At 39.8% G+C, this 72,089-nt stretch overlaps 1 protein-coding gene across 3 annotated transcripts; it reads left to right on the top strand.

The window, feature by feature from the left end:
• Positions 1–31,118: 31,118 nt before the first annotated feature.
• MED30 (mediator complex subunit 30) lies at positions 31,119–50,996 on the top strand. Of its 3 annotated transcripts, XM_088061690.1 has the most exons (6): positions 31,119–31,258; positions 31,613–31,818; positions 32,644–32,802; positions 35,864–35,974; positions 44,677–44,751; positions 46,173–50,996. In XM_088061690.1, exons 2-5 carry the CDS (start codon positions 31,645–31,647, stop codon positions 44,743–44,745), a joined length of 513 nt encoding a protein of 170 aa, XP_087917816.1. In that variant the 5' UTR covers positions 31,119–31,258; positions 31,613–31,644; the 3' UTR covers positions 44,746–44,751; positions 46,173–50,996. The 3 variants fall into 3 exon arrangements, with proteins under 3 accessions (XP_087917816.1, XP_005517004.1, XP_087917811.1); XM_005516947.3 differs by lacking the exon at positions 44,677–44,751; XM_088061685.1 differs by lacking the exon at positions 44,677–44,751 and having other exon boundaries at positions 31,182–31,200.
• The last annotated feature ends 21,093 nt before the right edge of the window (positions 50,997–72,089 follow it).

The following is a 72,089-nucleotide window of genomic DNA, read 5'->3' as shown; positions in this document are numbered from 1 at the left end:
CAAGGTTGCCTTTAACACCACCCAGCACTGCTTTAATGGCAAATGGGAAAGCTGAGCTCCAGGGGCAGCTGAGGGCTCTCCTGGATGGTGTTTGTACTTGGAGCCAAGTACATCTGGCAGCTTGTTGTCAAGTGTACAGAGAGCTTGTGTTCAGGCTATGCACGAGGTAGTCTGAAGGCAAGTGGACCATGAGGCAGAATGATCCTAACCGCTCTTGTGAGCCATCAAATCCATCTCCCCATCAACTGCAATGTAGTATACTCACACAAATGTCAGCAGCCTCAGCCTAAAATAAAATCCCAAAATTCATGTTCAAGAATTCATGTTCAAGAGCTGCCTGAAAGTTCACCAGAAAGATCTGGATCTGCCTGCAGTGTCTGGAAACCTTGTGCTTCTCCTGAAGCCCTGTTTGAGCATCGAAGCTGCTGTGGAGTAGGGTCCAAGTACCCTCAGCAACCACAGCTGATAGCCATGTTTGGCAAGTATCTAACACACAACAGCAGGATCAGCCTGCAAACAACATATCACTGCAGATTTTTTGTTGATAGAGGGAGTGGAGGAAATTGTTTGAGTTTTCAATGTAGTGTTGGTTGTGTTGGTTTAATGTAAACTGCATGGTGTGAGGTGAAGGCTTGGGACACAGTGTCAACCCATTGCACACCTTCCTGGGAGCATGCTCTGAGTGCTGAGGAACAAAGCCTCTCAGCACCTGCACTTTGAAAGTCAGCTCTGTTCTGCTTTTAAAAGAAGAAAAACCCATGTTTACTCTCAGGAGCAAATTCTGGGTCCTGGACACCAGAGTGCTTCCTCCCATGGGTCTGAGGGGGCAGATTTCAGTAACATCGCTACAGATTCCTGCTAGCTTATTCTGTTTTCCTCCCTGTTCTGCAAACACTCCTTTCAAAACATTTTCAATAATTGTACAGGATTTCTATACCTTAAATTGAACATTGGCTTCAACTCTGAAAGGTACGTATGTCCCAAATAATCACTTAACTATTCAGGTTGTGTTGAGCTTAATGAAGTCTTTGGTGACCAGAAGGAGTACTCTCAGCCTTTTGCCTATTTCTGCTGCCCAAGAAACCAGAAACAGTCATCAGGAGTAAGCAATGCCCTAATGCTGGAAAGAGCTCAAAAGAAAACATGGGAGGGAGAAAAGGAGCACAAGGGTGTCAGAATCTGAATTGCTGGGATACTTTTATGCCTTTGCTTTCATCAGATGCCAGTCCCAAGCCATCTCACATTTGTGACGAAGCACAAGTGTCTGAGAAAGACCTCGCCGGTTTTTTGTCTGACAGTGGACGCCAGGAAAGGCTTACCAGCACAAAGTGCAAATGTTCCAGCAGGCACAAGGAATGGAGTCCCTCAGATTTGTCTCTTTTGAAGACAGCAGGGACTACTCCAGTGAGTGGTTAAGCTCATCTACTTCATCAGCTTTTAAAGGATTTGCTGTGGCATGGGGCTTCTTCCCAGTGATCAGGTGTGACCCCACCAAGTGCTTTAAAGTTTTAGGAAAAATTGACTTGCATCTCAGCCAGTTAAGCACTTCAGTTCTTCAGCCAAGCAGGAATCCCACTACTGGTGTCCTGGGAATAAAGGCCATAAACAAGCAGTAGAAACATCCTGCAGAGTAACCTTTTTGTTCAGTGCTCACAGAGTGGCTAACACAGTAGGACAGCAGCAACACAAATCATCATTATTATCATTCTGAAAGATGGAGGGAAAAATACCTAAAGGAACAAAATTGAAAAGAGAAGCATGCTTTCCAGGTCAGCTTTTAAACTAGAGGCTGTGCTCAAGTGAGTTGTGATTTAACTGTGGGAAGTTTTTATCCTCTGTGTGTTATAAAATACAGAGCAAGATGTGACTAAATAGATATAACTCAAATACAGACTTCTCCAGGGAAGCAGGAGAAAGGCAGTGTGTTAGAAACAGCAGCTGAAGACAATGCATTAAATTTCAAAACCTATATTCTGGGATTTTAAGCATTGATTTATGGAATTACACTATTATCACCAGTATTGATTTGAAATTACTGATTTCCTGAAAGTGATTGATTGGTGACAATGAAATAATTCAAAATAACAATATTTTAAAAGCTACATATTTTAAAATAGTGAAATCTAAGTCTATGGATTCCTTTTAGTTATATATATATAAACTCTGTGCCTGTCATCTGTGCAAGCAGCAATGACAAAATCCTGCTGGAAGGTCCTTTCTTGTCTGAGTTCAGTCAAGTTTTAATTGCTTTCCCTGTGTGCTGGTTTCAGGTGTAGTAGAGTTAATTTTCTTAACATTGGCCAGTATGGGGCTATGTTTTGGATTTGTGGACAGGTGACCTAAAGTGACCAGAGGGAATTCCAGACCAAATTACTTCTTGCTCTGGATATAAAGTGGGGGAGAGAAGGAGGAAGAAGGGCACATTTGGAGTGATGGTGTTTGTCTTCCCAAGTCACCATCACATGTAATGGGGCCCTGCTTTCCTGGAGATAGCTGAACAGCTGCCTGCCCATGGCAAGCAGTGAATTGACTCCCTCTTTTGCTTTCCCTATCAAACTGCTTTTCTCTCAACCCGTGAATTCTCTGGCTTTTTCCTTTCTGATTCCCTCCCCAATCCCACTGGATGGGGAGTGAGCAGCTGCCTGGGACTTGGCTGCTGGTTTGGGTTAAACCCATTCATTCTTGTGAATTTCAGTCTTGTTGAAACGCCATGTTTCATGTCAGCCCCCTAGGATGGATTGCCCTTCCTGGTGTCTTCCTCTGATTTCCTCCATACTGTACCATTTTTAATTGTGTGGAGCAAGAATTCTGCCATATGGGGCTCATTTCTCATTCACTATCATGATGATAGCTTGGATCAGGCAGTATGAGATGTCTATACCTACACCCTACAGCCTTTCTGACATTAAGTCTTGGTATCTACTGAGGTCTCATCTAAGGTGCCAGGCACCCTCCAAAGCCACTCTATCACTCCCCTCCTCAGCTGGGCAGGGGAGAGAAGACATAGCTAAAGGCTTTTGGGTCCAGATAAGGACAGGGTTCTCAGAAGGGTCACAGGTCTTACCAAGAACCTGCTTCAGCATGGACTTCCCATGGACTCACAGCCTCCTTTCAGTATCCATCTGTCCCAGTGTGGGGTCCTCCAGGGGCTGCAGATGGATCTCTGCTCCACTATGGACCTCCATGGGCTCGGGGGCACACCTGCCTGCACATGGTCTTTACACGGGCTTCTTGGGAATCTCTTTCCAGCACCTGTAACACCTCCTGCCCCTCCTTCCTCACTGGCACTGGTATCTGCAGGGCTGTTGTTCTCACATATTCACTCCTCTCTCTACTGATGTCTTTTCTTTTCCTGAATACATTATCCCAGAGGCACTATCAGTGTCACTGATGGCTCAGCCTTGCGTAGAGGCAGGTCTGCCTCAGAGCCAGCCAGCCTTGGCTATCTTGGATGTGGGGGAAGCTTCCAGCAGCTTCTCACAGAAGTCATCCCAGTAGTACCCACCTTCTACCAAAATTTTGTCAGACAAGCCCGTTACAGTATCTGTGAGTTTCATGCCAGGTCCTGCCTAGAAGAGTGTTGGAGCTATAGAGAGGATTTGAACAATCAGGGGCGGTCGGTCCCTGGGGTAAAGCACTGCCGGCACAGGAGGTAGAACAAAGTTCATATCAGGTAGAGCTGTGCAAAGAATGGTTTTGTTCAGTACCACTGCTGGTTTTCACATTCCTCATCTCAGACCCAGTTCTTAGCCCCATGTCTGAAATTGGAGGTCCAGGGAAAAGGCCAACAGCATCATTCTCCATGTGGCTGGTGCCATTGGTTGATCCAAATTCAACAGCCAAAGCAGATATTATGATTGAAATGAAACTTGTGGTCAGGAACAAATTAAACCGGAAAATATATTACAGGTCTTGCTCTTACACTTGATGAACTGTATGTCTATTGATTTAAAAATATATTTTTCTTTTTTATTGTCACTTAAATGTATGGGATAGTAACTGATTCATGAAGCAGTAGGTATTGTTTCTTTTAACTCTGATGATAATTACTTTTATTTAATGAATAAGGTCCAGGTCCAATAAAAGACCCATCTGGCTTCATATAATAAATTGATTTTATGGGGCTGCTGTGAAGTGGAAGCCAGAGTTTTTATTGAATCTAGTCCCAAACATAATATATCACAACTCTCATTTTCAGCTTATTTAATCTATTAATAAAACTCCATTTAATATCCTTGGATATTTTTCAAAAGGTTTGTCCTTTATCCTCTTTGTCATAATTAGCACGGAGGGTAATTAGTTTTTACATAGGCGTTTTCCTTCATCTAGATAAAAGTCATCTAAATTGTTTTCATTTGCTTATGGAAATGAGAACACCACGTTTTTATTTCTCCTTCAATTGCTCCCTGGCGATTACCTTAATTGGAATTACTATTTCTATACTCTGTTGTGGATTTTAACCCTTCAGGAACTGTCGTGATGGACACGGAGCCCAGAGCCTTTGGTAAATGACAAATGATCTGGTTCTGCGTGGACCTAAAGCCTTCAGCTGCCGTGTCAAATACCCACACAAGATTTTTAAGGCCACAGGACCCCTGTGACTGTGGGGGAGTCTCTGGGGAGGGAGCACAGATCTGCAGCCCCATGCATTGCCTCGAGGGAGGCAGCTGGGGTAACTTCCACACTGTGGTGCCCACACTGGCATCCCAGGATTTCTCTCCTGAGTCCGACAAGGGAAATCACAAGCCCAGAGCAACAGCCATTGCTCTGCCTGCCTCACATCCATTGCCATAGAAACTGCAGTCTTTGGGATGCCCCAACTCACAGCGCTGCATCTGTAAACAGAGCAGAGAAGGTGAGCCGAGGCAGCAGAGGCTTTACCCAGCAAAGGCTCAGCTCCACCACAGGGCTCCATTTGCACTCAAGGGACTTTCAAGGGACCTGACTGCATTGCTGCTGAAACATTCTGTTTGTTTGTTTGTTTGTTTGTTTGCTCAGGAAAATTGTTGTAAAAATGAAAAACATGTATACATATATACACGCAATTCATTGATTTTGATATTGTTTCACTGCAATATAGCGTCACATAGAACTCTCTACTTGCATTTAATAAATATATATTTTCTACAGTATCTTTTATTTAAGACATTTGCATGGAAATATAAAGTAAAATAAATTAATGTTGAATTATAAATGGCAATAAAAATTATTATAAAATATGATTATTTATTTAGTAACATGAATATTTAAATTTGCATTCTAGTTTCTGAATTAAATGGGCTAAAAGGAATTCAGAACCCAAATTTATTCTTATCTCTTTCTTTCAATATAACATGAATATTTCTATTTTATTAAAAATAATGTCAAGAATTTTCAGATTTCAAAAATATTTTTCTTTTATTAGGATAGTTTTTAATTCATTATTAATATTTCATGGACACCAAGTCCTTAGATTGTTGTTAGTATAATTTTGTTGCTTGTTTGTGTTAATCTTCATGGCATTTGGCAAACTGCGATATCAGAGATATCTGCTTATCTGCTCCAAGAGAGCAGAAAGGTGTGTGGAAAATAGGAAAAATAAAATTGAAAAATATTGAATAATTTCATTTTTTTCACTCTTTTAAAGAATAATTTGTTTTAAACAATGTGACATATTATGTGTGTGGGATAAATATAATATGTCATTTCAGAAAATATACTATTTAATCTTAAATGTTTCCAGGACTTCTTACTCTCACTCTTAATTTTGAGTGCATTGTCTAAGACTTATTGCAATCATATTTTTTTCTTTTTTAATTTTTGAATTCACATGTGATCTGTCAGGGCTTTTTAAAGACCTGGTTGCTTATTCAAGTATTTTGTTTAATTACTAAGCAGCAAGTAATTTTCTGTTATTGTTGAATTATGCAGACAATAAAACATTACTTATTATGACTAGATTTAACACCTATTTGACATCTTTATGTCATAGACTCAGTGATATTTTCTCCTTAACATTAAGATCATTAGAAATTCACATGTTGACCCATCTCACATCAGGAAAAACACTTTCAAAGCTAATGTAGCAAAACCAGGACTGCAAGAAAAAAAAGACCCGTAAAAATAAGGCACAAAACTAAAAACCTGGGCAAGCACATTCGTTCAGAAATCAGCCATGGTGTGTACTTAACGGCATATTTAAGAAAGGAAATAATTTTCCAGCTGATGGCCACTATTAACACTTCACTATGAGACAAAGCTAGCTGTGATACACCTGCTCCATATTTGCACTCCAATGAACAGAAACCAAGTTATAAATTATTGAATCCCATAAACTCTGCTGAGGAAGAAGAAAGGACACATTTCAAATACTCTGATTTCAGATGTAACACTGAAGGTGAAAATTATACTTCTAAGCAGGTGGAAACTCAGTAAGGAAACCCAAGAGATACAAAAATGTGGCACATGGAATAACAGCTCAGAGCCACCTCTCAGAGCCAAACTTCACTTTGGAGACTTGTCTGCTTATAATTTAAAACAAACATAACCAAACAAACCTCCAGATCTACTATGGGTATCAAATATTTAAGCTGTGTAATCACTGGAATATCCTACTCTGAATTCCTGCACACTGCTTCAGGGACCAATTAAAAGCACAACATCTTCATTCCAGTCCTTCAGGTTTCATTGTCTCAGCCACCGGGAGTCAGGGGGTGCCAGCTGCCAGCCTCACAAAGCCAAATACTGAATGGGATACCCACGGCAAGAGGAAGGCAAGAGAAAGAGGAAATGAAAGAAACCTGCTTGCTGCAATTATTCACACAAGTAAAGCACTTTGATATTAATTTTCCTAACCAGAATAACCAGCAACATTTCCAATGATGGCACAGTGTAGTAAGAAATGAGTAAGGCCAACACACATGGCTAAAAGTGCTTCATCCCCTGTATCCTTGGGTAGGAATGGGTGCACTTGGAGTGATGGTGTGTAAGGAAGAGTTCAACTGAAAACAGCTCCCACCCTGTGCTGAGATGTTTCTTTTTTTTCATCTCATCTCTGGTTTTGCCACAGGCAGTTTAATGGAGAAGCAGAGATTGAAGGCCACTGGAGAAAAGACAGATGGCCCTTTGTAGTATGGTTGTTGGGCAAGGCAGCTGTGCACAAGACAAGGCTTTGCTAATGGGACGCCAAAGAAAACACTTTTAGAGGTAACTAAGGATAAGTAGCTATAATAGGGTCTCCATTGGAAAGGAGGGATGAAATCTGGAGGTACATTGTAGGCTTGCCACTTTAGAAGAAGGCTAACCTGGGGAAGCTTAAAGTCTTTGAGGCTGAAGAAAGAAGCAGATCTGAGATGGCATCAATAGTGACAGGGAATTCCTAGAGATAAGGAGTTCACCTAGGGGTGATTGTTGGGACGGAGTCTGAACAAGTTATCATTTGAAGGGCAGCTGGGTTGGATATCTCTACAAGTTCCTGCTTGAGATGTCACTTATGAAGAGTGGCTGTAGGGGCACTTGTTATGTTCAGTTCAGAAAAAGAAGAATGAGACCTCATCACAGTCTACAACTTTGGAAAAGGAGGCAGCAGAGGGGCAGACACTGATCTCCTCTCTCTGGTGACCAGTCAAAGGACCCAAGGAAATGGAATTAAGTTGCATCAGGCAAAGTCCTGACTGGGCATTAGAAGAAAGTTCACTGGAAGGGTGGTTGGTCTCAGGAACAGACTCCTTAGGAAAATGGTTGCTGCATTAAGCCTGTCAGAGTTCAGGGGGTGTCTGGACAATGTCTTTAGTCATATGGTTAAGTTTTAGGAAGTACTGTGAGGAATAGGGTGTTGGACTTGATGATACTTATAGTTCCCTTCCAATTTGAGATATTCTATGATTCTGGAATAATTATGGGTGGAAGAGATAGAGAAACCAACTTTGTGCCTACAGCACCTGCCTCGAGTCAGACAATGTGCATAATGGGTACTGTTCCAGATGACAGCAATGGATCATCAATGGTCAAATATGTCATGTCTCAGACTCATGGGTTATTATAACTTTATCTTCAGACAATTTACTTTCTGATACTTATTAAAAGTCGCAAGTTATTTCAATAAACGACAAAAATCTATTTTACCCAAAGCCCATCCAACATCCACTACTTCCATTTATCTTTATGAAATCCCCTTCATACACCTGCATCTCTGCATGCTTCATAACAAAAATCACTTTCCATGTCAGCATCTACTAATGAATCTTCTTTAATTTCTGATAGCAGAATGCACAAGATCCGTTTCTTCTGTGAAACCAAACCCAGCTCATATTGCTCCTTCTTCATAGTAAATGGCAAGCAAATGGCAAGCACAGCAGCCCCAATGATTTGGTACATTAAGTTTAAGCTGATGTTCCAGCTAATTTTTCTACTGTAGCTAATTTGGTATTTTCTTGCTTGTGACTAGAAGTCAGTTGCTCTCTAGACTTTTGTATGATAACCTCACTGTGTCAGTGATGCTCTAGCTGATCAGAGAGTGACCAAGACAATGTGCACTTTCTATGGCATATGTGCACATAGAGGAACAGCTGGATATGGAACCTTTAAAGCTCACCTCCGCTCCCAGGCTGCTGCTCGATGCACCTAGCAAAAATATATGTACATAGCAGAAGTGCAATTGATCGCTGCTGTGCAGTTTGTTAAATAATAATAATAAATAAATAAAGACAATTATAAAAAATAATAATAAAAAAATAAAGACAAAAAAAAAGAGCAGTACTTGGGTAAATTGAATGTAAAATTCATATACTGTAATGCAAGAACATATTTGAGTTACTGCATAATAGTAGTGTCCATGGAGTTTCAAAGATGATCTTGTTCCTTCTTCACTCCTTTGCTAGTTCTATTTTTTTCTCTCTCTGACCCATCTTTTAATTTCTTGTGGTCTCCCCTTCTGTCTTACTGCTTTATGCCATTCAGCTTCCAGTTCTCCATGTAATTGCAACGACTGTGATTCCCACTTCCCAAGATTTCTGCCAGAGAATATGGATTTTCCTTAGATAAAGATGTTAAAAAATTTGGAGTACATTTCTTGATCTCATTGCACCATGCAAGTTTTAGAAATGTAGAAAGAAAATTACTAAGAAGATTTTTTCAGTCAATTAATTCAATATTGGTGAAGTTTTTGATCCTTTTTCTTAACCTTTTCTAATATGTAGCCATATAGAAAATACACATTTTGGTGACCTTAATGTAAAATATTTTTACTTTGCCAGAACATGATGTTTCAATATTTTTTCATCAAAAAATCTAGCAACCAATACATTTAATTAGCATTTTTTATTTCCTAAAATTAGCACTTTCTAATAGAAACTATTTGCCACATCTAGTTATGTTCAATATTACCCTGTTGGAGTGTTGTCAATAGCAACAGTCATTTATTCTCTTTCAGAGACTGAACCAGAACCTGAATACCAGGTGCTAAGCCTGGTTAACACCACGACCCAACCAGTGCAAGCTGGAAAACACGGATGTTCTGTAATTCTCCAGGCCAAATCAAACCTCCCAGTTTTCTGCTGTGGAAGATCACAACGTTCAGAATTATTCCTATTTTCCTCAGATGTTTGCTTGCTAATTGGTGTCAAGTCAATTTAATTTAAGATAAGATCTTGACATTGGAGAGTGGGAGGCAGAGATTATACCCGGAGATTTTGCTTGTTCTGAGGCTTGTACGCCCCTGTCTCATACTGACTTCAAATTAGTTAGGAAAATGTTCACCTCTTAAAAGCTTTTCATAGCTTGGGTCTGGAAGAAGCAGCTGTTGTTAGAGAAAAAAAAGAAATTAAACTCGGAAGGCTTGGACTTCAGCAATGGGATTTTTCCTACCCTGTGTTTCAGTGAATTTATTTGGTGTCCCCCCGCCATCCCCTCGGTCTCCCGAGGCATCCGCGCCCGTCCCGATGCGGGCAGGGCTGGCACCAGGTGGCACCACCGGCCCACGGTTCTGTGCCGGGGCTGCGGGGGCTCTGCCAAAACAGCGCTTATCTCCGGGCACGGGGATCCCACAGAAACCTGTACTCTAATTCAGACTGTGTTCTATGTTTGTCTCAGGGTGAGGTGTAAAATACAAAATGTAGATAACTAGTAAATAGGACCTCGTAGTTATTTTTGTTGTTACTTCTCTTCGTGCTACTGTTAGAGGTTCATCCCTAATGAAGAAAGGAGACACACTGGCAGTTCTCAGGTACATAAGAAATTTTTACAAAGCACTGCAGGGATACACGACCCTTTGCGTTCACTGTTAATAGGACAAAAAGTAACATAAAGGGATATTTAGGTTAAAGAAAATGCTGTAACAAAGAGATTAAAGCACTGGAAATAATTGCACGAGATGACACTGGAGATCTCATGACACTGGTTTTCAGGAACAAGTGAGACTGGTTTAGGATGAAGAGCAGTGAAGGAAGAACTGGAGGACTTGCCAGGATCCCTTCTAGTGCTGTTTTCTATAATTAGGTGAGATAATGACTATACACTGGTACCCAAACAGCATCTTGCCCAATGGTACAGGTTGCATAACCTCTGATAACATTTTCATAAATTCTCCTCAGATCCAAAGATCCAAAGGCACTGATTGAAAAGCAAACTCTGGTATATCAATACTAATGGCAATCACCCTTTTTGATTGCATCCCATTCTCACTCTTAGATTTGACATTCAAAAGAGACATCAAGGGTAAAGAAGCATCTCCCTCCTCTTGTAGAGTTTCTACCTTTCCCTTTGGAGAAGTTTCTTTTTAAGATTGTCTTTGAAAGCAAATGCTTGTCTGGTTGGCTTTGTTTGTTTCTTCAAGACTTTCAGGTTTGGAAAAAGACTTTGTAAATAAAAAAGAAAATAATTGTATTTCATGAACAACATATTCTAACATTCATACATGCCACACGTGGACATTTTTCATATACTGACAAATTTGGAAATAGTAAGATAATTTTCTGAGATTAAGGAGGTAAAAGTATCTTCATTTTACTACATGAATGTGATGTTTCTGGATTGGATAGAAATTCAAGATTAACTGATAATTTTTGGTATTATTTAAAAGGGTGGGAGGAAGTATACATCCTCTTAAAACTTTGTAGAGCCTTCCAAAGAGATCCTTCCTAGCTTTTTCACATTGTTAATGACTTTCATTAACGAGAATCTGAATTTGCTTTTAGTGGAGAGTCTTCCCTTTTAGCATAGTGACTTTCCAGTAGGTGTGTCTTTCCTCATGGAGAAACTCCCAGCTCTGTGATGCCCTTCTGTGAGAGCTGCTCCATGGTACCCCAGGAATTAACTCATGGTGAGTATTTTTATTTGTGACTGTCTTCTCCTTAAAAATTACTCAGTGGGAGTGAGACAAAATGATGTAATATGAAGCTGCAAATAGCAAAATGGTGTCTCGTTTAAGGCATTGGGAATTCTAGTACTTCCAAATGTATTCAAGATATTAACTAATCTACAGCAAAGTGTATGACAGACTCTGATTTACAAGTTGCAAGCCGCAGGCTACCTGGAGTAAAATAGTCACTGCAGGCTCTGTGTGCACTGCTTACACTGTCTGGAACTACAATGAGTACTAGAAAACGTCTGGATCTGTCCACCTCTCATTCTGCTGTCATTTTGTGTGTATGTCGAACTCCCCATGACAAAGTGGAAATATCTCTGTTGCTCTTCATTATTTCTTTCCTTGCAAGCATATGCATGCAAAGAAGCACAAAGTAAAACTTCTTCCTATTAAAGATGCTAAGCCTCATATTATGTTTCAGTTCCACACATTGGTTTTCTTGTGTGTCCTTCCAATTTCACCTGAGTAAACTGATCACCACTACACCTTACTAGGTTAGGAATCAGGTCCAGGTTGATTGGAAAGCTGCAATAAAATAAAAAATGAAAAGCATTTACTTGTATTATGAACAATAAATATTTTATTAAAATTCCTCCCATCTCTCAGTTCCCTTCTGTATGGATTAACCATGTCATCCATGTAGTTTCCTGATATGTTGTCTCTGTGGTTTCTGAAGCAGGAAGAAATGGAATCAAGTAGTCCCAGGGAAGCACTTGACTACAGTCAAGTGGCAGATTACAAACATCAAGAGATTTTCTCATCAGATATAGTAATCAGTCACCTTGAAAATGGTTAATAAAAGGACTTGACAAGAAATCCACATTAATAGTTAGATTTCAGAGAAGCAAGCACATTTGCCTGTATGCCTACAGCCATTTTAGTCTTAACTCCAAAGTCCAAACATTCTGGTACACCCTCCTTCACTAACATTCTTGTATCTTTTAAGAAAATCATCTCACTTTCTCACCTTTCTTAACACTAGTCATTACAGTGATCACACAGATAAAACTATAGCAAGTTTATAATTTTTTATATACTGTAGAAGAAGATAAAGTTCCTTGGTGTACCTTAAGAAACATATTGGGAAAAACAGTCTGGATTATTCCTGCCTCAGGCAAAGGCAAACCCATCCATGGGATTGCTTTTACTCACAAACATGGGTGCACTTGGTGGGTAATACAGGAGGATGGGGAAGTCTGGTGTGTGCCTCAAGGAAATTAGTTTTTTGGTGAAAATCAAAAATCAATTAAATTGCTTTATGTTAATTATCCAACACTATGTATTACCACTTCAGTTGTGGCTACATGTGCATCACCTCACTGAGCACCTCTCGGCATCGATCTTAACCACAAGTATTCTGGGGATCCCAGCCTGACTTGCCTCTGACCATTGCACCCACACCAGTGAAGAATGAACCTTGATAAAACTGAACAAGCACAGATGCACTGAAATCACAACTGAGTCAAATGTACAGCATACAACACCTTACATCATCTTTCTGCTTGAAAGACTGTTACCAAGGATAAAGGCCAAAAGTCAAGGACTAAATTAATTCAACAAATTTTTTATTTCGCGTGTGTGTGTGTGTGTGTGTGAACATTTTATGAACATTTGACAGAGGCCTTCCATAGGCAAAGAGAATGGTGTTTATATATCTATTAAAACAGATAAATAGGAAAGGTGATGGGATATTGAGGAATGTGGAACTTGGCATGACCTAAATGGTATGGAGTAAAGGGTGGATATTGTCCTGCTTTCAGCTAGGGTAGAGTTAATGTCTTCCCAGCAGGTGTTACAGTGCTGTGTTTTGCTTTTGGAATGAGAATGTGTTGAAAACTCACTGATGATTTGGGTTTTCTTACATCATGTTTATGCCAAGTCAAGGACTCTTTTTTTTCCCTTGTCTCATGTTCTGCTGGTGAGGAGGAACACAAGAGAAAGTGGGAGGGAGCACAGGCAGGACAGGTGATCCAGACTGACCAGAGTGATATTCCACACCACAGAATGTCTGGGATATAAACTGGGGGGACTTACCCAGAAGTGTGGCTGATCTGGGCTGGGGAAGGGGAGTCAGGCATTGGTCAGCAGGTGGTGAGCAATTGCACTGTGCTTCACTTGAATATTTCCTTATCATTATTTAACATTATTATTGAATTTGACTTAATTTTCAACTATTAAACTGCTCTTAACATACAAGTTTTACTTCAATTCTCCTCTCCATTCCACCAGGGTGGGAGAGGAGAGGGGAGGGAGTTGAAAGAGCGGCTGCATGGTGTTTAATTTCCATCTGGGCTTAAACCATGACAACAGCACACCAGTTAAGATTTTTAAATAAGTTAAAGTTACCCATATCCATCACAGAATCAGTTTGGAAGGAGATATAACAAACTTTATTAGACCAGATGGTGCAATTAAGAAAAAATAAGCCTGGGTACAATGTAAAATGTGAACATTTCTCATTTGGGGCAATAAATACATTAGTTTTACTTTTCAAATCACATTGATCTTTAAACAAATTCTGGAAAATTAAGATTGTCAAACCTGACATCAAATTTCTGATTTAATTGAAAAGAAATGTGTTAGTGGATGAGAATAAAATCTTTTTATTAATGGAAACTTTTTTAATTTGCCATTTTTATTCTTATTCTGAATGAAAAAATAAAATACCTGGTAAATCAATTCCTGTACAGCTCTACCTATCCTAATTCAACAATATCAGGAAATTTATAGACAAAGCTGAAAGGAAAATTATTCTTCTTTTTGATATTAAGCAATAAGTTATATTTCAGTTCAACTTGAAACAAATTGATTGGTTGTTATTGATTTTAAATGAAAGTATGAAAATTTAAAAAAATAATCATAAAGAAAACTAAGACCTGACAGATTTTCAAACCTGTTTGTTGCACAAGGGCAGGAGAAGCTGCAGAAGAGAAGAGTAACAGTAGTAATAAAGTGATAAGCCACATTCTCAAATGCAAAAGGTGAATCACTTTTATTTTCAGTCAGCAAAGTGATAAGGACAAACAAGACATTCAAGAGCACCAAACTTCTCTGAAAAGTTTGAAAGATCTGAAAATTGATGGTGCACTGAGATTCAAGCTATAGGAAACTGAGAATATTAAAAACAAACAAGAATAGAAGGTGGAGGAGTTTTGGCTGACATTTTCAGAAATGCATTTAGTACAGGAAAGAGTCCCTTTGGAGAAAAGTAACTGACATAACCTTTTAGAAAAAGAGTCAAGGGATGCAACAGGAAAATACAGAGCAGTCACATTCACAATCTACTTTCAGAGATCAAAAAGAAGAACAGTTAAAATAGCCAGACTTCTCTTGCTTCAAATGCATCCTTTGTTAATTCTTCTTTGAAGATCCCTCTGACATGCTGCTCATGAGAGATGCAGCCCCTAGCTAAGATGTCCTAGTGCACTTGATAACACAGCCCACCAGCAACAAATGTCTAACGTGAAGAAAGAATCATCAACAGATAAGGCAGAAAGTGGAACACTGGGATAAGAATAACAGATTGTCATAAACAAATCCTTTGCTTGCTGGAAAGAATGCCTGCATACCTTAGAGATCAGCGTTAGAACCGGCTCATTGCTTCGTCAACAAGTAACGAGAAAAATAAAGAATTCAAATTGTTTATACATCTTGTACAATAGCAGCAGAAAATGCACATTAAGACTAAAAGAAACAAAGTATGTTAACAGTGATTTAGTGTCTGATGTATCTGCCCTGGAAATGGTATGCAAGACATATTTCACCTTCTTCTGACAGATAATTTACAAATCAACCCTAGTGACATCAGATAAAACAGCACAAATGTTTGCAGATGTCTCTTCAGAACTCAGCTAAGGTAGGTAGGCTGTGGGTTTCTATTTTTTGGGTCAGATCCTCAGCTGATGTAAGATGCCTCGGGACTATTGAAGTCAAGGTGCCAAAAGTTAAGCACGAAGTTAAGACCCTGTTTTTTAGCACAACAGCAATACACACTATGCACTGTAAAGGCTTGAGCAGTGAATCTGTTAAGGCCTCAGCTGTTCAATCCAGCTCTCTGGGGCTGCAGTCCAAAGACTACCCACAGTCACCATAAAGAACATCCTTAAAGCAAACAGCATTGTATCTTTGCTGCTTCCATGAACCCTTGCATGATCCAGTTCCCTCCTCACTGTTATTTTCCCTTATACCTGCATGTGTCCACTAATTTTTCATACATCGTAGCAAACCAAACTAGCCACTGTAAGTGTTCAGTGGAGGGCCCTAATCTGATAATTTGTTAGTTAAGTGCTATGTATACCTTTAGTACTATATAAAAAATTAATAAAGCTAACAAGGCTGACTCTATATATAGGAACTTAAAAATCAGACAATCTTAACATTAACATCAATCTGCCACTTTATTAGCAGCCAGTGAAGCTTGCAGATTCCTGGTCTAATATGAATATGCCAGCCAGTTTCAGCTAGAAGCTTAGCTGCAGATGACAAAACGTCTTTTTTGACTTGCATAAAAATATGTGTGGAAGCAAAGAAAAACCCAAGAAAATAATACCCACTATAAAGAGAACTGATACAGAACAACAAAGGCATTTAGAAACTGGGAGGGGGGTGGTTTATAAAGCCCATGATGATTCAAAAGTGCAGAAAGATGTTGGGTTCAGTGATGCTGATAGTGATAGATTGGGCATTTGGCAACATGTATCTCCTGCTGTTCCAAGTTGCTTGTCTGAATTCCTGTTGCCTTTGCTTTGTCTCTTTCATCTGAAATGATCTGTCAATACAGAGAGCATGGGAATGGAAACTGAATCCCTTCCATTATTAGGACTGAAACTGCATTGCCAGGAGAGGGAAGGGGCAGGACATGCAAGGGTTGTGCGGGCTTTGTCCAGGTATCAGTTAAATAATGAAAACATGTTAAAAAACACAAACTGTGTCCTTTGTTTAGCACCATATGAACTACACTCAGGGATACTGCTTCAAACTTCAAAACTCTATCAGAGTGCCAAAGCTGGATTTTAGAATTACTGGATTTGAGGACTTCCAACCACTGGTATACTAAAAGCTAGTATGTTAAGAGAGGAGCATTTGGCACCTGTTGAAAGAGATTTGAGGCTGGGTGTATTATCAGTGAATCAAATCATAACCTTAGACCCCTTAAGACATTCTTGAGACAAATCATTTTATGATACAAGACAGGGGAAGTGAAACAAAGGCTGGACAAGGTACTGGTGATGACACCAATATAAAGGAAACCCTCAAATGAAAAAAACTGCTCCGCAGAAAGCAAAAATTGAATGTAAGGGCATGGCAAGGCAGATGGTACCAGAAAACAAATAAAATTATATCAAATAAACTGTTCCTGTATAAAAATCAAATTTTATTCAGGTATGAATCCCATTAACCTCAGCTCATGCAGGTTTTTATGGTTTTTCAGATGAAAAAAGGCTGCTGTAGACATTTCTGTAAATAGTTTCTATTTTATCACAGATGAACTTAAATGCTTTCACAATTCTTTTCCTTTTGTTACTCTTTTATTGACTTTTTTATTTTTTGACATCTTCACTCTCCTTTGTCCTGCCTACAGCTAATTCTGAGAACAGAGACTAAGAAGCAAAGTGCCATTTTTCCTTTGGTATGACAGCCTTTCACCTTTGCAATCCTTTGAAGGGCACCAAGTCTTACGTTTAAATTACTAATCCTCTTTGAATGAAGTTTCACTTTCTGGGTGGCTTCATCAGTCATACCCACAAAGCAACTGCTTCTCAATTTATACTTTTTCAAATGACACTCCTTTATCTATCATTGTCATATGGCACAGTAGGACATCTTTGGAAGATGAGGTGGACTGTCTGTTTTATCACATTCAGCTCTCTACTGCAATTAAAACCTGCTTGTCTGCTAACTAATCACACTTTCTCTGCCTCACAGCCACATTTTCACTTCTTCACTTTCCATACAGCCTTCATATTAATTTCAAACTTTGAAATGGATATGACTTCTCAAGATTAAGCTCCAGACCTAACTGATGACCCCAGTTTTTCCTCAGCAGAAATCTTTCACTTTGATCCTCCTTTGTCATCAAGCATTCATCATTAAACATAAGGAACAGCATTGCACAGAAGATACAGGATTCTGAATACCTGCTTCCAATTTTTAACTATGACACAGCTGTCTCCAGGAGGTTTTCCTCTGGCACTGGGCTTGCCTTTCCTGACTCAGCTGTTCAGTCTAAGCTCTTCTCTACAGTCAAGACAGATGCATGACCAACAGTCCTAGGGACATCATTTGCTCTAAGGTACCTTTCACTCTCCTTTGAAAAGTGGGACAGTCTGGACAACAGGGTCAGCCTCCACACCACAGCTTTCAGATGGCCAGTATTTACAAAGAAATGCTATCCCTATCTGCTCTCCATCCCAGATCTCTACTAGGGTAATAAAACCTTGACCTTATTCCGCCTGTTAACAGGCATCCCTGTTCAGGACACATAATGTTGTGACTCTCATATTCTGTGTTCAAAGAGTGCCCAGTTAGATAAAAGAAGGACTATGCATGCTTCCACTGCAGAAAAGATTGCAGCACCACTCTAAGTCCTGCTAAACATCAGGCCAAACAGAGGAAGACACATGCAAGGGCAGGTGGAGAGCTCTGCCAGCATCTCGCCACATCCATCCAGCTTGTAGCTGTTAGCCTGTAGGAAAGTTACTTGAGAATGATTTTCAATGTCCTTTTGATTTGGCTATATTCAGCTTCTGTTCTGCAGATCTTTCATATTTGCTAAATTTGTTAGTATCACAGCATGGATTCAGCATTCCAAATACGGAATTGTTTGGCCAGCTATGCTCACTGTCACCACTCTCACCTTCTAACCTCATATTTCCTCATCTTGACATTAAGGTCTGGAGCAGAAGAAATCCACAAAGCTCTGAATGTTCAGAGACACCTGTAACAGAGCTTTTTAATTCCAACGATTATGAAAATTTAGGTTAAAAACAAAATTCATATTCACATCAAGTATCTGATTGTAAATATCCAAAATTCAGAAATGCCCACATAACACATTATTGAGCTATTCAGGAGTTAGTTCCTAAGAACAAATCCAAAATGTTTTGGATTTATCCACCATAGCTTAGAATTTCCCACTCCTCATTCACCCTTTATATCAGAGGGTAAGAAGGTAGGGTAGTCTAGTTCAGGTCTTGAAACCTGTTAATGTCACAAGGATCAGGAGCCTCGGGCAGTTTGGCCTGAGCTGATCTCCACTCTTGGTCCAGTATTGAGAAACTTCAGGATCCAGAAAAAAAGCAATTATGACTGTAAAATAAGTTTATGGCACCAGGAACAACATAACAAGGAGAGGCTGCTGAAGAAATGCACTCACATTTTGCCATGAAGACAAGCTGTTCCTGGCTCATATGAAGTCTGTGCTCAAATTTAGGTCTAGCCTTATATGGTCAAATAAGGATTCTGTCTGTGCCTAAGGAACATTTTGTCTGAAGCTATTTTCTACTCTTCCTTTCTTCTTTAGCTAAGGAACACTTAAATTCATTCTGAAAGTGTTCTCCCCATTATAAGCACAACCAGTATGCAGTGGCATCTTCTCATGGTACACACATCACTGCACGACCAGCAGTAGCACAATTCCTACGGACCAGTTGTCCTTCTGACATTTACTAAATAACCACCCGACAAGACAAGAGTTGCTATCATTCTCCTAGTGTGAAGACAGATGAACAATTGTCAGAATTCCAGTCAAGCAATTGAAATACATGAGGCGTCAGAAAGCATTATTTATTTTATCTACATTTTTACTACAATGGTTTACAACACACAGATAACTGGGCAGATGTATACATTTCATATGGATACAGATACATACAAACAGCTATAGATACACATATACCCATTTAACATGCTATACAAGAACATGAAATACTAGCTTATATGGTTCATAAGCTTTTATTAATATATTCTACTAAATGTAGAATTGTGTATTGTATGTATTATTAAAATATGGCATTCAGATACATATAACTAATTTTAAATTTATTTATATTGTCTGTTTCTTCAGTTTTTTCAAAAATCACTTCTGTCCTGAACAACTTTATAATGTTCCTTATTTAGTAGGTGAGTATTAATCAAAATTTTGTATCAACCTTGCAGCACAAAGCATGGCAATTTCAATAATAAAATCAGTTATTATTTTTACAGCTCTCCAAAGTGTGATGTTAGTCTGAGGTTGGAATGCCAATAAACTAAAGCTAAGTACACACTTAAGTACTTGCCTGGATCAGAGCCAACAAAACCAGCTAAGATGGGGGATTCCTTAAAGGTAGATTCATTAATTGTTAGCATGGAAATGGTCACTGAACATTTTAAAGTAGATTACATAGAGAGACTGGACACAAACTAAGAGAAGACAAGAGACACTAATAACTACCCCTGTTGGACATGACAGAAAACTGAGGTCAGGAGAAAGATCTGCTAAAGGCATCCCAGTAAGAACCTGTCTCTGTTCTGTCAGACCACATGTAAAAGTAATACTCTCACTGTTTTCTGCTGACCTTGATATGGCCCTAACAATGGAGAAAGGGCCAAGCGGAGAGATTCAGATGCACTCTTGAAGTCAGTTTTGGGGACTGCTTATGTGTTTACACCACTTATGTCCATATTAAGGGACTGACAGAAACCAAGCCCAGTGTTCCCTCAAAAAACAAAAGCCCACTGCAGATGTGCAGCTGGGGTGATGCAACAGTATCATCTATTAGTCATTATAAACAGCTTTGTAAATACATGGTGAAAAATTGTCAACTATGTTCTCTCAACTGGTTTAACACAGTAATTTTCTGATTGCAGGCAGCGTTATTTCAGTGTTTTCAGTACAATAGCTGCCAGCACTACCCTTAGTCTGGATTCCTGCTTTGTACTTAGAGCTCTCATGTTCCTCCTGTTGCAAATTTACTGCAGCATTGAAAAACCCAGAGTCAGGGATATGCAGATTAAAAAAATGGTGAAAATGATGGCAAATTGGATGAACTAAAACATGCTCTTCCCATAAGATCTGTTTGTATGAAACACAGCTTCTTGATATCTAAATTCTAAGGCTAAAAACTGAGGAACAGCAAACTACTGATTCACACTATATTTACTCTATAGGGATGAAAAGATTGTTGGTCCCAGTGGGATTATGAGTCTGAGAAGTGCTGTTATTTCAGACGTTTAGGCCATTAATGATTTAATGCAGCCTTTTCCTTTACTTCAGTAGTGGCAGTTCAGTCCCTAATGTTGGGGTTTTTTTCCCATTTAGTCTGAGGCTTTGATGTGATTAACATCTGAAATGTATTACTTGGGTTGGTGCTAATTAATTTAGCTGAAATATTACAACTTTTAAACTCTATTTTTCATGGAAGGCTGAAGATAAGGTTAATTAATTCTGAACAATTTAACCATAAACAAAAGTATTTTAAAAAAAAAATAATGTGAAATCAGAGAAAGACTTTTCTCTGCCATACTTTACAATGATCCCACCAGTAGCTCGGTGTCCTGTAAAGAATTATTCTCCCACTAACTTTGTGTTAGCTGGATAACATAGGAAGAATGTGCTCACAGTCTGGGTTTCAAATAGTTGTCCCAGCAAAGATATGCCTCTTAGAAATGGCCCTGTATTTACTGGAACTAGACCAAGTTCATCAATCTCACATTCCAAAATCTTCCACACTAAGGCTTAAATTCTGCAGTTCACATTTTAAGTCTGTGTGAATCAAATCTTTTTAAGCTTCTCCCTCATTAGTTTTCAGTCAGGATTGTCAGTTAATAAAATACAGGATGGCACAGATGCTCAACTCATGTAAATTTTCTCAACTCCTGCCACTTGATAGCTGTCTCTTTGACGTCAGTGGAACCATGACAATTGCCATCAACCCAATATTCATTTTTTTCCCTCCTGTTACCCACTTCCCTGAAGACATGAATCACTAGGTGCTGCCACTGCTGTCATATAGTGCCATACAGACAAAAGATAACTCACCTAGAAAACTTCACATTTCATGCTATCAGAGGATATGGATTTGAAAAACTAGTTTGCCTCAAATGACAAATGATGAAACACTGAACTGACCTTTGCACTGTAGTTTTCTGCTTTTCATGCTTGAATATAAGCTTTTAATTCTCATGCCTGCAGCTATTACTCAGCAGATATCAGCTGAAGGACCACTTCCCATGCCCTCAATATGCATGTTTGCTCTGTCACTTCTGGTACTAATGGAAGCAGCATGCCTAAATACATTTTTATCATTACATATTAAGAAGAAAGGATGGCATTGTTGCATCTCCAGTGGGAAGATGTGCACAGGCTGAGAGAAGGAAAAAGAATATTTGAAAGATATATATTTACAGGTCCAAGGGAAAGACTGTCCTACAGTGTATGGAGCACATACTAGTGAATTACAATCTTACATAAAATTAAAAATTCCTTAATCTCAACTGCAAAAATAGCAACCAGACACAGATTTTATCTGTAAACATTCTTTCTAGACTCAAGGTTTCATTCTCTAAGGTCTGCAAAAAGGATTTCAGAGAATTTTCTGAATTAGAAAAATACAATCCTTTCTGCATTATGTAACCCATCTTTCTATACAGAAATTTGGCACCTGTACATGAAAAATAAAGACATTTGGGTCTGAAGATCCTCAGCTCAAACAATGAGAGCTAAGGATAATACCTCTAGAAATTAAAAATAGGAAAAGAAGTCTACGAAGTCTACAATAACATTACTTTCATATTTTCTGTTTTATAGTGATGCCTGGATTGTTATTATTGTTATCAGCCTCACACCAAGAGAGAATATTGAGTCTTTCTTCTTTTGATAACACATGGATGATATTTGCTAGTGCTTTCTACAAAGGCATCTTCTAAAGGGCTAGTATTGGTTAAAATAACATTATTTAAAAGTCCCATTTCTTACCCCCTAAACCAGGACACCCCCAAAGCAGCAAAGATGAAATATGCTTCCCATTAATGCCCTTATAGCATTAAAATGGAAAATTTTCAGATTTTTAGTTGAACAATAAATACAAAGCTTAGGGGGTTTGGTCATCTTGTTTTGTTATGGTTTCTTTGCTTGAACAATCAAACTAATTAGTCATGTTCTCCTTTTCAGGTTACTACTTTCTGGTCTGTTTTACTTCAGATTTTTTCTCTTATTATTATCACAGACCTATGTGATTCAGATAGTGCTGGCCAGAATTTTTCCATTAAAAAACGTTTATTTAATGAAAAGCTTCTATTCAGTTAAATGAAAACATCTGTAGCTACTCTGCATATTATACATTAAAAGATAAGCACTTTCAAAAAGAAACCTCCCTCTTGCACATTCCACAAGTAAAAAAAAAATCATTGAAAAACAGAAACAATTTTAACCATTTTACTGGAGTAATTGGGGATTAGGTGGAAGGAGCTGGGAATGAGGAAAATATGGCTTTTTAACAAATTCTGTCTCTATCATCACATGTGCAGTTCTCTCTAAATATTGAAAATACCTGGTGAAAACATCTTAATTAACTTTTGGCATAGTTCATTTTTTTGAAGCCTACATTTAGAGCCTTCGTAATTGTTTTAATTATTTTTTTTAATGGGTTCTTTTAAAAATCCAGATCAAGCCTCCCCATATTACAGGAAGCAGGTAACTGCAGCTGAAGAGCCCCCATAATGGTTGTTTCCAGTTTGATGAAGGAGGCACAGGAGGGCGGCACCCACTGCAACAGTCACAGTATACAGTGATGAAGCCAAGGTGATTTGTCAGCACTGCCAGTGCAAATAAAAACCACCTGCTGATGCAGCAAGATTTCAGGGAGTTCTGCAGAGGAGCTGAAGACCCATTTGAAGGATTCCGTTGTAAGGCTGTACATGAGAGAGGAGCTGTGCTTTTCTGTTTCTCCTTTTCTTTGACAATTCATTGCATTGGTCTAAAACAGTAGGATTTTGTCAGAATCCTTTACTACAGTACCATGTAATTTTAATGTATTCTGCCTCTCTACCCTTACAGTTTGTCTGCCTGCACTCTTGCTTTCCATATATCTATAAAGACAGATGCAGCCGTGAGAGTTTTCTTAGATTTGAGGCAGCTCCTCTGCTGTGCCTGTAAAAGCACCATAACCCACAAGTCTGTGGCAGCTCGTTTCAAGGAACATCACTGTACTTCTCATCTGTAACAGCCTGATACACCAGCAGAGACTGATATGAGAGCTCAGAGGGGCCGACACTCCTTTCCTCCTCTTGTTAACATTATTTTCAGTAAAAAAATTGTTACTGGCTATGGTCGAGTCTCTACTTACAGATGACTGGAAGTAAGCCATCCAAAGTAGGAATTCTCCAAATTCTCCAAGCATTTCCATGTTTGGAGATCCTCATGCTGTCACATGGCATCTGACAGCATGTTCACTCTGCTAATAAGCCTTTTTGAGTTGTAACCTCAGAATACACTTAGATCTCGGATCACTAATTATCATCTTCATTCCACGAAAAGTCTTGTTCCAGATACTGACAAACTTGTGAAACTGAAATAACACCAGACTTCTCACTCCACACAGTTCATTGAGAAAGCACTTGCTCATGTCACATTTCATGTTAAAAAAAGCCCCTATAACAATTAAAAAAACAAACAAGTTCACCAAATTCCATTATCCTCTTAAAAATTACTTGGATTACAAGATTATGAAGTTTCTTCTTCAGTAGCTTGCTTTTCCTCCATTCCATTTTGCATTTCAAAGTTACTGGTCTTTAAAGCAAATTTAAAAATGCATTTGTTATGGTGTGTGCACTGGTAAGACTACACTGGAAAAAGAAAAGTAGACTACCGTGGTCAGTAGCACTCTATCACCTACCGTCTGGGAGGTACCAGGAGACAGCAATCACTTCCAGTAGGCAATGTGTGTATTGCTACACTTTTCCAAAGTTTAATAGAGTCAAATATTATTCATATAGACTGTTCAATGCCAACTGGCCTTGCACCCAGAGAACAGCCTGATGAGGATTTAATTATTAGTACAGTTGCAGCCATAGAGAGTCTATTGAACATCTGCTTCACAACATACCATACCCTACTAACTAGAAAAAGCTTTCCAACATGCCGTAATAAAATTAGGATACACGATGTTTAAGGAAAAAAGTCTAAAAGCTAATGTGCAATTAGTACAGATCCAGCAAGATGATGAGTTTCACCATCATCCAAGCCTGCACTAGATGGGAATGTGGTCACTAAAAATGTCCAGATGTTGTATATAGATTCAGGTTATAATGAGAAATATACTGCTTCTAGTAATTGTGTTATACATCTGGAAGGTTACATAGGAACAGGATGGAAAACCCTGGGGAAATAGAGGACATCCTCCATTCTGTAATATATTGCTTGTAATATTGCACAGAGGGAATGTGGCCAGAAGTTTTGCATAAATAATGTCAGTGAGTCAATCCAGGAACCCTGCAATAATGCATCAACCTAGAAGGATGATTTGTGTTGAAACATCTGCTTCCAGCTATGGTTTTTTTTCCTATCTGTAATTCCATTCCCTATTTCACGTAGTCTTATATCACTGGGAAGACAAAAGTGGCATTTGACTAGCATGGAGTGATGATGGTTTTGTGGACATGACCTGCACTATACATCTTTCATGACCCTATAATTTTTTCTGCATTGCCATCTATACTGTTGATGACTTTCATGGTAAATTAGGACACTCCAGCCTCCTTAACCAAGAAGGTTAGGATTTTATTATTAGGTCCCTTTTTAATCTATCTACCTCTTTGCTGCTAAATATACAATCTCTGAATCATAAACCATCAAGGACAAGGACTGTTTTCTTCTTTACTCACACGGCAGAATGATGTTATACTCTTACCTGAAGTCTTCAGCTGTTACCATAATGCATCTGACATGATCACATAATGTATGTCTGTGTTTGTTTAAACCATTCTAAATCTACTAAGAAGAAAACAAAAAGAGCAAAATGTATCTTGGGATGAATAGATTGTGTGTGTGAATGTCCAATGAGGTAGTGAAGGACACAGAATAAGTCCATGAATGGTCACATGCGTAGGGGAGCTAATGACCAGAATAAAAAAATTCCCAGAACCAGATCTGTAGCACCAGAACAGCTGATCTTGTTAATATCTATTTTACATGCCATCTATGTTTACATGCAATATCTGATTCATATGCAGAAAGGGTTGTGGAACCTGTGAATAAGAAACGAGGCTAGAGAATCTAGCTTGATTGACACTGAATAAATCACAATTTTGCTCATAAGAAGGAAATAAAGGTGAAAGAAAATATCTTGTGCCACAGATACAATGAGTCTTATAATACTTCAAGAATACAAGTGCTCTTTGCAATCAGCTGATGGGTGCTTAGTGCTCCCCCAAATGACAGTGGGTGAGCAGTCAAACCACAGGGCAGATTAGCTTTTCTCCTGTATTAACTACTGTGAAGTCCACCACAAAGTCATTTGTCACCAACACACTTTCAGCATTGGTGCAACAGCTGTGAAAATATAATTAGTCCCTCTATCTCTATGCCACTAGGTACCAGTCACTGCTTCAGAGGCCTCTTTGGATAGGTTTCTGTCCTCTACTGGCCAGAGGTCAAGTTTTCCAGAAGTTAGTTGCCTGTATAAATGACAGTGCACATATTTTACATCTCATTGTAATGCTTTCTTTTGCCAGCATCCGCTTCTTTGCAAATGTTCCATTTCCAAGCTATTTTTCTGCAAGCCCCAAGAGAAGTCATCAAACAAGCATGCTGAAAAATTATCCACAGGCATCAGAAATGCACATTTGGCTGATGAAGACATAGAGTTCATATAAACTTCAATTTGGAATGCCTCCTTCCAAACAGCTAGTCCCATATGACACCATTTGCTCAGGAAAAATAGGACCAGGGGAAATGTCTGAAAGCCCAATACAAGAAGACACAGATTGCCCACAGCTATTCTGGGGCAAGGAGAGAAACTTGGTACTGTTCTGTTTAAATAATTTTCAGTGTCAGCATTTGGAGTCCCAGTACAATTGAAGGCTGAAGGAGAGATGCTGGGTAGTGAGAGACCAAAGAAGACATGATATGTCTGCTTCTGGGTTTGGGTCTGAAGTCACAATGTCAAGAGTATGCTGAGACTTCCAAATGTCTCTTTGGAGACAAGCAACTGAAAAACTGAAAAACCAGAAAAAATTATCAGGATGATGTTTCTGCATTGTGATACCCTGGAATAAGTCCTGCTACTCCTTTATCTTCTGTCACAGTTACGGGGAGAGTACCAGCTGACAGGCATAACAGCCCATCACATAAAACACGGGAAAGGATAACCATCTTCATGCCAGAAACAACTGATTACAAAACTAGTTCTTTGGTGTTTAAAGGAATATGAGATGGGCCAAGGGCAATATTCCTGAGCTGAATGTCAAGAAGGAAACTTCAGAGAAGTAGAGAAATGATGATAGACCATGCCTGTCAAGATCAAGAAAGGGTGTGTAGGACCCACTGCATAGTGAGAACCAAAAAGCCCCATCAGGTTTTAAACACTCCACACATAGGCTGGACTATCACACTGTACCTGACTTCCCCATATTCTGTTAATGCTTTTATGTTTTAATGTTTTTATCCTATGGGAAATAGTAAACCTATATTGTAATTATAGTAACCCACACACTGACCCTAGCTTACGGAGGTAATGAGAGTCCCAACAGTGTCTAAGCTGTTGCAATGCCATTTCAATCAGTCTGTGAGACGACTGTGCCTCCATATCTAGGTCTCAACCCATGAGGATTTCATTCTCTTGGTCTCAACCCATGAGGATTTCATTCTCTTTTCTCCCCCTGTACTGCTGAGGAGGGAGAGTGGGAGAGTGAGGGAGTGTGATGGTGGAGTGGTGTGGTGGGCACCTGGCAGCCACCCCACCACATAAAACCATTTTGAAATCAGTAGTTTCCTGATCATTTTTTCTGACCACTCCGTGAACATTCAGAGGCTGGGCTGTGGCAAACCACTGAAGTTGGTTGCTACCTGTATGAAACCCCGTAGGCATGACCCTGCTTCTCTGTGCCCCAGCAGACTGTGCCATTAATACATACAACATATATTTGTTTTGAAGTTTGAAGGCTGAAGTTTGCTTCTGTCACAGATGACAGAAGCAAGAGGCAAGCAGCGAGGCTGAGCCACTTCCATCTTGCTCTCATTGCTGTCCTATCACCTACAGCACCAAAGGGCTGTGCAAGACAATCCTGTAAAGGCAGAGAGGTCTTCATTGCTCAACTCCAGCTTCCCCTTGGTCCAGAAAACAGCTGTGTTCATCTCCTGCTGAGCAAGGGCATGGAGTATCACTCTCTGCTCTGATGCCTTGGGATCTGATCCTGTCTATTTTATCCCATCTTATATAGTAGTACCACAGATGGCCCTGCTTCCCTTTAAATGGATGCTTTCATAGTTCATGAAAATGCCTGGCTGGATACAGAAAACACCATTGCAAAAACCCCCCTGTCCCACAAAAAAACTCCACAAGCACCCAGTCCTCCTCACTTAATCACAGCCATTAACTGTTTCCTTTGCTCTATAAATACAATCTCTGCTGAATTAAACTCACCTGCCTTAAGTGTTGGCCACATACTAAAAAAGTTATGTGCCATGCTGTTATCTACCACAGCTTGGTAACAGTAAAACTGTGCCATGTCTGTTTATTGTTGGCAAAGGTTCCATAAAGTCCCATTATTTCTCCTTGAATGAACACATAAACACTGAATGGGACAGGGTGGAGAATGAAAGTCCTTCTGTGGTTAACACATTTCGCCTAAGACCATCTGTCACCCTCAGAGCTGTAACAAAGCACTACTGCTTAAGGAATAATGTGAGGAGACTTGTGAGGGAGCAAACTCTTCTTTATTGGAGGAAAACAGATGATAATCCAGAAATTTCACCAGTTATGTTTATTTTTAAACAAAATTATTCATATTGCCTTGCAAGTGTATCAACTGATTTAGAGAAAATTATTTGAACAAAAGCAACAATTATCCTCTTCCCTCACTTCTGAGGATATTTACTGTCCTTATAGGCACAGCAAAACCATGTTTGGAGTTGCTCAGGGTATATGAGTGAGAACATCATAAAATACAAAAAAAAATCATAAGCCATTATTATGGTGAAAATTATAATCATTAAAATAGTTGCTCTTTAACGAGTCCTAATTTTACATTTGGGTTGAAGTTGATAGGACTAGAATATTACATGCAGACACAGGCTCTATGTTAGGTTTTTGGTAGCTTCTCTACAGCCCAACAACAAGGGCAGCAGAATCCTAAAACACTGGTTTGAACTTATGTCACAGAAACTGAAATGGATATGAAAGATGATCTCTGATTTGGACACTTTCCAGATAACAGCACTTGGCCCAAACTGAAGTCGGAGAGTAGTTGCTTAATATATTACTTTTAAAAGCAAATCCATCTTTATTTCTTTTGACCAGGAAAACATTCTTATCTAAAAGATTCCTTTGTCTGGGAATGAAATCGCAGATTCAAATGGCTCCACAGACCAGCAATGAAGAATATTATGCCTCCTAGCAATATTCTCCAGCACTCTCCACATACAGACTTGGCTCTGCGTTCAACTGCCTACTGTACATGGCAGCCCTATACTGCAGGATATGACTCTATACAGAGTCTGTCTGGCAGCCCTGGACAGTAGGTGGTCTGAATCCCTCTTATGCCATCGGATTTGAGGCAGCAAGTAAAGCATTGTGAACAGAGCTCTTGGTCATGCAATCAGAAGATGAAAACATTATTTTGTGCTCAACACTTGAACAGTTCTTGTATCATTTTCTTAATGTACAGTGAAATGAGAAGCAAACCTTCAAACAAGCCCTTTGAAGTTCTCCAGAGGCTGCTCTTCCCAAGCATTGTGTAGCTAGACACCATGGGAGGTTCTTCTGCTTTCTGAAAATATCCTCCTCTTATTTTTGTAAACCACTTTTTCCTCTCTGCTTAAGAAACCACTTTTGTATCCTTTATGGTAATATCTTTGCTAAAATACAGTCATTTATATTGCACCCTGAGTAAGGCAGAGTGCTAGGGAGAACTTAGCCAGGCAACAAAAAGCTCCAGCTTAGGAAGGGGGGTGCACTTTACCCTCAGTAGTCTGTTCCTGAGGTCAAAAATGTTTTATGAGGCAAAATGCCTCTGACTGAAAGTTTATATGGTTCTGTTCCTGCATGTTCCTTGACTGCTTCCTTCTTTCTTTAACAAAGACTGTATACCACGCATTAAACTTTTAATTTATTTTTACAGCATTACAAAACATTTCACACAAGAGATCATTTTTAATATCAGTTTTAATACAGCACAACTACCTTTACTGTACTAAGAATTCATTAGAAGTTGCAGGTATATAAATGTCTTCTTCTGCATATTTAGGTACTTACTGCCACAATCACTCAAACATAGAGTCCTAGATACGATATCAATTCGAAAAGACAGAGGAACTTTGGTACTTACTGGTTTTCATAGATGAAGAATTTTTTTTTTTCATAGGCAGACAGTAAGCATCAACTGCTGTAGAAATAGCTCATATCTGTAAGGCCTCACAGAACCTGCCTGGTTTCTTTTTAAGTGTGCTCCCTCTCCCTCACATAAGAGGCCTTGTCTGTGCTTCAAAAATGCCTCAATTGTATTAGTGTGGTGCAAGCACTCAAAACTGTCTTATATCCATGCAAATACTGTGACATGGGAACACCAAGTGTTAAGGCTTTTCTGTATTAGCAATAATATATCTCTGCAGGAAGGCATAGCAGAACACCCATAAAGCTGTAAAATTAGCACATGTTATAAAGTGTATACTGACAGCACATACTTATCCCACAAAACAGATATTCAGCATTTATCAGTGTGACTAGGACTAGAGCATCTCTCCTACAACGACAGGCTGAGACAATTGGGGCTGTTCAGCCTCGAGGAGAGGAGACCACAGAGCAGCCTTCCAGTATGTCAAGGGGCCGACAGGGAAGGTGGAGAGGGACTCTGCATCCTGAACTTTAGTGAAGAGAAAGGGTGAATGGCTTCAGACTGAATAACAGTAGGTTTAGGCGTTAAGAAGAAATCCTTTACTGTGAGGGTGGTAGTACACAGGAACGGGTTGGCCATCCCTGTCACTGTTCAAGGCCAGGCTGGATGGGGCTCTGAGCAACCTGGTCCAGTGGAAGGCGTCCCTGCCCGCGGCAAGGGTGTTGGAATTAAATGATCTTTAAGGTCACTTACAACCCAAACTGTTCAATGATTCTACGATCTGATAGAAGGGTGGTGGGAAGGTGTGCACATGCCTGGGAATTCCGACCAAACTTTTCAATCTCAAGAGCCCGAATGCTGGCTGACCAGCAAACCCTCACTGGATTCAGCAAGCCAGGAAAACGCCCCGGCTCCTGAGCGAGATGTTCGACCAAGACCGGCGGTATAGAGGCGTCCCCAAGCCGGCGCGACAAAGCCCCGGACCCGCCCGCAGCTCCCGCCCCGCCGGCTGTGACGGCGCCGGGCACCGGGAAGTGCTTCCGCCCGCGCGTCTCCGGGGCCCGTGAGCGCGGCGGGGCCCGTGAGCGCGGCGGGGCCCGTGAGCGCGGCGGGGCCCGTGAGCGCGGCGGGGCCCGTGAGCGCGGCGGGGCCCGCGAGCGCGGCGGGGCCCGTGAGCGCGGCGGGGCCCGTGAGCGCGGCGGGGCCCGTGAGCGCGGCGGGGCCCGTGAGCGCGGCGGGGCCCGTGAGCGCGGCGGGGCCCGTGAGCGCGGCGGGGCCCGTGAGCGCGGCGGGAGTGGCTGCAGCGCGGAGCGGGGCCGGGCCCTGGCGTAAGCGCGGCGTCGGGTGAGGCTGTGGGGCTGGGGCACCGCTTCGCCCCGGGAGCAGGTGGGTCAGGGAAGGGAGGAGTGGTCAGGCAGGTACCGGTCCCGGAGCCCGGGGCTGCGATTCTGACTGCCGGAGCTGGGCAAAAACTTCGGTCGTGTTCCCTTTGGGCCGGATCGGGGCAGGGGCGGCGCCCATTGACCGCTCTGAGGGGAGGGAGGTGCGTGAGGGGCGCCCCCAGTTCCACCGCCGGGTAAAGCTGCCGTGTCCGGACCGAGGGGGGCTGCGCTGAGCCGCCCTTATCTGTTGGACAGAGCCGTGTGCGGGGAAAAGAAGTGGGATAGCCACGCTGCAGAAGTTTGCTAGGGTAGAGTCAAACAAGTATTTTGACCGTTCCATCATGACTTCTCCGTGCAGCTTGCCCTAGTGTCACTGGTCAACAGCAGGAGATGTCGACCCCCCCTCTGGCCGGGGCGGGGATGCCTCCGGGCGCTTTCTCCGGGACGCAGGCTCAGGCTGCCAGAGAGGTGAACACGGCTTCCCTCTGCCGCATCGGCCAGGAGACCGTGCAGGACATTGTCTTTCGAACCATGGAGATCTTCCAGTTACTGAGGAACATGCAGGTGAGAAGCAACTATTTAGTTTTATACACGCAACTTGCCGTGTTTTTGTTACCAACTGCCAGTATATATAGACTCAGGAGATGCCTTAGGACGTTTAGAAAACTCGATCAAGCTGCTCTGAAAAGGAGGATTGGTTGAAGGAGTACTACTCTTAATATATCTGCTTAGTCCTGTACATTAAGTGAAATTCAGAAATGCTGAATTGTCTTTGCCCCCACAATAAAAAAGCTCTAAATATGCTTAGTAACTGTTTTATGTGTAATGAAGTCTGTTCATATGTCAGTTATGTTTCTCTGTTTCTGTTAACGTATGGGGAGTAAATTTAGAGTAATTTTCGTTGATATTTTTCTGTAATATTTTCCACCTATAACTTCTTCTTTTCTTAGAAAAAGCGACATAATCCTTATTTGTGTCTACTTACTGAGAAAGCATACAAACTTCTGATGTGTTTTCTCTGTGTAGAGTACAAGATAAATGACCACACACACTCCTTCTGTATTTTCATGACTCCCATGTGTCACTGAGACACAAAATCTCAACCCCAGTCACAGCAGCATTATATTTAAGCATTGTGAAGACACTCACTGAAAAGGCAGAAGGATTGACAATGACAAAAGTGTAGAATACATGAGGGTCTTTGACAGCAGTGATTGAGCACATAAAATACGTAATTTTTCTAGTAAAGAAAATAAAAATTTCAGTGATTGCTATGGGAAAAGTGTGATTGTCTTATTTTAAAATATACAAAAACCTTTCCGATGTCTTTATTTATTTCATGTGACAGAAACTTTACTGTAATATTTTTAATGTTTTGGTTCTCTTAAGTTACCAAATGGTGTTACTTATCATACTGCAACATACCAAGACAGACTGGCAAAGCTGCAGGAACATCTCCGTCAGCTATCAATACTCTTCAGAAAACTGAGACTAGTCTATGACAAATGTAATGAAAACTGTGCTGGGCTTGATCCTGTTCCCATAGAAGTAAGTATCTTTATTTATGTATAAATTGCAGATCAGAGTTACCACTCTGGATGGCAACTCATCCATCTTCCTCGTTTGCAGGAGACTCATAACACATTTTAATGATACTGGAATTATTCAGTGGACTGAATTCTGTTTATTAATTAGAGCTTGTTGAAAGATGGTGAAACTTAGTGTCTAGTTGACATGGTGTTCTGTCATAAGTTTGATTTGGTCTCAGAAGTCTTTTCCAGCCTAATTGGTTCTGTGATTCTGTGAAAGCAAATTTAGTTTAAAATTTTAACCTTTTTTCTTCTGGCTTCTTGATACCTTCACCAGTTTGTTTTCCCTAGGAAGAAAAAAAGAGGATCAGGGCAGATTTTTAAAAAAAGTGGGAAGAAGTGGGAAAAAGACTGCCTGATACTCTCACCTGTCAGTGTGGCTCCCGAGTAATAAGTATTATTTACTTTCTCTGGTCAGTAGTCTGTGCCTCCATAGTTCTCTCACTCAGCTATTCCTAACCTGCTGGCCAGTATGAACCAAACCTAAATATGCAGTGGTGATAGAAAAGTTACAATGTAAAACTTCCAGGGAAGAGGATTGGCTGAAGTTTTTCTTAAAATCTTGTAATTCATAAAATTTTAAATGTCATCTTCCTCATAAATTGTTTCTAATTTCTAGTAAGACTCTTAAACCCTGGGTTTTGTTACAATTTGAGTTGCTCCTGCTCTATATTAACCAGAACTTTGAAATTCTTTAAGAACTGACCTCTGGATTCTGAGGCAACTTTATTAACAGGCTTTTGATTGTCCATTGAATTTTAATCATATAGACATTGTATTTGAAGCGTGAGTCTTGTAAGTGAATAGGAGTAAAGAAAGGAAGAGGTCCATTCTGTGTAGTCCATTCTAGACTACTATTTCAATTAACAGTTGCTGACTTTTGACAAGGGTTTCAGAGAAATGTATCTGGAAACCTGACAGCAAGCAAGGTGATAAGTTAGTTTTCCCATTTAGGAAAATAAAACCAGTTCTGACACCATGTTGACTTGTGCACAATAACCAAATACTTGTGTCCTCTTTAAAAGCTTTTCATGTGTCTTATTTTCCCATATCAATGGAATTACATGGGGTTGGATTGGTTTTTTTCTGTAACTTTTCACATTTTTTCCCCGTTATCAGGATGGGAAAGAATCTCCATAGAGAAAATAAGTAGTCACTTCAGGCTTTTTTAATGCTAGGTTTCACTGATAACGTAGTCACAGCAGATTTTTTATAGATAGTTGGGGTATTTTTTTTAATCTTCTTAGACTTTCCTTCCCTGAACTTAGTAGATGCCTGCCTCCTCATGTTTTTGTTGGTTAGAGTGAATGACAGTAGTACAGTCTTGGATCAGTTTTCTTAAATAATTCTTCCAGTAGTTCAATAATAGCCTCAATTGTATTATTTAATGGCCAATATTCTAATCATGTCTTTACAGAATATTAACAAAACTTTTTTTTTGCATAGTAAAGAGAAGTCCATAGCTACTACTATTGCTTATTCCATTATTATGGACTTAAATGTTTTCATACGTTTTGTTAATCTGTACGAATGTGTAACAGGTAGTATTAACTTTCTGTTAACTAACATAGCAAGGCATGAGATAATTGTGGAGATCTGCCTACAAAGGTTAAATTTACTGCTTCTTTCGTATATTAGGTATAGTTCTGCTTTTCTTTGTAGGTTTGTGTTTTGTTTTTGTTTTTTGTTTGTTTTTATTTCATTTTTCTATCACCTTTTCTGAAAGATAGGGAAATTTTCAAGGGAAATGTTCTCCATTGAATGCTACTTTATTTTTCCATCAGAGAGTTTTTTTCCAAGAGCATATAGCAGTCCCCCTATTTCTTTATGGTCTGCAAATGTAGTAAGTGGTCAACATTTGCTACTTTTTCATGGCAGAGTTTAGTGTGGTCGCTTTTGTCCATTTTGCTAAGCTTAATAAGAATGGATGCAAAAATTTTTGTATCGAAGGAAATTACATTTTTAGTGGGTTAAATCAAAGTAAATTTTTCATCAGAGTGCTGAAGGCACTGAATGCTTTGTAATATTACACCCTAACCTAACTAAGAAGTTAATAGGCACTTGATGAGCAACTTGCTCCCAGGCTTTTAAACTATTGTCTTCTTTCTCATTATTTTTATTTTTATCATTATTAGTCTTCCATTTGTCTGTAGTGTGTATGTGAACACGTATGTAATTTTGCATAATTCAGGACAGAAAAAAATGTCAGTCTGTGGACTTCATGGATGTATTAACTGTTAAGAAATTGTTAGTAGCTTGGGAGTGTTCTGACACAGAAACAAGTGTTTGTTTTGTATCTAGTATGTTTCTTTTTGATTTATTTTTTTTCTAAGAAGGAAGCATTTGGTAGTATTCATTTAGAAATTCTGTATCAAGGAATTTTGGCTTTGTCAGAGCTTACGAAAAAGACAGCACACTATACTTTTCTCCAGCCTAAACCAAACTATGATTCTGTGTGTCTGAGGAGATCATGGTGAGAAATACTTACAGAAGAAAACTCATTTGAGGTAACTGTGGGCCTGGTCTTAAGAGTAGCCAAACAGAGGCTCATTAAAACAGCAAGTCATAACTAGAGTATTAACCAAGTAACTATGTAAAGCCAGTCATATTTATGTTCAGTATATCACTAAAATGCTTTATCATAATGATAACATCATGTTTGTGGTTTTATTTCTTAGTGTGGAATAGTAAATTTTAAAATCCCAATCTGCAGAATTCAAAACTACAGGGATTATCTATGATAAACATCTTAAAATGGAAAGACTGGCTTCTGCCTGCAGTTATGAAATTTCTTTGGTCTAGACTTGGTAATGTGTGGGATTGTGTCTTTTTGAAGCACATGGTTTTCCTGGGGAACCAACTGAGGTCATTGCAAGGCCTTTAGGATTGAGGTGGCAAGCAGGCTTGTCTCCACTTTCTCTGGGGCAGTTAGAACCTGTGGAGAAAATGAAAGTACCGTATATATTTTTTGTCTTTTTTATTTTTTTTTTCTTTTAAGCTGACATTTCTTATTTTCACAGCAACTTATTCCATATGTTGAAGAAGATGGCTCCAAGCATGATGATCGTGGTGCTGCAAGCCAGCTTCGTTTTGCTAGTGAAGAGAGAAGGGAAATCATGGAAGTAAATAAGGTAACAAAATTGAAATTAATTTGCATAAACTGAGAAGTATCATTTTTACATTACAAAGCCTAAATTCCTAGATTTCTGTACTAAATACAGAATGTGTGATGAGTACCATCAAAACTGGAGATAAATACTTTTTATTTATAAGTATTTCAGTATTGACCTTTTATTTAAAGAAATATTTTTTAGCTGTACCTCTGGCAGTAGAGTCTAACAATTTTAACTTGTGTCTCTTCTAAAACAGACATACGTTCTTTTGAATACAGTGTGTTATGTTTATGTGTAACCTACTGGATATAGACAGTACGAACTGAACTAAGGTGCCCATTGAGCTTATTTATCTTTAGAACTTACCTTAGGTGTTAAAATAATTGATATTGAACAACAGATGTGTAATTATTATTACAATTATGTGAGTTGGTAAAGAATTTTCAGGGCTATCTTTTGACAGTTTGAGGAAGACTGTTCCTTTTGTAAAGAGGGACATTTATTGAATCTTGGCACATTCAGAAAAAAATGTACTATGAATTACAAATGTTAAATGAGTTAAAATGTTACATTTTCAGTTTAAGTGGCATTGTGCAACTGGGTACAATTACTGAAGAGGGATTCAAATCTAGAAATAATTATGCTGTAGTAAAAGCTAATGTAATACGGAAATTAAAAATATGTAGTTTTACCAGACCACAATTTTGAACATTTTTTCTTCAAACTGTAAAGTACAAAGATAGGATTAAATAAATATTTCTAGCTGTAAAATCTGCAAATGCTCAGTAAAGAGGAGTTACAATCTACAAAAATAACAGAACAAAAGAAATAAATTAATAAAATTTTTATTTATTGAATGAATAATTGATAGATTTTTGGCTTTTAAAATATTTATGATATTTTAATTTGTCTTCCACAATCATACATTTTCATAACTCATTGATTAAGAAAAGTGCATGTGTATTGTACAGGAGAAAATGAGGACTATGTGAATTTAGAGAAATGCAGTTGTCAGCTCTCCTGTTGTAATCTTTCTCTTCAGTGCTGATGTAGCAGTGTTGTATGTATTATATTGTATGTAAAGTTGTAGTGTGAATTTATGCACATTTATTTGCAATCTTTAAGTATTAATAAGCTTAACTGTCCATATTTGCTGGGGTTTTAATAGTTCTATGACATGGTTTTGCCCTTGTTGTTGTACTTATATGCTAATATAGTTTTAAACCTCCTTGGTGTGATCTTGTGAAAATAATTTCATAAATTTTTATGAAGAGTTCTGAACCTTAAAAAGGTTGATGGTGTTACAAGACCATTTGTAGCAAACTAGTAATTAAGAATGCATTGAAATATTCAGGTAAATATACGCTGAAATCCTGTATTTATACTTAAATGCCTAGATCTAATTTCCAGATTTTCCATAGTAAATCTTCACAAGATGGTTGAACTTTCTGTAGTATTCTTGTGGACAAATACTTAGTAACTGCAGCAAAAGAAAGTTAAACTTCTTGTTTTTAGAAAGTTAACTGATTTTTTCTTCTGTCTCCCTTGAGTTGTATAAGCACATCTACTACCATTTTCAAAGTTCAAATTTTAATACATTACAGAGTAGGAAATGCTTTTATGACTAGAAATATATATATTTTTTTTTTTTTTTGGAAAGAAAAATCACTAGAATGAGATAATTGGTCTAATTTCGAACACTAGCTGCTGGGTTCAACATAGGGGTTTGCTCTAGTTCTTAACTGGCACATGACAGCTCTTCAGTCCTCTCTAGTGTGTAATGTCCATCTCCAACTCAATTTGATGAATTAATTTTAGGAAAAATTCAGTAATACAAAATGTTGATAAAAATACTAAGTTGGGGAAACCAACATGATAGTTAAAGAAACTTTTGATATTCTTTACCAAATCTTCTCTTCCTTCAGCTCCTTGTCATGTTCTCACCTAATCATTTTTTTCTGATAGGCATTATTTTTTTCAGTCTTGCATGTTATTGGTACCAAAAAATCACTATTTCAATAACCCAAGACTTCGACACTGTTGTGATGTTTGAATTAGTTCTTAGACCTGCCATGGATCTCTTCATTTCGCCCTTCTTGCCATGGTATCTCAGCCAGTCTGATTTCTTTATTGGCTCTGGATGTATGTCAAAGGCACTAACTGCCCCACAGTGTGGAACACTGCCAAAACTAGTAATAGTTCATATAAACCTTGTGGATCATATATTCTCACACAAAAATGTCCTCATTCCATGAACCACTGACTTGAAAAACAGCATCTTTGCTTTGCTACTGCAGGTGTCTGGGAAGGGAGCATCCTCAGTGGAGGAGGAGGGGAACATCAGGTACTTCTTATATGCACCATCTCATTCATGGGGCAGGAGAACCTGTTGATGTATCAGAGTTCCTAAAATTGCAGGAGCTTTTTGTGTCAGTGTTCTGTGATATCTTTTGGTCTTAGTTATTCTGCTGTATTAGAGTTACCTTTTAGGTCAGAAAGTTTAATGTGCTGACCTTGGCTATGTAAGTACTTGTCTGTTAATTTAAAATATAGATTAGTTTACAAGGCAATGAATTTCTGTCCTAGCAATTCAGTAACAATTAGCAACTGTAGGTTTAAATAAAACCAGTTAAGCTTTATAACACAAGGGAGTCTTGCCCACAGTAAGAAGCTTGTACCATTGTTACAAAACAAAACATTTCTTGAGCACTGACTACCTCTATCTCTTCTTTTAAACAATTCTCTCCTGCAGTTCCAAAAAATGTAGCTTATTCTTTTTTATCTGTATATGTTTTCTGGACTTGTAAATTATTGAGGTGGTTGACTTTTTTTGGAATAAATTACTGTTCCAGAATCAGTTGAATTGGTCTTATAGTACATGTCTTGATCCAGGTTTCATTGAAATTAATCTATTTGCAGCAAGTGGAAGATGTTACCAAGATTTCCTCTCTTCTCTTCATGTTTTTTGAGTATTTAATGTTCTGTCTATCAAGTTTTTTACCTTTTAAGTCTAGAATCATCGCTATTATTTTCAAGATGTCAGGCTCACCTTCAGTCTGTGGTCTTGTAGTACATTTGATAGTATACTGAAACAGAAATACCAGATCAAAATTTGAGAATGATTTAATCTGTTTTGCTGCCCTATCAACGGTTTTCTTTACTGCTTGCTTTTAGAAATGGAACAAGTATAGCTTAGCTTTCATTCATCCTTTTAGGTCTGATTTTAATGAAGCACTGAGGAAAACCATCACATAATTAGTAGTGTAAGTACATTTGGGTGAAAACAAAGCAAAATAGCATTTGGACATTCCAGGTGGCTCTTTAGAAAACAATCATATTTGATATTCTAATGTTTGTTAAGTGTTTAACAGTGATCTTGCTAAGAGAGAAAAGACAATCTACATGGCAAACTTTTAAGTTTAGCTGTAGCAAGTAGCAAAGCTCTGGGCTTTTTTTGATAGCACAAACATTGTGCTTTGCAGCTGATGCTGTTTAGGACTATGCAGAAAACCTAAATTCTTTTTAAACTACCTTTCACACTATTTGCATGTATTTTAACTGGTTTTATATGTGCACAGACCTTTTTCACCCAAAATATGAGTGTGCACCAAGGAACATTTTGGCAAGAGGGGAAGAATCTATTACTTGGACAGCTTCCGGGCAGATTAATCTGCACTGGAGACACTTTCATGATTTTTTGAGTGCCCAAGCTGAGTCTCTGCCATGGTAGAATCAGAGGAATCAGGGACGTCTGGAGATTATCTGGTTCAGCGCCCAGTCCCAAGACAGTGTCAACCAGCAAAGTTAGATCCAGCTGCTCCAGCTTATGTCCATGCTCCAGCATTTGAAATATCTGTAAGGATTGAAATTCTGTCTTTCTTGGGCACTTCTTAAGGCTTGACTTTCACGGTGAAAATTTTCCTAATGTTACCCTGGAATTTTCTTTATCATAACTTGTATATTCACTGCCCCTCATCCTTTTGCTTTGTATACTCAAGAAGAGTCCAGCTTTGTCTTTCCTGTGAGCTTCATTAGGTGGCTGAAGACAGCACTGTGATCCTGCCCTATGGCCTTCTCTGCTTGAGATTGAACAAACACAGCTTTAATCATTGTGGTGGCCTTCCACTAGGCATTGTCCAGTATGACAGAACTTTGTATTGATACCCAAATTGGATAGTCATTCTCCAGAGTCAAATAGAGGAGATATGAGAGGTACTCATCTGACCTGAGAGGTACATATAATATAGGGCAGAGTGCAGTTTGTCATCCTTGTTGTAAAAAAAGATCTGCTGATAACTCATGTTAAACTTGTTAGAAAGTATCAAAAAGGATCCTGAATCCTTTTCTGAAAATTTCATTTCTATTCAGTCAGCCCTATGCCTGTGCTGTTGTATGAGTTTATTCTGTGTGCAAATGTAGGATGGTTGCTTTAATTGAAGTTCCTGAGATAGGTGTTGGCCTGTCTTTCCCACCTGAGGTCCCTCTGAATCAAACATCCCACCACTGAGTATCTTTTTCAGTTTCCCCACTTTGGCATTGTCTGTCAGTTTGATAACTTTGATATAGCAGTTAGGTCATTAAGTGTGGATTAGTTATTAAAGAGGATATTAAGAATATTCAGCTTAGCATCAATCCTTAGAAACTCCAAGAGTAGCCAACTAGCACTTGGTCTTAATACTGATGATCCCAGCATTTAGAATCCCATAGTCCAGCCAGTTTTCCATCAACCCAGTAATTCACCTATCCAAGTCACATCTTTCCAATTTGCTCAAAGGCAATGAGAGGCTGTGTCAAAAGCCTGACTAATGAATGATTTTACTTTATGAAAGTGAAGAAAATTTGCCCTCCCCTTGCCACACAGCCAGTCATTTCATGATAGAATGCTATCATGTTGGTCAGGCACAAGGCATACTTAGGAAATCCAGTATGACTGTTCCCATTCACCTTATCATTATGTGTCTGGATATGACTTACCGAAGGATTTGCTGCACATTCTTTCTGGAGTCAGGAGTTAGGCTGAGTAGCCAGTAGTTTTCTAGATCCCCCTCCTTGTCTTTCTTGCAAATGAGTTTAAATGTTTCCTTTTTCACCAGGACCATATCCCCCATCTCCAACAGAAAATTAAGAAGAGTGGTCTTGTTATGTCATAAACCAGCTTTCTCAGCATTCAGATGCATTTTTATTCCAGATAATGAATTATTTCCTTTTCAATTTTGTATAAAACATTGCACACAAATTTTTTCACATTGCATCCTGTATCAAAACCATATCACACTTACAAAGCTGAAAAAAGTTAGGAAAAGGTGAGTATAAAGCTGCCTGTAAAATCTCAGTTGTCCCCTTTTGTCCTCATATAGATGTATATTATATAACCCTTTTTGCATTATCACATTTGATTCCTCTTCCCCCCTTCCCATTTAATATTCTGGAGGAGTCCTTTGAGCTATTCTGCTTCTGTGGCAGACTAGGCACTATTTAGATTGAATCAGTATTGTAGTAAATAAGATTATGAAAATCCTGATTTCTGTATTGCGTAATTTGCTATTGAGTAAGCAGGGAATTTGGGAAGGAGAAGGAGGGATTTATTGTGTGTAGTGAGTTACTTACTAAGGCAGCTCTTGGGAGCTGAATTTTTTTTTCTCTGCCACAAATTATCTGTGGTAGTTCATTCTTCCCCTTATGGCTTGTGGTAGCTTTGAATATGTGGGAAGCTGTTAAAATATGAAGTTTAGAGATGAACATGAATCTTAAATGTCTTTGGACAAAGTTGGCAGCACTGCAGTTTTATCTGTAGTGTTTGTGTGACTGAGTTTGCCATCTGTAACTGAGGATCATAGATCTGTGGGATCTTTATGTTAAGAACGGGGATGTAACACTGAGAAGTGTGGTGGAGAAGCACCTTGGGGAATGAATAATTCCATTACAAGCTACAGAGCTTATATGTGCTCAGTAAATAAGACCTCAGACCTCATTGTTGAACAATAAATAATTGGCATGAAGCAAGCATCCATCTATTTGAATGAAGGCACTTATTCCTCTCAGAACAACAGATCAGTGAATAAATACAATCCTGTTTGGGTCAATAGGTGAAAAGTATTGAGCTTGCAGCAGAGCACAGACTGTCACTGATGCTTCTCACAGCAGCCTTTCAGTACCTACAGGGGGCTTATAAGAAACATGGGAACAAACTTTTTAGCCAGACCTGCTGCAATAGGGCAAGGGGTAATGGCTTTAAACTAAAAGAGGACAAATTTAGATGAAATATAACGAAGATATTTTTTAGGCTGAGGGTGATAAAACACCTGTCCTGAGAGGTGGTAGATGCCACATCCTTGGGAATATTAACAGTTAGGCTGGACCAGGCTCTGAGCAACCTGATTTAGTTGAAGATGGCCCTGTTCATTGCACGGTTGGACTAGATGACCTTTAAAGGTCCCTTACAACCCAAACTCTTCCATGTTTCTATACTTCTGGGAAAGAACATGATGCAAGTTCTCTGTAGAAGAGTCTTAATTAACAAAGTAAACTTAATTTTTAAAAATTTTGCTAAGATTTACGCAAGTAAAGATACTATGGTTATTAATGTTTAATGTTACACAGAGACACTGAGATTTCATTCTGGCCTGTACTATTGCAGATCTTGAATAGAGCAGGTAAAAACCATACCTAGCACAGCATTCAGGAGAATGGTCTTCAATATAAGATTTTCATGATGGAAACAGATCTTTGCTTGTTCTTTTCCTTAAGCAGAAGAAAAGCCTGTAAAACTTAGACAAGTACTGTTGATGTTTTTACAAGCACCACTTGGAGTATGATCTTACTCTTTCACAGTGTTTACATTATTTTCTTTGCTGGGAAAAGGGATTTCTAACAAATGGATTGAGTGCAGCATAATGACTCACAGTGATGTTTTAGTTTTAAAATTTGAAGGATACATGAGCTTAAAATGAGCAGAGAGACAAGAACAGTGTGCAAAAGAAGGTTCTGATACATCTCTGATTGTGAGCTGTGAATTGGTCTAGAGAGTACTGATTCCTCATGAAATGCAAGTGAAGCAAAAATTACTTCTTGTAAAAAATCTATTTCAGTCAAAGTTGAAATTACTATGTCCTACTGAACCCAAATCTGTATGAAGCATGGCAGGTTCTTTATGGCAGCTTTTCTTCCTTGAAAGATAGCTATTTTCTGGATGTATGTTATGGTTCTCCCACTTAGTTTCATTTATGTGGGTTTTGTGCTTCAGTAAATGTTTTCATAAATTACCTACCTGACCTAAGCCAGCTAAGGTCTCTGGTTACTGGAAGGTGCAGTCCTTGCCAACTCCATCACAATGGCCGTAATACTTGCAAGGTCAGTCAAAATGGGCCCCACTGAAAATTAATATAACCAAAGAAGGCCCCCTAGGGTAGATTTTCAGCCAGATCACTTTTCTGACAGGGAGAGACTAACAGAAACAGGCCTGACAGATGTAACTTGAATTTAGGTCTCTTAAAGTCATTATAAACTGCCTCAGAATTTCCCTGTGCTATCTTTAAACAGATAAAGTCAGAAGCTGTAGCATATATGTAGGATGAAGTACTTTTTCTTGTTTCATACAACTGTTAATCCTGAGAAGCAGTCTAGAGTTCAACTAAGTCATTTCAACAGAAGGAGGAAAGAGTGGGAGACAACTTGCAAGCAATCTGTTCAAATGAAAATTTGTCACTGCTGCAGAAGCTGCTTAAAGATTTTGCCCATTTCCCAAGAAGGCCATTTCACCTATCTTTTCAAGGTTAGACTTGAGTTGAGATGTTCTTACTGGCTCAGCAAAGTCTTAGGCAGAGGCCAGCACTTCCAGTGGTGCAGAACATATTAATTATGTAGTACTTTGTGGTGTGGACCATTGCCTGTCAAAGATCAGTAACAAAGATCACTGTATGCATTTCAATTAGGAGACTGTGCTCTCTGAAGTGGATTTTTTTCTCCTCTCTTTATTCTTCCAACAGCCTAGCAACCCAGAGATGGTGCTTCATCTTAGATGTTTTTTCTGGCTCCAGAAAAGGTAGAAGAACTAAGAAATTAGCTCTTCACTAAAGATGAGGATCTAAAATTATCTTCAGATAAATAAACAAATTTATATTTACTGTCCTTACAGATGCTTTGAAAATGAATGAAATCCAGTCTGAAGGTTCCCCTGTCTAGCATCAAATAAAGATCAATTTACAGAGTGATAATACTTTCACAAGAAAGGAAAACAGAATTACAGAATTAGTCTTTTGGGCATAACTTACACAAAGTTCATGTGAGTAGCAGTATTTAACAGTACAATTAGACATGAATGAGGAGAGAAAACAGTCTGCCTCTCAGAGGTCAATGGTTCTTATTTCTGTCTGTGACTTCAATTACCATCACCAACTGTTCAGCCTTCATTTCCATTGATGAAGGCTTTGAAATACCTTGAAATGGCATGGACTCAGTATTAGGGAGTTACAGCTTGCATTAAACTAGTAGTTTTGATGTAAAAGTCACTGATTTCTCTAGGATTGAGTGTTGAGAATGGCAAACAGAATCATGTTTAAAAATGCCACAGGTATGAACATGCTTGTTTATCTCATCCCTCTTGTGCTTTCTCAAGCATCAGGATCTTGCATTTATGACCTTTGGTAGGAAGACAATTGCAATTCTGTCATTTCAATGCTGTGGTAACTGTAACTACATGCTTCTTCGTTTTCTCTCTTCAGTTAGGAGCTGAATCTCTGCTGTATGTTGTGAAGTCTTGGATCAGCAAATGGAAAAGAAAGAAGCATTAGATAAATGTACATATTTACCTTTAAACCACTTTTTAGCCTGTCAAATGCTTGGTTAGGAATTCCATGAACACATGAATTGTCATGTGACACATGACACATGAACTGTCCTATGTATGTTTTTGTATCCTTCTTGGGAGTGTAGATCTGAGTGTTGTCTCTTTCAGTGTCCCACAAAGTCTGTATTCAGGAATATTTCCCTTAATATGTTCCCTATGTAATCTAAGCCTAATTATCATATTACTTCAGACTTTTTACAGGTCTGGTGTGAATAGGCCTCCTTTTTTTCTCTGGACTTGTTTCCCAGCTGACTGGATGGCAATTAAAAAATATTGTTGTATTGACTACATCAAAATTCAGGAGGCTAATTTTCAGGATATTGTTTCATTTTCTCTGTGTTCCAGTAACTTTGGTTGTATTACTGATTTGAGTCATGCTTTTCATGTATTGCCTTTCCTGTAGTACAAATAACGAAGTTACATCAAACCTGAAACATTTTGTTCTGTTTTGATGGAAGTCTTTCCTGTGCTTTCACTTTACTTGGAACTCCAGACTTCCCTAATGAATAATTAGTGTGATCTCTAATGTTGGAAGGCTGACATCCTGTCAAATCAGAATGAAATGAAGGACAAATTGTGTACTGTTAACAACAACCTAACTTAGTTCTCAACAGCTTTGATTTGAGCAAAAAAATGAATAAATGATGCAATAAGTATGGGTATTAATGTGAAACATGAAAGCTTAGGGAAATTGTGTGATGTCTTGATGCCCTGATCTTTCTTCTGTAGAGATATAATTTTTAAGTTTTGGCTATGCAACCAAATAAAAGCTAGTTTGCTGTTCTCCTATTCCTCCAAATGCTTCTGCAGTTTACAAAAACAAATATATAACTTTAAGGAATCCAGCATACTTGGGAAAACCTTCTTCAAGACAGGACTCAACACATCACAGTTGACCTACATAGCAGAAGGGCTGCAAAAGCTTGATTTGTTTCACCTATACCTTGTGCTTTGTTCAAACTTGTACTGTTAATGCCTCATTTTTCTCTAAACCAAATTCATAAAACACATATTCACATAAATTTACCTGCTCCTCAAATTCTTTCTTCCAGTTTAGGATGCTCTGTTCTAGACTTTTCAAAGTGAGGACTGATCTCCACAAGCCTCCCACTTTTGAAAGTGTCAGGTGTTTTTATAAAAGGCTGCTGTGACATGAAACAGCATTCCCCCTCTAGCAATCGTCCTTAACTTTTGAGGCTTTCTTGTATTTTTAGAATGTGCTTTAAAGGGGATGTATTATCCCACTAATAGTGCTCACTGACAGCTGAGAAAAGGATTCATATAGCATTTCATAGGTCTATAACTTGTTCAATTTTTGAGTGCACTATTTGAACTGATCATAAAAAAACTTCTAATGAACTCTTCCCACAGAAACTGAAACAGAAGAATCAGCAGCTGAAGCAGATCATGGATCAGTTACGAAATCTTATTTGGGACATAAATGCCATGCTGGCAATGAGGAACTGAACAAGGAAAATCAAACTTTTTAACAGAAGAAGATACAAATCTGTTTGGATATACTTATCTTCCTTGTAAGAAATAACATGTTTTTCCACAATTACATTGCAGTAATGTTTGAAAAGTCTTCAAGACTGAAATGTTGGGTCATTTTCTATTAATGTAAATGCTGTTGGGTATTTTTTTTTTTTTTAGAAGATTCAACCTGTAAGTTTTACCTGTGTGATTCTGCTGTACAGCCTCAGTAATTTACTGAGTACTCAGTAATTTACTACAGTAGCAGTTTGGATTGCTATGCAGATAGGGGTTTTATAAATAAAATGTTTCTGAATTTTCTTTACAATACAATTAAAAATTATAAAAACATATGTCTATATGCCATTCTGCAGTGCAAATAGCCTTTACAGAGAGGAAAAGTTGCAAGACAGGAAAGTTGCTCCAGTAAGCTAGAGGGCTGAAATCAACCATCAGATACTGCAACTCAATCTGCAGTATTTTATATATTATCTGCAGTGCAGAGCAGAGCAGGACAATCCCCTGCCTTGCCTGGCTGACCATGCTGGGCCTGATGTCTCCCAGGACAGGGTTGGCCCTCCTGGCTACCAGGGTACTGCTGGCTCATGGTTGATTTGCCACTGACCAGGACCCCTAGGTCCTTTTGCACAGCACTACTCTCCAGCCTCTCATTTCCCAGTCTATACACACAGCTGGGGCTGCCCCATCCAAACGCAGAATCTGGCATTTGCCCTTGTTAAACTTCACACAGTTGGAGATTGCCCAGTCCTTTAATTTGTGGAGGTCTCTCTGCAGGGCCTTTCTGATCCCAAGGGAGTCAACAGCTCCTCCCAATTCAGTGTCATCAACAAACTTACTCAGTATTCCGTGGAGTCCTGTGTTGAAAAGCACAGGGCCAAGGATGGAGCCCTGCAGAACCCCCCTAGTGACAGTCACCAGTCTGATGTGCCCCATTCACTGTAATGCTTTGTGCCCAGCCCATCAGCCAGTTGCTTACCTATCATGTAACTCAGTTATCCAGCTGTGTGCTGGACATTTTGTCCAGAAGGCTTCCATGGGAGACAGTATCCAAAAGCTTTGCTGAAGTCTGAAAAGATTACATCTCTTGGCTTTCCTAGGTCAGCTAGGTGGGTTACCCTGCTATTCAACAAGCATGAAACCATGCTGGCTACGAAGAACTGCAACCAGTGTATTTCTGTAGCATTATGTATGGTTGAAATACTTTGGTTTTGTTTACCAGTATGCACTGAATAAAGACCACATTAATCTTTTCCCTGTGACTATCAGTCCTAGCAAACTTTGGAGTATATGAGTAGTTCACTATTTTGAGTTAATCATAAACCTTCATCTTTCTTTGTTCTAACTTTGTTACTCCTCACAATTTTTGTTTGTCCTGAAAATAATCTTGAATATTGTTGTTGTCCACAGATGCTGCCAGTGTGTATGTGTCTCTTTCTCCAGATGAAAAAATACATAAAACAACAGTTTCAGTATAAATCCACAGGGCACTTTACTCTTAGTATTTGTCAGGTTGAAAACCAGCCATCCTCATGATTTGTTTCTTGTGTATCAGCCCAGTCAGACTCCATAGTAGCTTTGTGTGAAAGACTTGATCAGAGCCTCCTGAAGGGTCTGGTTAAATGGTATCCTTTCAAAAGCTACCTTTTTTTGCAGTCTGATGGTTTGATACTGGATGCTTACTGATTTGAGATTCATAGATTTTAATGTTACACTGATTTTTCATAGTCATAGAATGGTTTGTGTTGGAAAGGACCCTGAAGATCATCTTGTTCCACCATCTCTGTCACAGACAGGGTTGCTCAGAGCCCCCTCCAGCCTAACCTTGAACACTTCCATGGATGGGACATCTGTAGCTTCTCTGGGCAACCTGTTCCAGTGTCTCACTGCCCTCACAGGTGTTTTGTTGTTCTATCAGTCTCTTTAATTCTGTTTTTTTAATTTCAACCCATTCATCTACTCCTTGAGATAAAAATCACTGGTGACAGATCAAATCACACCTGGTTACCAATATGTGACTTTTCCCTGAAAATAGGTACAATATAGTTGTATTTTGCTTCTCTTTTTAAAGGCTGTAAATATTGACAGATGAATGGATGTCCAGTCTTAGAGTTGAAAATAAAGTGTTAGAAAATGTTGATTTTGATTAGTTTACCTGGTGTTGAAAGTGATCTTTATGTATGACAATACCTAGATGTGAGTAGATGTCAAAACACCTTACAAATAAGATCTCTCCCTCTTTCTCCCATGTCGCAAATGCTAGAGTAGGTATCTTAGTCTGACAAAGGTCACAGGAGAAATGTTTGTTCCCTGTTTAGATTCATCACTATGGAAGATTTTCTGGTCAGAAATAATAGTTTTTTCTGCAGCTGTGAGAGTCATAACTATTCTGTATGCAAAGCTTTTGAAAAGGAGATGACTGCAAGTAGAGATTTTACTTTGTTGTTGGTTTAAAATGCAAATACATTTTTCTATTTGCAAGCTGTAGTGGCAGCTTTCTGTTTAGTGCATGCATAAGCATGCAAGCAGCCTAGAAGAAGTATTTGAAGTGGATTTTGAAATGGCACCATCATCTTAATTGTGAGTGTAAAACTCTCAGTTCTTCATATTTTTGTTCTATTTTTGGAACAATTATGGAAAACTGAGATTAGTCTAGACTTCACTGTACTGCTCATACAGCATCTAGGTCTTCCTACTAAATATGTTTAAAGTTTGGTGACTTTTTTATTACACAGAAACAGTACAGAAGTAACCTAAAATGTGAATAAGAGTGCAGCTATTGCAAGTCTGGGTGATAAAATATTCAGCTTTCTCTGTGCAGCTGCTAGCAGTAGCCAAGGTCTGTACTACAGTTTTTCATCTGGGAGAGAGGAGAAGCACTTCAAACCATTACCAGAATAGACGGCCAGTAGCTAAATTGCAAAGTGCAGAAATAGACAGAATTGTAAATTATCACAGTAAATACTGTCAAAGCAGGACTGTGCAAGGTGTTGGACCAAAACCATACACTTTGACTTACATAGATGAAAGTAAGGGTAGTGAACATAATTCAAATGCTATTGGATCCGTGAATAAGTATAGGATTTGGCCAAGAAGATGACAGTTTTAAGAAAAGTGGCAATTCCTCAGCTGTGAAACACTTGAATGAATTACTAGGCATCAACATGTGCTGAAATTTAGTATTTTATTAATGCTAACTGAACTTAAACTGCTGGTTAATGAAATGGCACCAGATGAAGTATTTACAAATACCAGTAAAGCAATACAAACACAGATGTTTCAGTGTTTGGTTTATGTATCATTGACTGTTATATCATTATATATCATTGAAATTATCTTCATGCTTCTGGCATTCCCCTACTTTCCTCATCAGGCTGGTGGCTCTCAGAATTGCTGCCTGCAACAATGCTGGACTTGCTGTCCCTTCTGAACACACAGAGCTCTGACTGGCTCTGGAAATGCCCCCTCTTCATTCACATCAAGTGTCATTTTCTTGGGACTGGTAATAAGTAGAGCTGCTTACTAATGGTTGGACTTAATGATCATAAAGGTCTTTTCCAACTTAAATTATTCTATGATTCTGTGGTTGTTTTTATATTTTTGATAAGGCAGAAGCTGGATAAACATGCTGGCACTTCCAAAAGCAAATATTATAACATAGGATCATTATATTTTTGGAATATAAAAATATTTGAGGGTTTTGGATTTCCTGGGGCTTTGTTTTACCCAGATAGGACTTGGAAGAATAGAGTTACAATGCAGAATACTTCAAAGCATATTTGTGGGAATAGTCCAAGTTAACACACACTCTCAAAATACAACCATTTATCCAGCACCTTTGTAGACAGAATAGCAGATATTGAATGTGTGGTTCAGTGTCACAGCACAGAAGATGCCTGCTAGGCAGTATGAAAAGGTACCATGGTTTTTCTTACATAAAAAGACAAAAGTTCAGAGCAGATTTATGCCTTGTTCAGGAAAGATGCAAGGAGCTTACCTTTCCTCTTCCATAGAAGAAGCAAGGCCAAATCCATTACCATTCTTGCTGTTCCAAAGAGAAAAATCCTGTATTGTAGTATTTTTTACTGATGGAGAAGCTGGAACTTGAGCACAAATGCTACTCAAATTAATCACTAAAGAATTGATTTAGAGGGAGAAGGACAAGGATCCTGGTTTCATAGGAATCAAGATTTCATCAGTGTGCAGTATGGCTTCACAAGCCAAAAACACTACAGCTGAAAGGTAGCTGACTACTGCGGTGGAAAACAGTAAGCTTCAGATGTAGATTTGAAGACCTGAAGTTGAAAAAAATCTTTAAAAAAATGTGCAGTGACACACAAAGACACTATGAGTCAGGTGGGGTTGACAGAGGATGTATTACTTCAGTTGCTTCATGCTAGCAGAGGAAATGGAGGATTATAAAGGAATTTACAAATATATGCAGAAATAATATTTGGGGAAGAACTGAGTAGTTTTCTCATTCCCCCTATGTTATAGTAATGAAGACTGATGTGGTAGAGCATCAGCTTTAAAAGGAAAGGGGGTTTTCCTGACTTGGAAGGCTGTAAAAAGAACAAGCTGACTGATACCTATTGCAGGATATTAATTAAAGTGACAGAAAATATGTACCAATGCCAGTTTTTATTTAATAAAATGTAATGGATAAGTGGAATGTAAGAGCTAAATAAATACAATATAGTGAAATTTGTGTTAAGTAACTTCTATGTAAATTTTGTAAGGTTTTGGTTTTTTTTCTCATATTGCATAAGGGACACATTCTGGACACATTCTATTACAACACTACAGAGCAAATAACACTATGAAGAATCATTTGCAACAGTGTTTGTATTGATTTAATTTAGTAAGAAGCAGAATCTGTGTTTTCCAGCACTTCTCACCAGATTAGGCCAGTAAAGACCATTCGTGTATTTGAGGTAAATAAGCAGAGGCAAGTTTCCATGTGTCTCCTTAACTCTGGGAGCATCACAGCTCATTATGCCTCTGTGTTCAACTTGCAAGCTGTCTGGTTGTTTGGAATTCTGCTTCTGCACATGTTCCCAGCAGCTGATGGTATCTGATAATCACTGCTGAAGTTGTAAAAACGGTGATTTTTCTGACTAAATCCTATAAGAGACCTGATGTGCTTTGGCCCTCCTTGGTCCCTTGGGCTCTCAATTTCAGCTAACTGAGCCTACTACAAAGCTACAGAGCAACGTTCCAGAATGAAGCTGAAACTGAGTGGATGAATGGAATGAATTACATATATGTCTGTGCTGAAATTTTCTCCTACACCTCTGTGTGCTTATCATGAAATCTTGCTTGAAAAATAAAATCAGATTTGCCTAAATAGGACAGAAGATTTGTGATTTTAAAGTTGTCTGAGTAGCAATGGATAGTAATGCAGTTGGTTTTATAGCCATATAGAGGGTTTAGTAGTATTTACAGTCCTGGAGAGAGGGGAGGAAGTTCATGAAGACAGTCTGCTACTGAAATTCATTGTTGGAGTGGGAAGACTTTCAAACAATAAAGGGGAAATATAAAGAAATAGAACAGCAACAATCAAAACTTGGGTGAGTACACCTTGGCCATAAAATAGAGGCAATGGAAGGGGATTTAGGAAAGCACATTTTAAACATGCATTAAAGAGATAAATTTGGATACAGTGAGAGGAAAAACCACTGCAGTTTTGGGGTCTATGTCCAGATATTGTAGGGAGTGTGAGAGCTCTTGCTCTGAAACCAGTGATTCTGATACCACAATTCTGCATGAAATACTGAATTAGTTATGGGGTCAGCATACTAGCACAGTAGAAGAGAAGAATACTGATGTGGTCCCATATGAATAATCATTAGAATAACTCATGAAAGCAAAGACAAGGCTCAAATATAGAAATTCTTCGGTAGATGCAAAGGGGAGGTAATTAGAATGATTTGGAGTGGTTGTACTGTAGAACAGTGAAAGAAGGTAAACAAGAACTTATTTCACCAAAACAGCAGTGAAGAGGGAAACATCTTGGCATTAAGATATGAAATGCTAATTTCCCAACAGTTTAGAAGATACCTCTTGGGTTAGCTGGAAATTTTAAAACTAAACAGCACAAAAAGGCTAAACAAATGTGTTGGGAAAAGGAAAAAAAAAAAGTCCTGTCTTGGATTGGCAGACCAAGAGCTGGACTGAGCTGACCTGACTGGTTTTTCCACCTTTAGACTGTACACTTGTAAAGCATGTTTATCAGATGACTGTCAGATAATGAGTGCCTGAGAGCACCTGGACTGGATGCCACCTGCAAGTATTAAAGAGGATTTCATGTCTCCTTTGTGATGATTTGCTGCTGAAATTCCTCTTCAGGTTAACATGCCCTCATGGAATTTCTATTAAAGAAATCAAATCAGAGCAGACAAAGAAGTGAACCTTGTTTCTCAATCCTTGCTTCCTCACCTCACATCCTAAGCCTCCCACTGCTAGTTTTGATGCCTTTCTTAGTGAAGTAGCTGATACCTGATTACTGTCTGTTGACTCAGTAGAACTTAGGAAGCCTTTTACTAATGGTGCATGTGTGGGTATTTATCCACCCTTCCCATCTAATAACAAAACCAGTGCTTGCATGCCTTGGAGTGTGAGCTGGTGTCACAGTCTGCACCAAGGGAGCACAGACACAGAGGGGTGATCTAAGCATGTAAAATATCTGATCATATTTTGCCTCAGATAAGAAGTAGCATTATAAAATTGTTATGTAAACCACATGTTACTTTTATAGCATTTACACGCATTTCATATATTTTTGTTTGATGTGGGAGTTTTCAATTACTTTCTGGGGACAAGGACTTTTTTTAAAGATCTTGGATAGTCTGAGAAACCACATCTAGAATACCCTCCAGCACTCACAGAAGACATAAGTAGGGGATGGAAATAGAACATAGGCATTGCTCTTCCTCACAAGGAAGAAAATGGGTTTTTACATATGTATTTATGATTCCCACAGTCCCAATTTCTCATCAAAATAATTTGGTAGCTTAGATTTTATCAAAATTATGAGCCCCACCATACCATTTGGAAAGTAATAAGCAGATTCATGGTTATAAAGCCACATACAAATAGATTTATTTACTTTAGCATGAAGTTATTTATTCATTATAGCAGGAAGTTGCAGAGACTGCTATAATTTATATTAGTTTTACAAAGCCAGAGTAGAGTTGGAATTAATTCAAGCAAAAAGTATGTGGCTTTCATATTAGAGCTTTTGAGCTTGACACGAAAAATTCAGCTAGCTTTCCTGTTCAACAAAAAATTAGGCAGAGAAGCAGTAAATCCTTCAGATGTGCAAACGTGTGTCACAGACTGGAGTAAGGAAAACAGGTGGAAATTCTGACCTGCTGATACTCTGAAATACAGTTTTTAAGCAAATTATGGAATGTATTACTACCATTTTGCCACACCTTAATACAGCACCTACCAAGAAGAGTGATTTCAGTGACAGAGCCCAGACTTGTAACATAAGGCCAGCAAAACTCACCTCATGCATGTGTGCTGGCTGTGTTCAGGTCTGAGGCACAAATATTTATTCCCAAAGTCAGTTTCTTCCATGTGCCATGCGTATAAAATTTCAGAAGCCCCTTATATTATGGTTTGTGTGCTTTTTTAAAGGCCTTTCACTGACATGTAATAAAGTCAAGTCTCTGGTGATCAGCCATATACTGGTATGCCAATAAAGATCTCTATTTTTATGCGTGGAGATGTACAAAACCAATGGGTATCTATGCCCCTGAAGTGCAGGTTAGATAAATAGGAGGGTTTAATGACAGAAACAGACAGCAAAGAAATGCTTCCCCCAGGACTGAAGGATTTGGTTTTCGTTTGTCAGCTTTTTATTTAAATATGTGAATAACTGTCTCAGTGCATGCAGGTTTCCATTTCCAGCTCCAAAACAATTTGCATTTGAAGTTTGGGTTCAGGCTTTTGAGAGGCAGGAATTATCTGCAGTGTGCAAATGTGAATGTGGAGTGCAACTGCCCAGGAGACTGGTGATACATCATCTCCAGGGTTTTTATCAAGGTCTTATATTTTAGCAGTGTCAGCCTTCCCAGTCTGTTGCAAGCACAATTTACACCCTTTCTGTCTCCAAAGAGGAAAGGAAAGGCGACAGAGATGTTCCCAGAGGAGTGACTAATTTTTACCCTTCAGGAGTGTTCAAGGATAGCCACCCCTAGTAATCATTAAATAGTTGTTTTTAAAACAAAGTGGGGGGGGAAGCAAATCAGTTAATGTCATTTCCCAAGTGTTCTGCAGTACACATCATTATCTATTCTGCTTCTTGTAGTCATTACCAGAAAAAAATTAGGTCTATCAATGAATGGTCAGTATGATGCTGTGAGTGACACAGAGTCCAATTTGAAATTTAAAATAGACTCTGTTGTCTGTCTATATCAGCTATTAACTTTAGTGTCATTGTCAGAAAGCCATCAATCTGTGTCTGTCCCAAACCCATTTTCTGTGTAGCGTCAGCCCATCTTCCTTATTTCCTACACATGCAGATTTTAAATCATGTTGTAAACCTTGTACTGCGCCAAAGGTTGAAGGCTGAAAGACTTGGCAGGTTGGGGTTTTTTTAATTCCCCTGTCTCCCCACAACATACATTCAGTATCCACCAACAGATGACAGATTGCAGCTACTCTTTGAACTAGATCATGCCAGAAATAGGAAAACAGAAAAAAAAAACAACCCTAAAGCTGATATGGAATGGATGAAAGCCTGGTTCCACTGAAGCTAATGGCAAATGCAGTAGAACATAATTTCCAAGTAATTAAAAAATTATAATTATAAAATTTGTTGCAGCAAAACACTGCACAAAGTTGCCTTTGTAGGCTGGATCTTGTACATTTTAGAGAGGAACTCTGCCTGTGTAGCACCAAAGCAGCTAAGCACATCAGAAATGCCTCGGTTAGTTGTCATCTAGTTTAATGTGGGGGAGTTTGTTACTGGAACATTTTAAGCATTTAATTGAGAGAGTCTTCTGTTCTGTATTTTGCCTCTCTTCTTTATCTAATGATGTCTAAGAACATTTACTTTTAAGGCCATAAATTTCCCTAAAATTTCCAGAAGGCACAGCTTCAGGAACATATATGTTATTTGTAAAGGATAGCTGTAATAGGAAGAATTGATTGACTAAAGAACCTATTCCAATCTTCATTTTATTCTATCAACATGAATTCTTCAAGCTGGGGTCTTTTTTAAATATCTACAGAGAAGTTTCTGCCCCTTGAGTCCATGACAGAACATTCCTTCATTAGCCTACATCTCTCTGGAACAACTGTGAAGGGACCAATTTGTAAAATACAATAACTGTGACGTTGTGTTGCATCAGTATCTAGCACAGCAAGTAATGAAACCTGGCTAATTCTGGCCATTTATGTGTGCAATTACTTTGTTGTTTAAGTGTTGGACACTTGGAACCTGAGTACTTCAAAAGCTGTATGGCTGCTCAAGTGCCGTGTCCAACAATGACACTAATACTTGTTACAAATCTTGTGTTCCAATCCCATTTCAACCTGTGGATGTCTGTGTTACTGTAACACTGAAGCCTAAGTTTTGCTTACAGGAACTCACAAGCTTGCTAATCCTTCATGTAACTGAGCTGCTGTGATCCCTAGATAAGATCTAAGTGTTGGCAAAAGTCCCATACTGACCCTTTTATAGCCGCTCACTCTTGGTATAATTTTTTCTTTTGTTTTTCTTGATTTTGCTGGATTTCTTCTCACACAGATTTCTCAGTCCCCTCTGGGCCGAGCTCCTTCGGAGTACTCCGTCACGGGGAGTTTCGTTTATCTCAGTTCTCCGGGGCAGGAAGAAAACTCCAAAGCTTGTTAGGATCTTGTTTCTTGTGTTTATTAGGATGTTATCAAAATACTTGACAGACTTTTCCAGATTTTTTGCTCAAGTTCAATTCACTACAACCTGGCACATTTTGGCTCTGATAGCACAAAATGGCCCCAAACTGTGCAGACTTTTTATCTTTATACTTATTCTTATCCAATTAACAATAGACACGTATATTATTTTTCTTAATGACACAATGACCCAACACCTGTGTGCTGCACTGCAGCATTTTCTATCCAATCACCTACTATTACCCAAAAACCTCTAGAAGAAGAAAACGAAGAAGAAAGAAGAAAGGAGACAACACCCTAAATCTTCCATCTTGTCTTCTGCTCTCTAAACTAGCTTAAACTCCAATCTAACTTTTTCACCCAGTGACTTAAGAAAACTCTCTAATCTACACACTCACACTTCCAGCTTTTCTATCTAACTTTAACAGTTGTTTCCATGTAACATCATGAAAACATGCACATAAATTTAATGTTATGTGAAATTCACTGTTCTCTTGGATCGCAGAGCTAGGCATCAGAGACAAGGGCACACACTCTGTGTCTCAGACTCCAACACATGGGAACTGGCGCTAGAAGGCATTTTGTAAGAGAGGCACAAGAGACTACACAATGAGATGCGATACCTGTCCCACTGGCATTTAAACCACTTCCTTGAAAGACCCAAACTCAGATCTTTGATCTTTGGGAGCACATCAGGCTCAGATTGAGGTGAAGAGGGGTGCACCAGTGAGTCATGCCTGAAAGGAGCCAGCTTGGTGTCTGGAAGTTGCTCTCTCATAGGCAAGTCTCTTTTTTTTGCATACACAGAAGCCTCACTGCAGAGAGAGAAGGCAAACATGTATTTCATGAAAACAGAGATGACACAGACTATGTTCATAATTTATATTTGTTGGAAGATACAGCTTTTGAGTGCAAATCAAATAGCTGATCCAGAAAAGGGAAAAGTAGAAAATACTGCTCTTTTGGGCTTTTGTGGCAGAGTTTCAGAAGTGAGTGGCTACAGGGGTGGCTTCTGTGAGAAGCTGCTAGAAGCTTCCCTCATGTCTGACAGAGCCAATGCCCACTGGCCATGGTGGAGCAGAGGTCCTCCTGCAGCCCCTGGAGGACCCCATGCCCGGACTAGGTGGGTACCCAAAGGAGATTGTGACTCTGTGGGAAGCCTGTGCTGGATCAGGCTCCTACAGGAACCTGTGTACCCCTGGAGAGAGAAGTCCAGGCTGGAGCAGGTTCCCTGGCAGGACTTGTGACCCTGCAAGGGACTCCAACTGGAGCAGTCTGTTCCTGATGGACTGCACCTTATGGAAAGGGCCCATGCTGGAACAGGGGAGGAATGTGAGGAGTCCTCCCAATGAGGAGGAAGGAGTAGCCAAGGTGTGATGAACTGACCACAGCACCCCATTTCCTTGTCACCCTGTACTGCTGGGGAGAAGAGAGAACTTACATGTAAAGCAGAGCCTGGGAAGAAGGGAAGAGTGGGGGAAAGTGATTTAAGATTTTTTTTATCATTACTTTACTCTGATTTTTATTTGTAATAAATTAAACCAATTTTCCCAAGTTGAGTCTTTTTTTGTCCATGACAAGAACTGGTGAGTGACCTCTCCCCATCCTTATCTCAACCCATGAGCCTTTTGTTATATTTTCTCTCTAATGTCCAGCTGAGGAGAGGAGAAGACTGATAGAGGCTTTTGTGGGTACCTGGCATCCAGGCAGAGTCAACCCAAAATTTCAGACAGAGAACAAGCAAGTGCTCCCTTTAGCTACAGTAGCTAAAGCCAAAGGAAAAAGCGAGAGACAGTATTTGTGTAAGTGTTGCATAAGTCCAACACTGCTTCTGTGATGCCAGTGAATCAGCAGCGTGAGATATGGTTGCAACACCTTCGCACCGGATCCTAGCAAAATTTCCAGATAATACTCCATTGTAGAAAATATACAACACATCCTATTTCTTATGCTCTCTTCACACACTTCTAAATAGTACATAAGAAACAGAGCCTTGTAACTCTTCTCACTGCAAACACAATGTCGTGGTTTTAAGCCCAGGTAGACACATATAATCACAAACCCAGCCTCACGTTATTCACATTTTGTATGGCTGGAAAAAACATCCTTTTCCAATGGCTAAGCCACTAGGTTTGATGGGACTCCAATACTCAGGTGACATCCTCCACCACTTGTTGGAACCATGAGCTTGCAGTGTCTCTTGTCTTCTAGGAGTTCTCAAAATAAAGAAGGCAACCAGAACCAAATATGAAAGACACCTTCTGGCAGGAAAACAAAAGTGTCCTGGGCATACCTTAGCCAGACAGTTAAGGACAGGGGAGTTCTCAAGAAACCCTCATCTTCACTTTGACTCTTTTTGTACCTTGGAAGGGACTTTGATTTTAAGAATGCAACAGGACTCCATCTGTAGAACAAGAAGGAAACTAGAACTTTACTTCAGGCCTCTTAGTTTTGTCAGGTGTTGATGTCTAGAAGTAGGTGGATACTGTGCAGGGCTTGAAAAATGCTGCCACCGAGGGCTTCTAACCAATGAATTGTAAACACAAGCCTGGTGCTTATTAGTGGCCAGAGTGTGATAGTTTTTGGCAATATTTGGCCTTGTCTGTGTACCATAATGGAGTAGGAAGGGCAGGAGGAGCACATATCCAGAGGAAGATGTGCTTTGAGAAAGGATATATGAAAACAGAAGTGCATTCCTTTCTAAACTGTATAAAAGAAGAAATTAGTTTTTGAGGATGGTCTGGAGCATGGAGGAGACAATAAAGGCATCACCAAGGTGTGATGTACTGGCTGAGTGGAAATGAGGGCAGAAAATATTGTAGTTGGTGCTATAAGTCAGGGCAGTGTTCTGGGGATCCTTGAAGGGAAGCACAAGTAGCTGAAATTTAATGCAGAAGGCCAAAGGAAGATGATGGAAGAATTCAGAGGTGCTGCTGTTGAGGCAAATGATTTACTGAGACATTTGAAATAGGTTGCAAAGGAAAAAGGTGAAAATTAAGAGGAGGCTCTAGTAGTCTTGAGGAGAAATGATCAGGAGAAATGAATTTTTGTCACATGGCTGACACAGGTGAGACTTAGAGGAGTTGCTCATGGTGAAATAATGCAATTTGGCAAATGTCTGACTCTTGTTTCAGACTGGGAGAGATGATTCTCAGAGATTTAATTAATGTGTAAGACTCTGTAAGAAATTGCTACATGTTTCTATGCCCAGAAGTTTCTCAGGAAATTGAGAGCAAAATGAAAGACGATCACGATTTCCTCACTCCACAAAGTGAGAGTGCAATCTGTGCTTGCTGTCCAGAAGATGAATATTCAAGTGTGTTGTCCCTTTCTGAGTAGGAAGCTCTAGAAAGATCAAGTACTTAATTCTTGGGCCTCCAGAAGGTTCATATTGAATGATGTTTGAAGCATAGCTCAGTAAGTGTTTATGAAGAGATAAAGTATAAATTCCATTTTGATTTCATATTGACTTGTTATAGACAAGCAACTGTTCTGAAAATGTTTTTACATATTCATTCATCTCCCTTTAGAGAATACAGTGTGCCAGTTTCTGAGAGAGAATCAAATCATCATGTATTATTTTTAGATACAAGCAATTTGTGGTTAATGTTACTCTGCCAGAACTGGGTACCAGACCCCCAGTTTCAAAAGTATGCAAGTTTATTGGATAGCTATAAAACGCAGTATAGTGAAGGAAAAACTCAATAGGTGAAGGAAAGAGAAGAAATTTTCACCTAACTCAAATTATCTGACATGTACTTCCAGCCTACAGATAAGACTGAAGCTGGAGTAGCTCAACAAGAGAAGATTAAGAGTATTAATGCACTGTCTATATGTGGATGCAAGGAGCATGGAAAATAAGCAGCAGGCTCTAGGAAAGATACAAAACAATAAAGTTTATGAGCTAGTGGGCAGAGCTGAGGCAAGGTGGGCTGATTCCTGTCAATGCTTTGAATGTCAATAGAGAGATAGAGAGAGAGAGAGAGTCTGCACAGATAGGCAGAGACATGGGGTAGGGTGCAGTTGTTTTCTCACTGGTGGGGCACATGTAGTGGGCTCAAAAGATGTTCTGTTTTCTCAAAGAAACTTTAACTTGGTAGATCAGAAGAAATAATGAACATGATGGATTCAGTGCAGGGTTTTTTGTTCATGAGCTCTTAGAAATCCATAAAGTCCTAAACAAACTGGACATTTGTGATAAAAAACAGTTCAACACTTGAGTTAAATTAACACTCACAGTTAAGTAGTGTAGCAAAGCTACAAAACACTGGATGCTCTATTTGAATGTTTTGTGTATTCTTATGAAGCTTCCTAACTGCAATTATTAGTACCAGCCCTGGGACAGGCCACCCACTTCTTTTTCCCACTTTGATGTCAGCTGCTGAAGGGAAGAAAGTAAATAGAAGCTGCACTGTAAACACAAGCACTTGCTGAGGTCTTTGGTCCCAGTATTGTAGCCCTGACTCACTGCTTTAGGTTTAACAGCTCAAACATATAGGAAATATGTAACCATAACAAAGACATTTCAGCCACCTTCCGGTGTAGGGAGTTTGATCATTAGCTGTTTTGTGTGTCTCTTTTGCACATGGAGTGTTAGCACTGAAATCATGTGTCCATTATCTGAACTGCAGTGCTTAGAACCAGCTGGCACTTAGTGAAGTCAGACTCATCTTTCCAGTGGAGCCGGGAGCCACAGCTGACCCAAACTGGCCAAAGGGATTTTCCATTCTGTATAGTGATTGATGTGCTCAGAAATAAAAATGGGTAGAGGAAGTGAACAATGGAATTTTGGCTTCCAGGGTGGTCATTGCTCAGCTGGTCTGCCTGTGGGACAGGGTGAGTAATCCCACTCAGTCCTTTTCTCTTTCCCTCACCTATTAAACTCATGAGTTGAGATAACTCATGAGTTATTTCTCATTTTTGAGAATGAGAATTTCTCAATTTTGTTCCGCTTGCTCTCTCCCAGTGGAACTTGAATGCTCAAGGAAAAAGGTGGTCTTGTGAACATATCAATGTGAACACAGTATCATGGGACATTGTGCCAGCCACAAGGTTAGAGCTGAAGCAATTTCTGAGGCACATTGATAAAGACACCTTCAGCCTGATGTGGCACCTGCTTTTCTGCTCCTGTAGGGATGAGAACTCTCAGGAGCCTGTGTGAATTACGGAGTAAGAGGTGAGGTAGCCAGGATGCCCCACACTGCTGGGAACTGTGGCGCTCAGGTCTCTTTCAAGTTAGCTTCCCACAGATATATGTGCACTACTAAGTAACTGTCTAAGGCTAGCTCATTCAGACACACTTTTCCACAAGCATTATGGACAAGATTCCCCAAGATCCAAATTTGGATCTGTCCACCATCCATTAATTACCACTATCCTAGAAAATCTTGACGCTTTCCTTCTCCTCCTCAAGCCAAAACATCACTGTGGGAAACAGTCTCATATCAGTTCAAACACTCTAGGAGGAAAACCACCAAAAATTACTATGTAATAAGTCCTCCAAGGGGACCCTGGTGGAGACTGAGGCCATATGCTAGATATATGGATTTCCAGTTGCCTCCAAGACAACCCCTGAATTTTGGGCTGCAGTTCCCACTGTGCCACTGGCCAAGTTGTGTGTATAGCTTGTTGCAAATGCCTGTAGCCAGGGAGGCACAGCCTGAGCCTTGTTTCAAACATGCTGGTTGTTTCAAATGTTTCAAACATGGTAGGGAAAAACAGGCATCTGCTGCAGAATACCTGCAAGGAAAGGAGGTGTGCCTCTAAACGGGCAGTTGCTGCAGTGGAAGGCTACAATGCCTGGTCTAAATGAGAGAGTGATGGAAGTCAAAACATTAACCTCTGTCACCTATTCTGGTTAACATCCTGACTCCTTAGTCTCCTTTCCTCCTTTATTTCATGACTGGTTGCTGTGGGGAAAACATGACATGAAACCACTGCATTTCATGATGGCTGGATAGTACACTAAAATATAAAGAGGAAAATTTCTGGGCTGGCAGAGACAAGCATGAAAGAGCTCACAGCTTATTTATCCAGCCAGGAGCAAACTTAGTGAGTTTTTCCAAAGGTATCAGCAGCCAGCCCTTGTCTCCAGGCATGGCCTCTGGCCTTGGGTGGCAGCAGTGCTGCTTGCAGGTGGCTGGGATCTTCATTCCCAGGGTGTTACTGCCATCTCTACCCAGCACTTCTTGTGATACATGGGTGCAACCCAGAGCTGAGAAAGTGAAGCTGCACATGCACCTGGTGCTTCAGACTCTTGCAACACGTTTCAGTTTCCACTCTTGGGCTTGCTGCTCCCCTGCGCAGCTGCTTCCTACTGTCTCCCCATCACCCCAAAAACAGATGTCTCTGTTCCTCTCCCAGAAGCCCTGTACCTGCTGGGCCTCCCTCCTAGACTTTTTCAGTTTAGCTTAAATGCTTTCAAGCAGTAGATGCTTCCTTGCCTGGTCAGTTGGAAGATGGAGAAATTTTGTTTGACTAAGCTACCTCTTCATCCTTTAACAGGAAGCTTTACCCAGCAGAACCAGGGAGTGAAAAACACAGGACAAAGGCTTGTTAGCAGAAAATATTGCATTGTCTTTTCTTTGGGAGTTTGGCAGCAACACTTTATAGACATACATGTGTCCAAGGAAGCCTTGCCATGGGGCTGGATGCAGCCTGCTGGGAACAGGGGAGGGAGAGGAACTGGAGATGGGTCTGATGAGATATTGCAAACTGAAACTGCCCTGCATGTATCATTAAATCCACACTTCTAGATATAAAACAGTGTGGGACTGTCAACACTAAATATGTCAGTCACAGGTAGAAATTGCCTGGCGTCCTGCAATTCTTATTTGCATGAAATCAAAAATAGTAGGAGGAAATCTGCCCGCAGCAGGCTTTCAATTTACGTCAGTCTGCCAAACTCTTCAGCAAAAGCAAGCCACTGTGTGAACACTTAGTCATCGCCTTCATTTAACATCCAGTGGGTGTAATGTTTGGCAGCCCAGCACTCTGAAGAGACAGCCCTGGCATCTCATTTTAGCACATTATCCCATTATATTGTGTGCTGTACTATCCTGGTGTAAGGAAAGAAAGGAAAACACATAGCTTTGTGCACAAGGGCTGCACAATTAAAGCTGGCTTCTCTGGGGCAAGTAGAGTGGCTGTGATTAAAAACTGGAGGGTGGGAGATACAGTGGATAAAGTGGGGTGAGAGCTGGGACAGCCTGAGCGGACTGAGGTTTGGAGACCAGCACCATCTACAGCTGAGGAACTTCTTTCCACATCTGCTTCTGGAGAGGAGCCTAAAAGACTGTCCACATGACCTAATCTAGTGTGAAGAGTCTGTGCCCATGGAAGGGGGGCTGGATCTAGGTTATATTGAATGTCCTTTCCAACCAAAACCATTCTGTGAATCTACAAATCTATGAATCTATGAAATAGGAGTTTCATAGAATCTATGAGTCTGTGAAATAAGACATTGCTCTGCTGTACTCAGCACAACGTGGAAACTTAGTCTCAGTTCTTGCTTGTTTTGGTGTTCTGTGTCCTTTTCTCTCCTCTCTTCCATGGTGCTCAGGTTTTTGGTGCCCTAGCCACAAGGAGCATGGCTGGTCCTTGGACTTTGCCAGTCCTTCCAGGGACATGGGCTGGGCCACCCCATGGCTCATAAGTAGTCTGACTTGTGGAGAATGGAGGTTGCCTAGTGCATGAGCTGGAGGATCTTGGGTGGACTTAGGGTCTCAGGGTGGACTTAGATATCTTTTTAGACAACTTTTTAGACAACAAACCTCATTCCAAATCCTACTCCACAGGGCAGAAAAGGTTTTCAAGGATACCTAGGTAGATGCATGATCCCAAGTTCAAGTTCAGAAAGCACCAAAGTGCGCAACATTGGTGTTCACTAAATCTTTATCATCTCTTTTTCAATAAACCCTACAATGTTATCTGCAAGTACTAAATATCTGTTTTGGTCCTTAGGTGTTTAATATCTGTGTAATCAAAAAGCCAAGGCCCAGATGGATCCTCAAGGGCAGCAAGTTTTCAGAGATATTCATGTAACTGGCAATTAAGAGCCAGAGCCCGGTGATTACAGGTGATACACCAAAACAACTAAAACACCTACTTTTTAGTTCTCCCTGGTGTGGAACCCAAAATAAGAGTGGTCATATAGAGACTGCAGCTGTCCAACACATTAAACATAAACAGAGGCATGTTGTTACAAAGGCCAGCCAGCATCAAAGCTGGCAGAGGCAGAGAACCACACGTAAACTGCCTCCTTGGGGAGGCCATGAACATTCCAGGTTGTGGCTAGATGTTCTTGGGCAGCCTAAGTGTTCAAGGCCAGATTAGATGGGGCCCTGAGCAAACTGATGTAGTGGTTGACATCCCTGCCCATGGCAGAGGGGTTGGAGCTAGATGGTCTTTGAAGTCCCTTCCAAGCCAAACCATTCTGTGATGCAGAGAACCCAACAGGTTTCCAAGAAAAAAAAGCACCTATGACTAAATTACAGTTTCCCTTGATGTCCCCTGGCACTCCATAGCTGCCCAGCACAGAGAGAGTCATGGGCTGTCTATACAGCCCTTGGCAGGGAGCAGCAGTGGTAACAGAAGAGGTCTTTAATCCACCTTTGTCAGGTGCCCTGACTGCAAGGCTGGGCCACGGTGGGTTTGCTGTTGCACCCTCATCCTGGCCCCAGGAACTTTGATATTTTTGTGCATACAGCTGCTTTCTCTCTATTTCTTTCAACCTCAGACAACTCCCTCCTTTGTTGGCCAGCCACTGTCTTAGACATTTATGTGCTTCCAGGCACTGGAGGAACCTGAACACCACGAGCATGAGGCAGGAAAGTCCTGTGAGAGCTCCACTTTTGTGTGCTCAGCTAAGTGACATCAAAATCCCTCCCTGCATGTTGTGCTCTTTAAAATGTTATCCCTAGAAAAACTGCACATAGCTAATGTGGGGCTTTTGAGACCTTATAACAGGCTGTGATGACATGAGCATCCTTGAAATTCTACCCAAGCTGGGGGTGAGGAGGTGGATATTTTTATTTACAGCCAGCCTGTGACCTGATCCTGTGAAAGAATGTTCGCTAATAGGCCTGATATGAGTGGGATTATTCTCATCGCTCAGTAAAGAGTGAGCCCACCAGCAGAATAAACATTGGCAGGATCAAGTAGCAGATGAGTCATCTTTTCCAAACACAAAAAGACAGTGAGCCAGTAAATAAACATGTTAGTTAAATTAACTATAACACACAAACTCCATGTATATGTACCATGGGGGGATAGCCACCACCCCATACTAATCTACTGTTTAGGCCTGTGTCCTAAAACAAGAGAATCCAGCTAACACATTCCCATGCGAAGAATGGCACTGCTGCAAATGTCCCTGGCCAGGGCAACACTCCTCCTAACCCAAACCATATACCAGCTGAGAACCAGCAGATAAACTCATCAAGTCCAGCAAGACAAGCATCTGCAGGGTTAAATTCTGCTATCCTTTGCTACCTCTATGACCTGTTTGAAGTCCATGGAGTCATACTGAGTAAATTAGAGGGGAGCTGTGTTCTCAGTGTCTCTGGTGTAAACATAACACTACCATATTCCCACACAGGCAAATAACTTTAAAGAATCAGTATAAAAACATAACCATTAAATGGAAAAAAAAAAAAAAAATTAAGCTGATAACTCTTCCCTGAGGCTTTAAAACCTTCTCTCTTTTTTTTTTTTAACTTAATTTTAAGTAGGTGAAAATCTCTTGAGTAAAGTGATACTACCAGTGTAAGGATGAAGCACAGCTGGGCAGGATGCCTTGCCAATGCAGAACTCTTCTTTGTAGTAGTCTTTTTGGTGACTTTTTTCTGACCTCTTCTGGGGACCAAACAAGAAGCATCTGACAGGATCATGCCATGTTCAGTTAGACCTCAGCAATGCCAAAGCTTTACCAGCCTTTATATTTTTCTTGTTAAGTTTTATGCTACTGCTCCTCACAGGCTCTATCACTGGCATCCTTTAAGTAAGGAACTGAACACATCAACAGTGTCTTTAAAGGTGTTTTCAGTGCCAACTGGAGCAATGGGTGCACTCACAGTTACTACAGCTTGGTTACTGCTCTGAGCATCCTGCGCCTGCTCTCTCATCTTAGGTAGGTATGGGGTCTCATCCTCCAGCAGGAAGCTTATTTCCAAGAACTTCTGATTTAGGGTCATCCTGGGCAGCAGCGAGGGCCTGCTTTTCAGCAAGGCTGAGGAAGCAAAGGTGTTCAGTGCACCTATTTTCGGTGAAAGTCAGACAAGTGTAGGGATATACATAGATGTGTCCAGCACTGGGGAAAACAGAGCTGTTTGGGGAGCTTGGATGAATATGCCATCTCTGTGTATGATTTTGTGCTTTTTAAATGAGAGCTGTGTGGTTTGTATGGAATTTTGTAGCCTGACATGTCAATTTCTAAATCCTAATGGAACAATTTTTTGCAGTCCTTCTACCTTGTAGCGCTGGGTTATCCACAAAGACAAAATTTTCCCATTGTATTTCATTCTTAGAAGAAAAGCACAGCTGATAATGATGCTTGTTGAGATTCTTTCAGCTCTAGACTTGTTTTGACAGCATTTTAAATGAATTATGGGATCAATTTTGGCTGTACTGTTAGCCATTGCCATTTTCATGGCAATTTTGACATTATCACTAGTATCTTCTTCAAAGCTCTCCATGGGCTGGATGCCATGTGGTTTGATGGTGAGCTTTCCTATTGAAATCCATGCAAGTCTAGCACACAGACAATTTCACAGCATGGAAATGATGTCTCCAAAAATGCACAGTTTTGATATTTTTCCCTTGGGCATGGGGCCCACTTGCTGCCTTCTGAGGTGAAAAACACTCCAGTTACAGCAGTGGCTTTGTGCAACTTATTTAAAGAGTGGAGTCTCAGCTGCTGCAAACTTAGAGCTCCTCTGATTTCTATTTCCACCTGATAAAATTACAGCTCATTTGTTTGCTTGTTGGTTTCATTTAAGGTTTGAATTGTGCTGATGAGCCTCGCAAGATCCATTTCCTTCTGTGTCTTCAGTCGGCATATCAGTGCTGAACTGGGTTGAGCTGTGATGCAGGAACTCTTCCTGTTTAAGCAGCTGTTGGGTGAAATCCTGACTCAGGCTGTGGCAAGGCAAGGAGGCTGGTGGCCTTTGGTGGGACTCTGATCTGACACCTGGTCATCTGTCCCTCAGGTGTGTGCCACAGGAGAGCTGACATAACAAATGTTTTGGTCTGGGAATAAAACCCCAATAGGAATTCAGCACAGTCATGGCTCTGAATTCTTCCTTATAATTTAGTAAGACAAAACATACTAGAGCAAAGCAATTGAAAAATGTTCTTATTTTGTAAGGCCACTTCATACCTGTATAGTTTTCTTCTCCACATGGTTTGATTTCAGCAGTTTAAGGGCACAGCACACAAAGCAGTGGAGAATCAGACTGTGTCATTTTAATATGGAGTCTTAGCTGCATTTCATTTCAGTAATATTTCACAGGAGGCATCTATGACTGACAGGCAACATATAAATAAAATATATGATCATTTCAAAAGCATAACCTGTAGGTTGCTCTCTTGTGCTGAGTAGAACATTTGCACTAATATTGTTCCTCAACCACCAATAAAATGAATCAACAAAGCTGTTGAACATGGTAGTTTTAACACCAGTCTATAAACTAAACATGCAAAAGAGGTACATAAAATGTAGGGTAGGGTAGATTTATACACACACACACCCACATATATGTATATATGTCAGTCACTCACTGTCACATATTCACATGGTACAAAATATCAATTTCTCCCTTTTCAATCACATACTTTTAACAATTATAAAAATAAATCACCAGTAAAAATAAACTAAACAAGTCATCTGCCTGTACACTGAACTGTGGTATGCCTTGATTGTCAGTAGGTGTCATGCAACACCACAGTTTTTAAACACCTGGCTTGCGCAAAAATATCCCTTAAAGAAGATATTCACCTCCAAATGGCTTTTGTTGGCTTTTTTTAAGTTGCAAATATTCTTATCTGGGTGATGAATAAGTGTAATGTGAGCATCCACTAATGAGGGACTGCAGGTAATTCCTGTCTCTTTGGATACATAGTTGGTTGCCTTTGGAAAGGCAGCAGCAGCTAGCTAAGCAACGAGCTGGGTACACAGGGTAGCAAAGAAGAGAGCCCTTGCTGGAGAGACTGAGCACAAAGGCACCAAGCTGAATACCTACTCACCTCTACATTACCTTTTCTCTCCCCTTTTCTCCCTGTGCTCCAGTAATCCAATAAAAACTCTTTGTTTCTGTCATAGCTGCAAACACAACTCAATAATGTCATCATACAGATCAGCCAGCTCAATTTTTCTCTAATCCAATCAATAAAATGACCATGCTGTGCTCCCTGCTCCAATTTAAAATTGAGGATGATAGCCTGAAAGAAGTAAATCCCAGAGAGCTGCTGATCAGACCTTGGGGTATCATTTTGTTTGGTTGCTGTTTTCACAGCTTGGTCATACACACATTGAACTTGCAAATGCGGCAATGAAGCTAAACTAAGTAGGAAGCAAAATCAAAGCTGAATTTTACAGATTTTAGGCTGACTGGGGCCCTCAAAGAGTCTATCAGATGCCCCAGCTGTGAGATGAGTGAGTGCCTGGGTGCTCAGGAGGAAGGAGTAGGGTTCAGTCACATGCCTGGCATCACACGAGTGACTTGGCAGACCACAGGGATTTATGGTTCTGTGCCCTAAAATCTAGATCAATCCACAGCCCTGAGGGGCTCAGACTGCCCTGAGACAGGACATTACATATAGTGGCTGACATCAGCAGGCATTTCCATTCCAGTTCCCTCTGGCTAATTCCTGATAACACTTTGAATGTCTATTGATCAGGCAGAAATTTTTCTATTTGCTCCTGCAATTGAAATCTCATTTGATTTGTTGGCATGAAGATATCACCAGCTTTTAATACAAAGAGAATGATTTTTTTTTTCAACATCTATAAAGCAGAAAATTGTTGCAACTCTTTTTTTTTTTTTTTTTTTAACAGCTCTAATGCCAAAACAGCTGGGGGAAGCAATCCTGAATTTGTCAGACAGATAGATAGCCCTCGTTGCAGAGAAGTGTTTTGGAGTGTTCCGGTTAAAATTGGTTTTCATTTGCCAGAGTTAAGAGCTGTTGAGAATTGCACATGCAGTAAATATTTTAACACTGATAATGCTGAGCTGGGAGCTGGCAGAAGCTCGCTGTGCTGCTGCTGTGGCTGCGGTCTGGCCAAGTTTGCTGAGGCATGGGATGTTGGAGGCCCCTGGGGGTTGTAAACCAAAGGGGCCAGGTGCAGAGATCCAGAACAGTAAATGAAGTGAGCTGGAGCCAAAAAAATGCCAAAGTCCCCCACAGCACCTGACTTCTCAGACCCCTCCTAAATCCAGCCCTAGGACAGGGTGAATTTTTTCTCCCACACAAAGTCAGGCTCCCCAGGGGAGATGCCATGCTGGTGTCGCAGGCCAGGTAGCAAAGTACTCTGACAGCATATTGATTTTGCACAACATAAGATACTTCATGGAAAGAGAGAGATTTACTGTGTGGCTGATAGACAGAAAGGCAGGTAGCTGTGTAATCAGAGAAAATGGAGTCTACTAGCAGCATCTTATTTATGGTTGTTTATTGTGAAAACACAGAGCACCCAAGAAGGACTGTTATTTTCTCTTTAAAAGCCCTTGGAACAGTTTCCCAGAACCACATGCACTATTGCAGTTAGTGAACTATTGGACTAAGTAGCTTGGACCAATGTTCTGTTAACAGATATATATTGCTAACAGCATAACTATTGATCTATCACTTGAGTTGGGGCCAAATCTTGGTTCTAGTCAGAACCTCTGGGGTAGCTATACACTGGGCACTGCCATGGCTGTATCCCCTTCCACAGAAATCTTATTATTTCAATTCATGTTATTGGTTCTTCATCCTGTAAACAGCCACAGCAAATCTATCTATAGGTCCAACATCTGGGGGTGATCAGAGAGAAGATACGGATGCTGGCAATGTACTTGTCTGTAAGGTTGTCAATAAAATCTGTAGACTGAGAAATAAATATGGATCATCTAAACAGCTGGAATATACAGACAAGTAGAGATACAGTGCGGGAGTGGGTGTGAATGAAAAACAAATTCATTCATGAGATGTATTCAAATGTATGTCTGCAGACACACAATTTCCATACATATTACGAGACCGTAAAAAGACATGGGTGGATATGCATTTTCAGAGATATCCAATTCTTTAAGCAAGGGAAAATACCCAAATTCAGCAAATAGCTCAGAGCAGCAGAACTAATGCAAGCTGGTTTCCTATGGATTTGTGTCCTGGCTTGACTACATAATATATAACAACCTGTGAGCTCCAAATTACCATTTCCCATGTCTAGGAACCTGACAGGGCTTCCTAGCATCTAAGAAAGGGTTAGATTGTCTGCAACCTTTTCTTCAGTGGAGATGACAGCACAGCTCTTTCCTCCACTTGGCTGCTGATTTTCATCAAATCTGTGGGGACACAGTATCCCTGAAATTGTCAAATATGTTTGAAATTAGTCAAGGAGCTGGAAACTTATTAGTAACACATACACGTCCATACATGCACACACATGGAGTGCATGCTTGGAGAAGCATGGGCCCATAGGAAGCCAAGCCTTGACGAGTATGTAAAAAGCTCTCTGATCTATAAGTTGCTCATCTCCAATGTCAAACAAAACAGCGGAATCTATTTTATTAAAATATTTGTCAGTCTGTTCTTAATTTAGATTCTGGTTCTTTCTATAGGAGAAAAAAGAGGCACCCCTTCTAAAAGCAGGACTAGAGGCAAATGTGGAAATGTTTGGAGATTTGAAAGCTGGAGGACAATTACATTCATGTCATCCCACATCCTCACCAAGAGTGTGCAGGCAAGGTAGCTCCTGCATGCACAAGGGACATTTAGTGCCTTAAGCTGAACAAGACTTTGTTAAGACTGTACCTGGAGTCCCATACCCAGTTCTCCTGCCATGTGGCAAAAAAGAAGAATTCAGGCTGGAATGGGGTAGAGCAAGCCTTGTAGGATGTTCTGGAATTTTAACATTTATTTTTTGAGGGGACGCTAGAAAAGTTTGACTTTTTTAGCTAATCAAAGTGAAGGTTGGGAGAGAATATGGTCATTATCTATAAAAATATCTGGGGCAAGTGTGAGCGAGGCAGAAGAACTGTTTAAATGTAGAGAATATTGACAGCCTAAAAGCTCACTGTTGTAAGTCAATCTTCTAAAATTAGAACAGAAGTTGAAAGAAGCTACCTAGTGAACAGAGGAGCTAATTTCTAGATCTGCATTTTAGCACAAGTGGGAGTAAATGACAAACTCATGTTAAGATCTAGCTTAATGAAAGATTGCCAGGAAAGTGTCTGATATATAGGTATATGACTAGAAGAACTTAGTCTTTGCCACCCAAGATGTTCTTCATCCTCATGAGGGTCTAAAGGACTTCATTCAGCAGTTCAGAGGCTGGAAACCTGAAGCTGAGCTGTACACTATACTGGGAAAACAATATGCCAAAGGGTAGGTCTGCAGTGCAAAGCCACATTCAACCCTGAAGGAGGATTGGGATCACCCAAGAAGGAAGGGGAATTTAGGCCCCTGTTCCTACACACCACACCAAGCAGCACACGGTGCAAGCCTCCAAGTGATGATTGCAGCCCCATCGCTGCTCCCATTTAACCTGGCACCATATCAACTCCTGTTAATTGCTATTAGTGAGCACAGTGTTCTGTCCTCTTTCTTGAACTTTATGGGTTTCTCTGCTCTTACCCTATCTACCAGGCTTATAAAATATGTATAGCCTACAAGTGGCAGGAAGAGTTTGACCAGAAATATAATGAAGAG

Source organism: Pseudopodoces humilis, chromosome 1 (assembly GCF_049639895.1).
Source record: "Pseudopodoces humilis isolate 2021_Gansu_Grassland_sample_001 chromosome 1, ASM4963989v1, whole genome shotgun sequence".
In the NCBI taxonomy this organism is placed as follows: Eukaryota; Metazoa; Chordata; class Aves; order Passeriformes; family Paridae; genus Pseudopodoces; species Pseudopodoces humilis.
This window is presented reverse-complemented; position numbering and strand designations above follow the sequence as displayed.

Bases quoted from the DNA above. Each gene is read 5' to 3' on its own strand.
- MED30 (XM_005516947.3), top strand. From the start codon at position 31,645: ATGTCGACCCCCCCTCTGGCCGGGGCGGGGATGCCTCCGGGCGCTTTC. The intron at 32,803-35,863 runs GTAAGTATCTTT...TTATTTTCACAG, and splicing joins TTGATCCTGTTCCCATAGAA to CAACTTATTCCATATGTTGA. The intron at 35,975-46,172 runs GTAACAAAATTG...CTCTTCCCACAG, and splicing joins AAATCATGGAAGTAAATAAG to AAACTGAAACAGAAGAATCA.